Raw genomic sequence first — 72,089 nt, 5'->3', positions numbered from 1 at the left:
CAAAACTTGTTTGATCTCGCAGCAAACATTGCTGGTTCTAAGATGCTTCAAAGGTGCGAGGGAGAAGCCATGGAGGAAACTCGCTTGTCATTTGGACACTGCGCCATTTTACAGGTAGACTTATCTGCCCAAACACCAGCTAGTGGGTACTATTGTATCTTGTCACCACCAGAAATAGTGTCGGAGACAAGATTGACAGACTGGTGAAACCCCCTCTTGGCTGCACGGCTGGCTCCCCTTCCTCGGCCTCACAGGTCCTGGCACTAAGCACTGCGGTCTCCAATGAGAAAGTCCCGCTGCCTTTCACACAAGCTGCAGATGTGAGTGTGCCGCTGCCACCTACTGCTGCTGTGGCGGGGCTGCTCCGGTCCCCCGCCCTGACTGTAGACACCGGTTGTGCTCTCCCAACAGTGCTGCTGTGATTGCATTTTCCCTCACCGCCCCTGCTATCACTCTCATCCCAGCGGCTGTCTCCCACCTCCGCTCCCCTTACCGAACCCCCTCTGTCAGTCTCCCCAGGGGCAGTCTCCCACCTCCGCTCCGCTTAACGGCCACCCCACTGTCGTTATTGTCCCGGCGGCAGTCTCCCATCTCCACTCCGCTTAACGGCCACCCCACTGTCATTATTGTCCCGGCGGCAGTCTCCCACCTCCACTCCCAGTGTGGGCAATGATTTATTGCTGGAATGGAGGGTTAGGGTTAGTTTCTGTGTAAGGCTTACATTATTTGCTGTGAATACTTTGATGTTACTGCGGCCGTACAGCTAATAATGTATGCCTAACACTTAAGCTAACCCTAACCCTCCATCCCAGCCATAACTACACCCCCACACTGCTAGGACCTTCCTGCAGGCAACCAATGAGGACCTTTGGGGGCATACCCTAGCCCTTACCTCTAAGTGTAGGTCTCCACCCATTATTGTGGTGATGACAAGATACAATAGTATCCAGCTAGTGCTGTGCTGTTCTCCATTACAGAGGTGTAGAGGGGTAGCCCCTCTATGAAGCTGCTATAAATCAGTCCTGCTAAGGTGTGTTAGTGGGGAAGCAGCGCCAACTAGTGGCCAAGTAGTTAAACCAGTTTTTCTGTTGTAATATGTCTTGGTAGTGATGGGTTGGCTGATTGGGTAAGGGGATTCATGTGAGCGAACAGCGTGATCATGGGTGGTTACATATATCTCCCTAAGGCTAATTTCACATGTGCGATGTCCCTGCGATGCAAGACATTGGTGTGTCAAAAACGCCTCCTATCACTCAAGTACAGATGGAAAAACCTCGCATTGCATTGCCGTGTAATGTTTTTCAGCCCCACTGAAATCAATGGGCGAAGCGTTCTGAGGGAATGCTCAAAGATAGGACATGTCACGATTTTTTTCAAAAGAGGGGGGTTCATATTCATGTGAGATTTGTGTGTCCCAAATTGCACGCGATTTTCTTGGCTGTGTGAAAGTGGCCCCAGGCTGCAGCCACACGGGTGAGCGCTCGAGGTTTCAGAAAGAAAGGAATAACTAACCAAGGTAACACCAGCCGACTTATATTATCCAGGTTTGGTTTGGGTGCTGATGTGTTCGTGTCTGGAGACCTCGGGGTGAGCGTCTCAATCCTGCCTTTGCTGTGGAGCGGCACACTGCCCCCTGCTGTTGTGATGGTCTGGGGGGGCATTGCATACAACAGTTGGTCACCCCTAGTGGTGGTACGAGGGACAATGACAGCTCAGCGATATGTTCAGGACATCCTGCAGCCACATGTGTTCCTCTCATGACAGCTTCCAGCAGGATAATGCTCGGCCGCACACACAAGGGGGGTCCCAGGAAGCCCCCTCAACATTGTCACACTTCCATGGTTGCCCGGTTGCCAGATTTATCACTAATAGAACACGTATGGGACCATCTGGGACACCAACTTCCACAGCCTCTAAGTTTGCACGATCTAGAGCAGGGGTGTCAAACTCATTTTCACCGAGGGCCACATCAGGCTTATGGGGACCTTCAAAGGGCCGATGGTAAGACAGTACAGTAAGGGTCCGTTCACACCAGCGTATTTGCGTACATAATATGCAGTGAATAGAAACCATTGATCTCAGTAATTTCATTCATATGATGCATATTTTCACACAGCAGGACCTACTACGCACCCCAATAGGCCATTGAAGTGAATACGTGGCGAATGCACAGGAAACCGATGTATTCACTGCATATTTGCGCACCATTTCAGGGGCCCATCTGCGTTCTTTTCTGTATGCCCAAATACGTAAGCCTAAGCAGTTTTTGATTGCGCAAATACATAGCGTATTTGTGCGACCGAAATGCAATTACACCCGTGTGAACGAGCCCTAATAGTGACCCTTATAGTGGTCGCAGTAGTCATAGTGACCCCTATAGTGGTCGCAGTAGTCATAGTGACCCCTATAGTGGTCGCAGTAGTCATAGTGACTCCTATAGTGGTCGCAGTAGTCATAGTGACCCCTATAGTGGTCGCAGTAGTCATAGTGACCCCTATAGTGGTCGCAGTAGTCATAGTGACTCTCATAGTGGCCCCAGTAAAAATATTGCCCCCCACAGTGGTCCAATTAGTAATAGCGATCCCCACAGTGGCCCCAGTAGTAACAGGGTACCCCACAGTAATATTAACCTCCTCCCAGCAGCAATATTAACCCCTTCCCCCCGCACCAATATTAACCCCCTCCCAGCAACAGTATTAACCCGCACCCACCCAGCAGCAATATTAACCCCCACCAGCAATATTACCACCCCACCCCCGCAGCAATATTAACCCTCTCCCAGCAGCAATATTAACCCCCCATCGCCTTCCCAACCCGGCAGCAATATTAACCCCCCATCGCCTTCCCAACCCGGCAGCAATATTAACCCCCTGCCAGCAGCAATATTATTCCCCCCACACCCAGCAACAATATTAACCCTCCCAGCAATATTAGCCCCTCCCCCCCACAGAAATATTAACCCCCTCCTAGCAACAGTATTAACCCCCTCCCAGCAGCAATATTAACCCCCCCCCCCCCCAACACATCAGCTATATTTACCCCCTCACCCCCCCAACACACCAGCAATATTAACCCCCTCACCCCCGGCAGCAATCAGCAATATTAACCTCATCCCAGCAACAACAATATTAACTCCCCACCCCCCAGCAGCAATATTAACTTCCCCCTTCCCCAGCCATATGCTTACCTCCTCCTTGCTGTCAGCGCTGCTCCTCCTCGGATCGTGCTGAGCCCGGGTGGCATATTATCTTTTTCCACAAGACTTCTGCACTATTGAGCAATTCCAGCAACCTGATTGGTTGCTTGGTGAATCAGCGAACCCAAACAACCAATCACTGTGAATCAGCCAACCCAGACAACCAATCAGGTTGCTGGAATTGCTCAATAGTGCAAAAGCCTTGTGGAAAAAGTTCCTATGTGCCCGGGTGCACAGTGTGCAGCACGGCACGCTTCCTCCCTGAGTCCTCTCCTGCGGAACTGAAGAGCAGGGGACTCAGGGGAGAAGGATTCTGATGTCAGAGTGTGCGCCGGGATCAGCGCTGTCAGTGTGATTACAAGTGGGGAGCTGCGGCACCCCAGCTGGTAATCACTACAGTGGTGAGCGGCCGTCGGCATGCCGCGGGCCACTTAACATGAGGCAGCGGGCCGGATTCGGCCCGCGGGCCTTGTGTTTGACACATGTGATCTAGAGGCTCAGTTACAGCACATGTGGAGAGATACAGAATCATAGAATGGTAGAGTTGGAAGGACCTCCAGGGTCATCGGGTCCAACCCCCTGCTCAGTGCAGGATCACTAAATCATCCCAGACAGATATTTGTCCAGCCTTTGTTTGAAGACTTCCATTGAAGGAGAACTCCCCACCTCCCGTGGTAACCTGTTCCACTCATTGATCCCCCTCACTGTCTAATATCTAATCTGTGTCTCCTCCCTTTCAGTTTCATCCCATTGCTTCTAGTCTTTCCTTGTGCGGATGAGAATAGGGCTGATCCCTCTGCACTGTGACAGCCCTTCAGGTATTTGTAGACCGCTATTAAGTCTCCTCTCAGCCTTCTCTTAGCGAAACATTCCCAGATTCTTTAACCGTTCCTCATAGGACATGATTTGAAGACCGCTCACCATCTTGGGAACTCTTCTCTGAATTTGCAGCAGGATACCATACAAACCTGTATACCTCCATGCCCGCATCACATCTTGCATTCAAGCTAGAGTTGGTACAACAGGGTACTAGAGCCTCTATGCTCACCTGTATTTCATCTTGTATCCAAGCTAGAAATAATACAACAGGGTTCTAGAGCTTCCATGCCCCCCTTATTACATTTTGTATTCAAGCTAGAGGTGGTACCACAGGGTACTAGAGCCTACATGGCCACCCATATCAAATCTTGTTACCAAGCTAGAGGCAGTACAACAGGGTACTAGAGCCTCCATGTCTGTATGTATTGCATCTTGTATATAAGCTAGAGGTGGCATACCAGGGTACTAGAGCCTCCATGTCCAGCCATATCGCATCTTGTTCCAGGCTGGAGGCAGTAAAACAAGATACTGGAGCTTCCACGGCTGTCCATAGTACATCTTGTATTCAACATACAGGTGGCCCTACAGGGTACTAGAGCCTCTATGCCTGCCTGTATTGCATCTTGTATTCAAGCTAGAGATGGCACAACAGGGTATTAGTACCTCCATGCCCTCCCGTATCACATCTTGTATCCACGCTCGAGGCGGTACAACAGGGTTCTAGAACCTCCATGCCCGCGTGTATTGCATCTTTTATTCAAGCTAGAGTTGGTATAACAGGGTTCTAGAGCGTCCATGCCCGCCCGTATCACATCTTGTATCCAAGCTAGAGGTGATACAACAGGGTACTAGAGCCTCCATGCCCACCCGTATCACATCTTGTATCCAAGCTAGAGGCGGTACAACAGGGTACTAGAGCCTCCATGCCCGCCCGTATCACATCTTGTATCCAAGCTAGAGGTGATACAACAGGGTACTAGAGCCTCCATGCCCACCCGTATCACATCTTGTATCCAAGCTAGAGGTGATACAACAGGGTACTAGAGCCTCCATGCCCACCCGTATCACATCTTGTATCCAAGCTAGAGACGGTACAACAGGGTACTAGAGCCTCCATGCCCGCCCGTATCACATCTTGTATCCAAGCTAGAGATGGTACAACAGGGTACTAGAGCCTCCATGCCCGCCCGTATCACATCTTGTATCCAAGCTAGAGGTGATACAACAGGGTACTAGAGCCTCCATGCCCACCCGTATCACATCTTGTATCCAAGCTAGAGGTGGTACAACAGGGTACTAGAGCCTCCATGCCCGTCCGTATCACATCTTGTATCCAAGCTAGAGGTGATACAACAGGGTACTAGAGCCTCCATGCCCACCCGTATCACATCTTGTATCCAAGCTAGAGGTGATACAACAGGGTACTAGAGCCTCCATGCCCACCCGTATCACATCTTGTATCCAAGCTAGAGACGGTACAACAGGGTACTAGAGCCTCCATGCCCGCCCGTATCACATCTTGTATCCAAGCTAGAGGTGGTACAACAGGGTACTAGAGCCTCCATGCCCGCCCGTATCACATCTTGTATCCAAGCTAGAGGTGATACAACAGGGTACTAGAGCCTCCATGCCCACCCGTATCACATCTTGTATCCAAGCTAGAGGTGGTACAACAGGGTACTAGAGCCTCCATGCCCGCCCGTATCACATCTTGTATCCAAGCTAGAGGTGATACAACAGGGTACTAGAGCCTCCATGCCCACCCGTATCACATCTTGTATCCAAGCTAGAGACGGTACAACAGGGTACTAGAGCCTCCATGCCCGCCCGTATCACATCTTGTATCCAAGCTAGAGGTGGTACAACAGGGTACTAGAGCCTCCATGCCCGCCCGTATCACATCTTGTATCCAAGCTAGAGGTGATACAACAGGGTACTAGAGCCTCCATGCCCACCCGTATCACATCTTGTATCCAAGCTAGAGGTGGTACAACAGGGTACTAGAGCCTCCATGCCCGCCCGTATCACATCTTGTATCCAAGCTAGAGGTGATACAACAGGGTACTAGAGCCTCCATGCCCACCCGTATCACATCTTGTATCCAAGCTAGAGACGGTACAACAGGGTACTAGAGCCTCCATGCCCGCCCGTATCACATCTTGTATCCAAGCTAGAGGTGGTACAACAGGGTACTAGAGCCTCCATGCCCGCCCGTATCACATCTTGTATCCAAGCTAGAGGTGATACAACAGGGTACTAGAGCCTCCATGCCCACCCGTATCACATCTTGTATCCAAGCTAGAGGTGGTACAACAGGGTACTAGAGCCTCCATGCCCGCCCGTATCACATCTTGTATCCAAGCTAGAGGTGATACAACAGGGTACTAGAGCCTCCATGCCCACCCGTATCACATCTTGTATCCAAGCTAGAGACGGTACAACAGGGTACTAGAGCCTCCCTACAAGGGGTCGGTTCTCCACAATAAATGACCCTTTTGCTCTGATATTTTAATCACTTACTTATCTCAGCATTGTAATCACACAGAGAAAGTTTATTTCTAGTCCTACAACTTTTTTTTATAATGAGTGTATATATAAGGGGGAGGGGGGTGCTGCATAAATAACTGTCCAGAGTGACCTAAAGAATGTGAACAGCAATAGTCCAATTCACTGACAGCGAGCAGATAATTCCCCATTATTGTCAATTGAATTCTATAGCCATAGCTTGTTTACTTTCAAATAAAAGATCTTTATTAGCTGACTGTAACCGATACTGGAGATGGTGCTGGGACTTCCTGCTTGGAGAGGGAACAGACAGACATTTCATTTAGTCACCATCATTGAAAGCCACAACTTCCCTTCTCTTCTTAGAAATCCTTTCATATGTGATATTGTTATTACCTGCATAGCGGATGACTGATGACTCAGAAACATAAGGAAATATTCTTTAGCTGCAGCTCATGGTTGGATGTAGTTGATGATGCTGTGAAGAGAGAACTACCCCAAGAAGTATTATTTCCCAAGCTTGTTCATTGTATGAGCTGCTGGCTGAGGGGTTTCATAAGAGAGGTTTGCTTTCACGCAGTTTATTGACTGGGTATACACTGAATGGCCACTTTATTAGAGCCCCCATCTAGTAGTGCATTGAAGCTCTTTTGGCCTTTAGAACCGCAGCAGTTCATTGTGGCATAGATTAAGGTGATGAAACGGTCCTGCAGGAACATTGGCCCCTGCGGACAGGAAGCTTCTTGTAGTTGCTGCAGATTAGATGGAGGTGCTGACATGTTCTCACCAGCAGACAGGAAGGGGTCATCAATTCATGCTGCTTGTGCCGAATTCTGATGTTCCCTCAGAAATCTGGATCCATCTGACCAGGAGATGTTTTTCCACTCTTTTGCCCCCTGGGGTCTCGCCTTTCTATTTCTAAGGCCTCTTTCACACGACTGTTTAATCATGGCAATTTTGCTGCGATGAACCGCTGGCCGAACATCGCGACCATCTGAAGTATTGGATTCCAAGCATCGGCCCAGATGGACAATTTTCCAGCGTGTAAAATCAACCAGCCAGGAAAGTTAGCGTATAAGGTACAACCGGAAAATATAGGACTTGTCCTGTCTTTTGCAGGAATATGCCAGCCGTTCCCATAGACTCCTATGGGAGCCTATAAGAGCCATCAGAAAAGGTAAGGGGGAGGGAGTTTACAGCGGCTCGCATTTCTAAAGTCCTTCCCCCTCCCCTTGCCACAGCTCCCATAGACTGGGGCAGAGAGGGGGAGGGAGTTTAGTGCACTAGCTCTGCTAAGCTCCCGCCCCCTCCCTTTGCCGACAGCTGGCAAGGGGCAGAGAAGGGGAGGGAAGGGGCAGGAAATTTAGCAGAGCTATACTCTCTTCCTCCCAGCTGACGATATACCGGGCTGCGGCGTATATATGCCGTAGCTCGGTCGTCTTAATGGGCGAGAAAATGGGAGATGCAGCTGCGATTTGGTTGCAGTTGCCTCTCATTCATGTGTTTTTCGGTCGCAATGCGGGTGGCCGAAAATCACAGCGCCCGTGTGAAAGAGCCCTTAGACACAATAGCACTAGAGCTGTAATAGCCCATCTGTGCTAAGGGATGACAAGTTGTGCATTTAGATACGTCAGTTGGAACACCACCTGTCGCATCTTACCGATGCTGGATTGGAGCCGAAGGTGTAGTAGCCGAGCAAGTTGCTGGAGAGTAGTCAGAATAGCTGGGAGTCGTTATCGGGAAGTCACGGTATGCGGTACAAATGGAATGAGGTGGAAACGTAGTCAATGGAAGCCAAAGGTCAGCAGCACGAGCTATTGGTATGCAGTACAAATGGGATGAGACAGAAGCGTAGTCAATGGAAGCCAAAGGTCAGCAGCAGGTATCAGTATGCAGTAGAGTAGCAGGAGGAAGTGGAGCTTGATCAAAGTGGTTGAACACAATAATCAGATATTGAGGGAGTGGCAAAGCCAGGCTTTTATATGAGATGCAATCAAGGTAAGAAGCGGGGTCAGGAATAGAAGGTAGCAGCTAGATAACTGAGATCAGAGAACAAGGCTGAGAGTTATGCAGAGAGATTGTTCACAAGCTGGATAGCTCAACCAGAAGGGTCAGTACTTGTGGTGTAAGAGTTTCCTGGTTCAAGCCCTGACACCCCCATTGTACTCGGTTACAATTTGTTTAACTTGCACCACCTGTTTAGCAGAATGATTCCTGGCATCCTCGTCTGACCCCTTTCATTGATGTGATTACATCCACAGGATTCTCTTTGTGTGGATGTTTTTCCATGACCACACTAATAAAGTGACCATTCAGTGTAATTGATGCTGTAGATGTTGCTGGGAACAAGCAATGGAGAGGTAAATCCTTCCTAGTCAGAACTACAACGTTCCTGCCCTTCAGTGAAGGATCTTCAGCTTAAGAACGATTCCCAAAGATTATTTTCTGTACGAGTTGAGTGCAGCTCATGGTTGGATGAAATTGATGCTGGGAATAGTGCTGAGACTTCTTGCTGGGATAGAGGAAGAGAGAGCAGCTTCATTTGCTATCTGGACACAGAGTTGCTTAAAGGAGATGTCTCGAGGAAGCAGTTAATTTTTTTTTTTGCCCAGTCCCCCCCATTAAACACACATTATTAAGCCCCCCTGTAAATGACATTTCTAGCTGGTTCGTACTTACCGTTCCAGCGTTTCAGCAAGTTATAAAAGTTTCCTCAAGATGGCCGCCGGCTCTTTCCCAGTCGCTCGCTGCAGCCCGACGTGCGCGCTCCCGAGACGCCGCCAGCTGTGTCTCCATGGCAACCGGACGCATCGCAGCCGCCGACCAGACAGCAGGTAACCGGCGCTAGCCCCCGGCTCCCCAGCGCTAGCTCCCCCGGCGCAGCGACAGCCCCCCCCATCGCAGCGACAGCCCCCCCGGCCTAGCGACAGCCCCCCCGGCCTAGCGCTAGCTCCCCCGGCGCAGCGACAGCCCCCCCGGCCTAGCGACAGCCCCCCCGGCCTAGCGCTAGCTCCCCCGGCGCAGCGACAGCCCCCCCGGCCTAGCGCTAGCTCCCCCGGCGCAGCCACAGCCCCCCCGGCCTAGCGACAGCCCCCCCCATCGCAGCGACAGCCCCCCCCCCGGCCTAGCGCTAGCTCCCCCGGCGCAGCGGCAGCCCCCCCCGGCGCAGCGGCAGCCCCCCCCCGACCCATCACTTACCTGGGACGCTTCTCGGGGCTGCTGGGCTGGGCTGGGCTGGTCTTCTCCGTTGGGCAGCTCCAGTTTCTGCACCTTCCTCTAACAGAGGATGGTGCAGAATGGCCGCTTCAGCGCGCTCCCGAGCAGTGACAGCTCGTCTGCGCATGCGCAGAAGAGCTGTAGCGGGGAGCACACTGAAGCGGCTCGTGCTGAATGGAGAAGACCGGACTGCGCAAGCGCGTCTAAAAAAGCAAGCTGCCAGCGAATTTAGACGGAACCATGGAGACGAGGACGCTAGCAACGGAGCAGGTAAGTGGAATAACTTCTGTATGGCTCATATTTAATGCACGATGTACATTACAAAGTGCATTAATATGGCCATACAGAAGTGTATAGACCCACTTGGTTTCGCGAGACAACCCCTTTAAATGGCTGCCTCAAAAACACACTGCTCAGAAGAAGATCTTGACAACCGATTTACATTGAATCCTTCTCCATATGTTACAATACATGACAGGTTTTAGGTGCAGTGCCTGTAGGTGTCATGGGGAGATCTTTTACTTAAAACTTCCACATATTGGGAGAATGCTGATGGGTGCGCAGGAAACGGGACTCAGGATTTCTCTAATCTGTTTAATAAGGGATTAGTGAGGCAAAACACTAAAGTGCTTTTCTAAAAGCTGAAATTTAACAGCTGGAGCCGGCAGCCATCATGGATCATAAAATACGGAGCGCTCGGCCTAATCATATCCCTCTGATATATGCACATCTGTCACAGCTACATCTTGACCTGATAATTTAGAGTCTGATGCTGATGAAAACCTTTTACGTTCTGCAGAACAACTATGTACTGCTCTGTAATAAGCAAGTCAGCTTGGTAATACTGCAGTGTTAGGAGGGTGAGTCAAAAGTCTGGAATCATCCAATTGAATGCCAGATTATTAAGGGTAACTCCGGCAAAAATACATTCTTCCACCCCTCACCATGTTTGTCACATGCTGGAAGTCTTCTCTGTATATTTCAGCCACTTCCATGCAGTGCAGCCCCCTGTCTGATGCTCATTTTGAGTGAGATTATTTTATTTTCTCTGTCAAATCAATCCCATGATGCACCAGCGCAGTATTAGTTAAGGCTATACCATTTCCGTCTGCTGGGAGGCACAGTTTAAATATTGTTACCTTCCATATTTACCTGTACAGTCTGGAGAATGAGCTGTGTTCTCCTCTATTATAACTGTGTGATCATCATCAGTAACGGTGACAGGAGTGTCAGGATGCCCCTTTAGGTAGTTTCAGTGGTAGATCCATGAAACAGCATTACACAAACTGAGAATCTGAGTGGAAGCTGAATACATAACCCCAAGCAGATCTGAGCTGGTGAGAACTGAGATCACATGATCATCTGAGGAGAAAAAGGCTGGGAGATTCAGATAGAAAGAACAAACCAAAGTAACACTAGCCGACTTATATATACCGGGGGGTAGCTATATAATGAGGGAATAAAAAAAGTGGCCCTCTTAACCCCTTGAGTGGCACGCCCGGAAATTTTCCGGGAGGAGCTCCACTGCTCATAGTGACATAGCCCGGAAGATTTCCAGGCTATGTATCACTATGGGAGCTGCAGAGCACAATGCCACAAGCTGTGACAGTGTGCTCTGCCTGCACAGACCCACACAGAGCAGTGCAAGGGCTTTGAAAAACCAGCAGAAGATATTGCCGATGTGCCGGCAATCTCCTGCTTTGTTTACAGGTTGCCATAGATACCATTGGCTTGTCAGAAGCAAGCAGATGGTCTCTGTGGCAGGGAGAGCTGGTTGTTAGCTGTCAGGACAGCTAGGTACTAGCTCTTACAGCAGAGATCAGAGAAAACCTCCGATCTCTGCTGTGTTAACCCTTTACATGCTGCAGTCTATGTGACTGCAGCATGTAAAGGGCTGTCACTGCAGCATGTAAAGGGCTGTCACCATCGGACCCCTGGAATGTGATCAGGGGTCCTGATGGGTCCCTGTGGAAGTCCCCTAAAGGGACAAAAAAAATAAAAAATAAAAAAAAAATAAAAAGTAAAAAAAAATTATAAAAACACTTGTCTCCCTTTACTTTGTAAAAAATCAAAAATACAATCACACATGTGGTATCCATGCATCGTAATGACCCAGAGAAGGAAGTTAATACATTATTTAACCCCTTAATGACATGGCCCCTTTTTTTCTTTTTTCCCCATTTCTTTTTTTCCTCCCCCCTGTTTAAAAAAATCACAACTTGTCCCGCAAAAAACAAGCCCTCATATGGCCATGTCAATGGAAAAATGAAAAAGTTATGGCTCTTGAGACGCAACTGCAAAATTAGTTGAAATTCAATGATTAGACCATTTTAAAAAACCTGCCCTGGTGGGCATGACAGGGTGGTAGGAAACCCGCCACTCAAGGGGTTAAAGGGGATGTCTGCTGTATTAAAGGGTAACTAAACTTTTTGTAAATTTCTGACGCTGTGACCATCAACTGGAGGAACTGAATATGGCTGCTCTTAGCAAACATCAAGAGTTTGTATCCAACTTTTCCAGATTCCAGAATGGTGAGTGTGCCTCTATATACACTCCAACTGCAACACCAAGAAGGAAAAGTTGTGGAATCATGACAATGGCAGGACCGACTAACATGTTAATGATATGCAAATTATCAAAAAAATGGAAACAAAATATTCAAAACATTTTGATGTATTCAGTATTGAGTGTGAGCGCCACACGTAGAGGTACGCGCACCCCCGCGCCGTGGCATGCTATCGGTGAGGTTGTTAATGCTTTTCTGAGGACTAGAGATGAGCGAGCGTACTCGGTTCGGGTGTTTTTGAACTCGAGCACCGCTTTTTCCGAGTAACTCACTACTCGGATTAAAAGATTCGGGGGGGCAGCGTGGTGGAGCGGGGGGTAGCAGTGGGGAACAGGGGGGCGCTCTCTCCCCACTCCCCTCTGCAAACCCCTGCTCACCCCCGTGCAAAAACACCCGAACTGAGTACGTTCGCTCATCTCTACTGAGGACTGTTCTGCCACGCTGAATGCACTTGGGCATGCAAATCAGCAATAAGCATTGCAGTACTGAAGTATTGCAGTATATTGTAGAAGCGATTTTCTTCACATGGTGAATGTTGTAGAAAAAAAGCAAAACAATGACCAAATTGTGGTTTTAGGTTCACCCCTCTCCCAATAAAAAGTGATTGTGTGCATCCAAGAATGGTAGCAATGAAAACTACAAAGGAAAAATAAGAACGTTCCAGAGCTCGGAGTACGACGAAACGCATTATTCTTTTTAATAGAAAATCAGTTTAAAATTTTTTTTTTTAAAGTAGTAAAACATAAATCTCTAAAGCTAGCGTTGCCATGGTACCGTCTCACAGACTGACATAAACATTACATTTTTACCGCACCCTCCGAAAAATACAGCATTCACATTTTTATTCTATTTCACCCCACTTAAAAATTTTATTAAAAAGTTTCCATTACATTCTATGGTGTCGATGGAAAAATACAAAAAGTTAAAGCTCTTGAAACACGGGGATTAAAAAAAATGACCCCCCTCCGACGTCGGTCTGTATTTGGGTTGTCTGATGGGCGCTGAGTGCAGCTCTCGAGAGGAGATCAGGAGATTATAAAACGGCCCGCGCCCTGTGGAGGGTCTGACGCAGTCCGGTACCAACAAGCCGTCTCCATATTGTGAGGTAAGAGAGGACGCACCGAAAACGGGCCACCAAGTAACGACAAGGGGTCCTGGAGCCAGGAGTGACCACAAGAATGGAACCAGGTGGGGCCACCAGTGACTAACCGAACTGGGATCTCCAACTGAGAGGGCGAGAACTGTACTGCGCACCCGCGGCCGGAACGAGACAAGAACTGTTCCTGCTGTCGCTTTCGTAATTAAAGTCATCAGCATTCAATGGCCGTCCAATTTATTTCAGCAGTCAGGAGGTCTGCGATCAAGTGCACTTTTCCAGTATGGGTCAAGCCAGTACTGGTATTATGGACAACCCGTGACGTCAGTGCCAGCTGATCGGACGAAGGTAAGAACCATGCCGCCCCCCTCATGCCTACCCCGAACCTGTCCTTCCGGATAGGTCATCATTCGCTGATCGGTGTGGGTCCAACACTTGAGATCCCCTACGATCACCTAATCAAAGAGACCATGACGCCCCAGTGAGCACGGTAGCCCCTCTTAGGCCAGTGACATCCTGCTCATTCATCATGAGCTCCGTCTCATTCAAGTGAACAGAATTGAGCTACAATACCAGGTGCAGCCATTATACAATGTACGGCGCTGTGCCTGATATGGACTGCAGTGACAGCAGTGCTTACCCAAGTGATCGGCAGGGATCCTGAGCGACGGATCCCTTACTGGTCAACTATTGCTGACCGATCCTGATGACGGGTTATCAGTAGTTTAGTGCAAGGGAAAACCCCTTTAATACAGCGGAGGATTAGATTTGCACATCGTTAATTCCCTCTGCCAACACTTACGTCACGCGCCAACATTCCCACTTACGTCACGCGCTCTCCATACTCGTAATGTGGTAATATTCGAACTCGGTGCATTACTTATGAAGCGTCGTGTGAAACCCCGGTGTCTGGCGAGTCCTCACTCAGCACCACCGTAACTTGGGGCTCACCACACTGCCAGGCTTCTGAGATTGGGCATAAGTCCAGTTTTTCATGTGATTTTTTTTTTTCATGCGTTTTTGTGACTTTCACGCGCAATTTCCATCGGCTTTGCATCCATTTTTCACGCACTTAAAAAAATGCATAAATGTACAAACTGTAAACTTCCTGTTTCTCTTCAGTTGTGTTTTTTTTTAACTCTCCCATTGACTTAAATAGATTGTCCATTTGGAAACTATTGATGGCCCATCCTCAAGATAGATCCCCAATGTTAAATTGAAAAGGGTCTCCAGGTTTATGTGCTCGTGCACTGAGCTGATTTCAGAAGGAAGCATACACCTCTGTTCTCACTGCTGTGGCTAGACTTGGTATTGCAGGCTAAGGTTTCATTCACTTCAGTGGGAACTTAGTCTTCAATACCAAGCCTGGCCCCTGCACACATCAGCTCAATGCACAAACATATGAGCCTGTCCCAGAATTTAAAAAAATGCTCCCGTCAATATCCTTATTCCCCTTATATAAAGTCCACATCGAGGTCACATGCGGATTTTAATGCGTATCTGAACAGAAACCCACAGAGGATTCACGGTGTGTGAATATACTTTCTGGTCCGGTTCGCATTAAGTTTTTTTACACAGATTCCAAAGAAGATTCCGGAATCGGCGTCTTTTTACTACCCAATGGAAATTGTCCAATGGCCACTTCACCGGTCGCCGACTTACTTTGTTCTTGACATGCAATCCACCCGCTAAACTGCAGATTTAAACCCTTTCCAATCCACTGTCTGACGTCTAAAGACATTCTGATTGAAGGCTGTACAGCTCTGATGTCAGAGGACGTCCGGCAGGGTATTCTTACTGTAGATTACTGGCTGCTCTGTTGTGGGGGGCGTCTCTGGCATGTCACAGACTGCAGTACTGGCACGAGCCAGCAGATGGCGCCATTGTATAATGGCAGAAAGAGAAAGACCCCTAGGAAACCTTGAATCCAAAATTGGATTGCAAAGGGTTAATATTAACTGCCGTGAATTTGCGCACGGATTTTGCACCTCATCCAAAAGAGCTAATCCAGGTGCCGGAAACCTGATGTGAACTCTGCATGAGGATTTCAAATCCGCCCCTCGAAGAAACGTATACGGCGCCGAATCCCATTAAAATGAATGGAACTCAAACTGCGTGGATTTCCTTGAAATTGGCATACATTCCACATGAAATCTGTGCAAAAATCCACAGGGTCTTGAAGTTGTGAGGAGTTGAGGCACATGACAAACTCCGCTTTGCTATGTCTATAAACGATCTGCCAGAGTTGTCAATCTCATTTTCTTCTTAAAGGGTTCTCAGAGACTTTGCTATATAATAATAGGTCATCAATAGTTGACTGGTTGGGATCTGCCGATCAGGATCCCTGCCAATTAGCTGATCACTGGACCTGTTGTCAGTACAGACAGCACTGTAAGCAGATAGCGCTGTCTGTATTGCAGTGGTCTAGGTTGGTATTGCAGGCATGGCTTCCATTGAATTTAATGCAATACCAATTTGAGCCATTGCAATGTTGATAGCGCTATGTGCTTCCAGCACTGTCCATAATGACAGCGGGCTTGGTGATCAGCTGATTGGTGGGGATCCTGAGCAGTGGACCCCCACTGATCAACTATTATTGACCTCTCCTGTCATCAAGAGTAAGCCTCAAACGTAGACAACCCATCTTGCCTTGCTGGAGCTTTTCAATTACTGTGATGTAATTATCCTCCAGAGGGCAGCCAAGAGTCTTGGGTCACATCTAGTATTACATAACAGATTCTCCAAGACTCCAAAACTGCCACTATTAATTTTCTATATCCTACTGTGCGCTCTTATAATACATACCAGCTGCTGCAGAACCTCTTTAAAAATACAATCATGTTCTTCATGTCAAGCACTTATTGAATACCATGAAAGACGTCTGCAGCAGCTGAGGTATTAGTTACAGCTCTGATACCCCCATAAATTTGGAACCACAGACCACCAGAACCACAATCAGTACCTCCTGCATTCCAGCACAGCGCCTCACCTCTCTGAGGCATAGTTATGTAGCACTGTATGCCGGATCTCTGGCGGGCAAAAAGGTTGCAACGGACAAAGGAGAGATCAGCGATCCCCATGTGCTGCTGATCTCTAGATCACTATAATGCATTATATACAAACAAGTCAATATAAAAGGAGGAAACTCCAAGACACAGCCCTCTATATGTCATAATTGCAGAGTGGTCCTGAAAAGCGTCTCGGGGGTGTAAGCCAAAGACCTTTATCATGAGTTCTGGGAAATTATGGAGTCTCTAAAATGAGCTTATGGGCATTAGAAGCCCCCATAATATACAGCTCAGTACCCGCAATAGGAGGATTTATTTGGCTTATTGACTTCAGCCTCTCAATTTATCAGTATCTGCTGCCACCTGCAGGCCATGTTTGGGACTGCATGTTCAGAGTATTTCTAGATCAGTGTCTACCAACCTTTTTCAGCTCACAGCTCACCTTGTAAAAAATATTTTATTTCGTGGCAAAAAATAAAAATATATTCTTTCTCTCTGCTGCTCCCTATACTTCATAGAATCCTAGAATAGTAGAGTTGGAAGGGACCTCCAGGGTCATCGGGTCCGACCCCCTGCTCAGTGTAGGATCACTAAATCATCCCAGATAGATGTCTGTGCAGCCTTTGTTTGAACACTTCTATTGAAGGAGAACTCACCACCTCCCGTGGCAACCTGTTCCACTCATTTTCACATGTGCTGCTGCTTAGCCCAATTCCTCCCATTCTGTATGTGCTTTCTTCATTTTTCTTGCCCAGATGTAGGACTTTGCATTTCTCCCTGTTAAATACCATTCTGTTAGTCGACGACCACTGTGCAAGCTTCTCTAGATCTTTTTGAATCCTCTCTCTCTTCCCTAGTGTTAGTTATCCCTCCTAGCTTTATGTCGTCTGCAGATTTCATCAGTTTGCCATCAATTCCCTCCTCCAGATCATTTATAACAACGTTGACCAACACTGGGCCTAGGACAGAGCCTTGTGGTTCCCCACTTGATACATTCTTCCACTTGGATGTGCAGCCATTTATGACCATCTTTTGAATACGATCACTCAGCCAGTTGTGAATCCACCTAACAGTTGCCTTGTCAATCCCAGATTTGGTCATCTTTTCAATAAGTATGGTATGAGATACTTTGTCAGATGCTTCACTAAAGTCAAGATATACTATATCCACCGCATGTCACTGATCAAGCCAGTCGGTGAGTCTGTCATAGAAGGAAATTAGATTTGTCTGGCATGACTTGTTTGTTACAAACCCATGCTGGCTCTGGTTAATTACTCCATACTTATCCAAGTACTTGCACACATGCTGTTTCATAATTTGTTCAAAGATCTTTCCTGATATAGAAGTCAGGCTCACAGGCCTGTAGTTTCCTGTATCCACCTTCTTCCCTTTTTTGAAGATAGGGACATTTGCCCTTTTCCAATCTTCTGGGACTTCTCTGTGTCTCCTACTCTGTCTCTCTCTATTTCTGTCTCCTTATGTCTCTATCTCTTCTTCTCTCTCTACTTCTGTCTCTTTCTCTATCTCTGTCTCCTTCTCTCCGTCCTCTCAGTCTTCTTCTTTCTCTACTTCTCTCCATCTCTTTCCTTCCACGTGGCACCCCTAGGAGCTTTTCTCGGCACACAAGGGTGTTACAGTGCCCTGGTTGGGGATCACTATTCTAGATGATAGACAACTTCTTTCATGCAGCAGAAAGGGGTTGTCCAGTACTTTTCTGACCTTTTCAATTGATGGCTTGTCCTCAGGATAGGTCATCGATATAGGATTGGTGGAGGATAGAGGCAGCGCTGGAAACAGATAGTGCACCCTTTATTGCAGGGGGCCAGTATGGTACAATGAATTCAATGCAATAACAACCTAGGCCACTGCTATACAGACAGCGGTGCCGAAATCAGCTGATCGGCAGGGATCCCGAGCCCCTCAAACCTGATTTAAAAAGTACCATTGCTTTTTTTTTTTGTAGGGGGGTGGGGGAATTGTAGTGGGATATTGGAAGTCAAGGTAATCAGATGTCCCTATTTAGGTGAGACAGTCCCGCTTTCCCCAGGGTCCCAAGTGGGACAGCCATTTGTCCTGCTTTTGGGCTGCAGCTCCCCGGCTGGTAATCACTCAACGGCGCTGCTGCAGGATGCACACACTGACTCCTCCCCTGACTTCTCCACCTTGGGTTCCGCAGGAGGCGTCCGGGCGCACACTTCTGCCCACAGCAGCGCCGAGCAAAGGAGCAGCAGCACACTGAAGACCAGGAGAAGGTAAGTATATCGGTTTCAGGGGGGCACTATTACTACTGAGGCTACTGTGGGGGTCACTATTACTAGTGAGGCCACTCTGCGTGGACAGCATACCTCAGGCCGACTTATGGTATGTTTACACATGGCAGAAATGCTGCACAATGTCCACAGCAGAAATTTCCGTAGCAAATTATGCAACATTTCTGCATCCAAAAAAAAAAGTCAAATCGGCACCATTTGATACTATGTAACGCTCCCCCCACCTCCCCCACAGGGTTCTTGCTGCTAGCTCTCCCCCCACAGGGTTCTTGCTGCTAGCTCTCCCTGGCTAACGGGTCCCAGCGGCCCGGTCATGAGGGCTTGTTTTTTTGAAGGCCAAGTTGTATTTTTTAATGGCATCATTTTGGGTTCATACAATGTATTTTATAACTTTTAGTATTATTTTTATAGGGGGATTGAGGGGAAAAAAAGAAATTCCGCCATCTGCTTTTTAGATTTCACTTTTACGCCGTTCAGCGCGCAGAATCAATACTGTGATAACATTCTTCTCCGGTCCGCACGATTCTGGCGATAACAAGTTTTTACAGTCTTTTGTGTTTTTCTGTTTTTGTACACAAAAACACTTAAAAAAAAAAAAGATTTGCTTTTGTGTCGCGCATTCCAAGAGCCGCACCAGTTGTATTTTTCCATTGACATAGGGGCCTGTTTGTAGGATGAACTCGAGGCTTCGTTCATCCAATTCTTGGGAACATACATCATGTTAAATTGCTTTTTATTTCATTTTTTTTTTTCTAGAGGCAAAATTGACAAAATCTGTAATTCTGGCAGGTTTTTTTAGTTTTATTTTTAACATCAGTCACCCTGCAACATAAATAACACGCCACATGAATTCTGCGAGTCAGTACGATTATGTCAATACCAAATATATAGGTTTTGTTTTTTTAACTTTTTGTTATGGCACCTGGGCCAAACCCAGAGGCCACATCCAAACCCCTGAGTGCCATAACAACCCCTCAGGACCTCACAATCACATCGCAGGGGTCTGAGTGAAAGAGGGAGCTCCCTCCCTTTGTCAGCCCTTTACATTCCACAGTTGCATGGACTACAGCATGTAAAGGGTTAAACAGGGATTGGCGGTTTCTCCGGTCCCCTCTGTTAGGATAGACAGCCCAAACCGCCTCCCCCACAACAGCTGGGATCAGTGCGCTCGCTGATCATGGCTGTTAACACTTTCTGGAAGCAGCATTTAAATGCCTCAGTCAGAGTCCAGGGATCCCAAATGATTGTGGGGAGCATTCTGAAGGTCCTCCAAGGCTGCCATTGCTCACTGCCTGCGGTAAACTGTATTACTATGGTATGATCAAACCATCGCAAGTTCAAGGCCCCTGTGGGCATTAAAAAAAAATACAACTCGTCCCCCAAAACACACAATCCCTCAGACAGCTATGTTGATGCATAAATAAAAGAGTTATGATTTTTGGAAATTAGGGAGGAATAAACAAAAAAGGAAAAAAAAAAAAAAGACTGTGCCCTTCTGTAGTTGAGGTTGTCACCACCAAAGCAGCTGGTAGAACGTTTTAGGCCACAAGTAGATGATCTCTTCAAGATTAAGGCGGCAAAGTCGCACGATTCTCTCGCGTTGCTACAATACCACAAATCGCATGTATGTGACGCCCATGCTTTCCTATTGGTTCCTTCACATTTGCGATGTCTTGTAGTATACGACATTGCAAGTCAGAAACCCTGCGGGTTTCGTGATATGCACGCGATTTGCTGCAGCTTCTCTACAGTCTCTGGCACTGTTCTTCATCATCTCTTCTGGTCGGGGATTGAAAAATCCCTGCCTGCTGGAAGTGCTGCCTCTGATTGGTTGAGCGCTGTGATGCTTAGCCAATCAGAGCCAGCGCTTAATGAATGGCTGTGATTGGTTCATCAAGCACTGGCTCTGGCTGGCTAAGCGTCACAACCATAGGCTAAAAAAATCTCACTTGTCGCATGCCTATTGTGCAACAGGTGAGGTTGTGGACTAGCAATGGCGCCTGCTACAAAACATTGCAGATATGAAGGAACCCACAGGAAAGCATGGGCTTCACATACATGCGAGTTGTAGCAACGTGAGACGATCACGAGACTTTGTTGTCCGTGTGAAGACCTAAGGGTACTTTCACACGAGCGAGAAAATAGCGCAATTTTCACCCGCTGCGATAGTTACAAAAAAAAACTGATTATGAAACCAATGATCGATAGCGGTTTCCTTCCCATCTGCAATGTTTTCACGGATACAATGTTGAGGGGATCCAAAATCATGGCTTGCTCTGTCTTTCTGCGATGCGCTATTTTTTTTTATCTCCCATGCATTCCTTTGGAAGCTTTTTATCGCAACGCTACAAACCCACAATGTGATTTTAACTTTACAAAGTCCCATTGATTTATGTGATAAAAGAATCGCACGATTTTATCGCGGGCCGCAGCGATGCACTGCGAGATTATGCTAAAAAAAAAAAAAAAAAAAAAAAAAGAATCGCTGACGCTCACAAATCAGTGAATAATGATGCAATTTTGCCGCGATTTTCTCGTTGCAAAATCGCGATCGCCCGTAAGGAATTAGCCTAAAGGTCTTATGCAGTTGTAAACGATTGATGTCCTCAGGATAAGTCAATAATTGTAGCTCAGCTGTTTGCCGGATCGGCGTGCACTGTAGTGGCCAGGTTTGGTATTGCAAGCATTGAAATGAATGGGAACTTTGCATCAATACCATGCTTGGCCACTAAAGTAAGAACAGAGCTGTCTGCTTCTTGCAAAAAATCAGCTCAGCGCACCAGACCAGAAATGGATGCTCATCTGGCACTCCTCGTGGTGGACCCCTGCTGATCTACCATTGATGACCTGTCCTGAGGATAGGTCATCACAAGTCTACAACTGGACAGACCGATAGAAGCTTGAGAAACGTCCATTCTTTGCCCGTCTTGTGTCGATTCTGAATCACATGCAGGTTTTCTTCTCCATTAATGAAAGTTAAATTCACAATTCACCCGGTTTCCAAATACCAGAGCGCAGTGCATTGTGGGAGCGCAGCTGTTGGGTCACACTATTTGGTAGTAGAAGCAGAGAACAGGTGCCCGGTGCTGCTGTCATCTCTTGTAGTCTGTTACCATAGGGACACACAGGTTTGCACAGGAGCTGTATACACAAAAACGTTTAAGACCATTTGCAAAGTTACTTCCCCGAAACCTCCTCACTGTTGTAAAGCTTTCCAGACCCGTCAGAGTATAGGAGGAGGCGATGATTTACGCCGCGCACGTTACCGACACCACGGGTACATGGCGGGGCATGAAGGCTTCTCCGCCTCTGCCAGGAATTTATGATCTACAGAACCGGACAATCCACATTTCAGCGCGGCCGGTAACGCCGAGTGATGGAGGACGAGCGTGGACTACATGTGCAGGACGGACGGGAACCCGCGCAGTCATGATTCACAGTCTACGTGACCTTCGTGCAAACTGGTAATTTCTGCTGCCGTCAACTGGAAAGACCTGATCATCGGGAGCGCCGCCAGCCTGCCGAGAAGTGACAGAACACCCACAAGGTCTGCGCAGCCAATGAATAAAAGGCGTGGGATCAGGGGACGCACGGCTGCGGCAATACGGTACGAGCAGAAACACGTGGCGGCACTCGTACACTTATAACCTCATCCAGTTGTGTGAATGAGGCCCATGGTCGCCCCTAAGCGTCGCATAATCGCTTGAATGAATTGGCCGCGATCGAGTCTCGATCTTAATTAGCGTATTTCCGGCCATGCACACGGGCCGCTATTGCGTATAGGAAAAAAATATATACGCTAAAGCGATGAAAGCCAGCGATCGGCGTAAATCCTCAGAGTGACCGATAGTGGTCTTCTTTTCCCATCTCCGTCTCTTCTGATGCAGGGTATAAAAATTGGCGCCCCGAAATGTGCGCCATTTTTCCTGTTGCAATTTTTACACGGCCAAGAATCGTTCATCTGAATGAATACATTGGAATCCATGGTAGCGTTTTTTTTTTTTTTACGCGGCTATAACACGGGCAAGTGCGATATCGGACCGCGAAACTCAGCCCAATATGGCGCTAGGCAACATGTGATATCTCCACCAATGTAACACTTTGTGTTAAAACCACCTTGCGTCACTAAGGGGAAGTAGCGATTCTCCGACGCGGCTGACACCCAGCAGGGGAGATTCGCAGTGTTTCCCAGTAGGAAACATCACATCGCACTCGCAGGCATCTAGCACGCAGCGCCGTCACATTGCCAGCCCCATTGAAAATAATGGGCAATATTGCAGGAAGATGGAACCTGCTGCGCTGAGATGTGTTTTCGGCGCAGCATGCGTATGACCCCACTCAATGATTAGGGTTCATATTTGTGCACTATTTCCTCACATGTGATCGCACGGGGTGGACCCCCACTGCTCTACCATTGATGACCCCGCCTGAAGATGGGCCATCAGTACTTTACAACCCCTTTAAAATCCACCTGAACGCTTGAAAGGTCTATTCTTTATCTTGTGCAGATTCAGAATCACATGAAGGCTTTCTTCTCTAGCCACACTGGTCAACTAGGTGGCCCAGTAGGCAGGCTAGTAAGAGCACACACACTGGTCGAGTGGCAAGTAAACTGGCAAGCACTGGGGAGAGTCAAGTGGCAGACAGCATAGTTGCTTGCCCACTCTACTGGGCACCCACCTTGCACCCTTCCTCTGTAAGCACATCTGAGGGCATTGGCAAGTAGGATAAGAGGGGAGATTGGCAAACTGGGACCAGAAAACCCAGTCAATTGACTAATATAAACACAAGCTCAAAAATCTGAGGACAAGACACTGGGCAGTAACTAGAGATGAGCGAGCGTACTCGGATAAGCACTACTCGCTCGAGTAATTTGCTTTATCCGAGTATCGCTGTGCTCGGGTCTGAGGATTCGGGGGCCGCTGCGGCTGACAGGTGAGTCGCAGCGGGGAGCAGGGGAGAGCGGGCGGGAGAGAAGGAGAGAAAGATCTTACCTCCGTTCCTCCCCGCTGTCCCCTGCAGCTCCCCGCTCCGTGCCGGCACCCGAATCTTCAGGGACGAGCACGGCGATACTCGGATAAAGCCAATTACTCGAGCGAGTAGTGCTTTTCCGAGTACGCTCACCCATCTCTAGCAGTAACTGTTTACACCCCAGTCCATAAGCATGGTCACTCGGACGTGGAGGATGGGCCCACATGGTTTGATCAGAATACCCAAAGAACCTTGTTTTTTTTTAGGTGGTTAGTAGATACAAGGGTTTTGCAATTTTATTCAGCTATTAACCCTTTGCAATCCAATTTTGGATTCAGCGTTTCCTATGGGGCCTTCTCTTTCTGCCATTATACAATGGCGCCATCTGCTGGCTAAAGCCAGTACTGTGGTATGTGACATGCTGGAGAGGCTCCCGACAACAGAGCGGCCAGTAATCTACAGTAAGAATACCCTGCTGGACGTCTTCCGACATCAGAGCTGTACAGCCTTCGATCAGAATGTCTTTAGACGTCAGACAGTGGATTGGAGAGGGTTAAACACGTATGAGTGCTGGCGCTACGCTTCTGCTCGTACCGTATGGTCGCAGCCATGGCTTACATGCACCTATGCATTCAATGTGGTTGTTGATTGTGCAGACCTTGCATTTTCGCTGCATTTGTGGAGCAATGGCTGCCTCCACTTGTGTCATGCACTCCTTTAACCCATCGGCCCCAGCCTTTGTAATTAGACTACATTGCTTGGTATCCTACTTCTCCTGGTTTCATTCGAAGGATCAGACCTAAAGAGGTCCTGCTACAAAAGCTAGGACAGCCATCTTTCCCAAGTCATTGTAATTAGACCATACAGCCTGGTATCCTAACACCCTGAATCACTTGGAGGCTCAGACCCAAAAGACAAGTAACTGTTGTGTTGGACCTGCAGTAAGCATGGCCACCTGGATGCATGACTGGCCCATATGCTTTGATCGAACTATGTGCCAAGAACCTTGTAATGCATGTAGTTCGTATCTTCAAGAGTTATGTAACTTCATTCAGATATTAACTGTGTAGGAGCGCCGCCGCCACGTGGTTCTGCAGGTATTGAATTCAATAGAAGCCGAGCTTGCACTACCAAACCAGGTCACTGCAACATGGACAGCGCTAACCACACCAACGGCAGCTCAGGAATCAACTGATTGGTGAAGTTGGCGAGTGGCAGAGTGCCATTGCTCAACTACTCACGGCCTAGCCCAAGACAAGTCGATAGTAAGCGCCCCAGACAACCCCTTTAGGGTCAACCTTCAAGACCTACTTTCCCCTTTCCATGATGTTATGGGAAAATAATCCAAGGCATCCCCTCCCTGGCTGAAATGGCATTTACAGAACTACAGAGCCGTCTCCAACCAGTAGCTTGTGAAGCAGAGCTTGATGGGAGTTGTAGTTCTCAACCTTGGTTGGAAACCACTGATCATCGAAGACCGAAACTTACAAAATCAAGAATCCTCCATGGATAAATGGTTTGGTCCAGTACATGGCTGGATTTTATTCATATCTGGAAGACTAAAATCAGTGCCATATAGTCTCTGAAAACTGTTTTTACCCCAGAAACTGCAGACGAGTCCCTCGTAAAACAACAGAATCAGTACAAGTAAAAATACACAATCTTGCCACCGGCACGTCTCCAAACGTTGCATAGTATTAAAAAGGAAAGAGCGCGGCTGAAGCCCCTTGTCCATCACCGAGAACATTTCATTAGAGTCAAGCTTTGCATCTCCAAACGTTGGACTATAAGGTCGCCCCGTCGCTGTTGCGTGGGTGGAATCCCTCTCGCCGCGGGCTGTTAAGCTCTCCTTGGGTGGTGACGACACAACGCACGAGCAACGTATCGTTTTTAATGAACATCCTCTGTCTTAAGGCCTGGATGGGCATAAAGGTGACGTAACCAAAGCCCTTTGGGTTGCGGGGCAAGGTGGGCCTCTGGAAGGCCAACAAGTCTGGTTTAGTGTCCATAATTTCCTCCTGGTCCTGAATGTTGGAGCATTCCGATTGGTCCAAGATGGAGAGACGGATCGTTCCCTGAAAAGGCCAATGGAGGAGGTTGTCATATTCGCCCTGCATGGTGTGCACGAAGAGAGAGATGTAGTTGGCGCAGCGCGGTGCGCTGGGCGACTGCAGGTGCATCCGAAGGCAGAGCTTATAACCTGGTTTTCCGGTGTAAAATCCAGGGCTATGGATGACCACCGGCCTCTCCTCCTCCTGGCTCCTCAGGTGAGCGCTGAAGTTGCTGATCTTCCAGACGAAGACACCATTGTACTGCTGCGCTTCCACCTCCACCAGCTTATCCTCCAAGGCACGGACTGTGTGCTTCAAGTCTGTCACAACGGCCGTTTGGGTTTCCATTTTAGCAATGAGCTCACGGATCTGATGGTCCTGAATCACCAGACGAGCCTCCAGTTGTTCAATGGTCTCCTTCATGCTCTGAACTTGCTGGCTAGAGTCATGCGGGGAGGACATGGAGGGTGGCACAGGATAAGAAGGGGCAGGTTCAAACTGGTTAGGATCAAGTGACCCGCTGGCCATGTTGGAGGTCGGTGGGAAGGAACTGCTAAAGCTTCTCAGGGTTTGTGCCATCATTCGCATGTGAGCCTGGGTGAACTCCTGCAAGTGCCGAGCAAGTTCGTTCCTCTGCATCTGTCAGAAGGAGGACAAAGTCAGCTGGATTATAATACTGCCCCCTATGTGCAAGGCTAAAACCGCTATAATACTGCCCCCTATGTGCAAGGCTACAACCGCTATAATACTGCCCCCTATGTGCAAGGCTACAACCGCTATAATACTGCCCCCTATGTGCAAGGCTACAACCGCTATAATACTGCCCCCTATGTGCAAGGCTACAACCGCTATAATACTGACCCCTATGTGCAAGGCTACAACCGCTATAATACTGACCCCTATGTGCAAGGCTACAACCGCTATAATACTGCCCCCTATGTGCAAGGCTACAACCGCTATAATACTGCCCCCTATGTGCAAGGCTACAACCGCTATAATACTGCCCCCTATGTGCAAGGCTACAACCGCTATAATACTGCCCCCTATGTGCAAGGCTACAACCGCTATAATACTGCCCCCTATGTGCAAGGCTACAACGCTATAATACTGCCCCCTATGTGCAAGGCTACAACCGCTATAATACTGCCCCCTATGTGCAAGGCTACAACCGCTATAATACTGCCCCCTATGTGCAAGGCTACAACCGCTATAATACTGCCCCCTATGTGCAAGGCTATAACTGCTATAATACTGCCCCCTATGTACAAGAATATAACTACTATAATACTGCCCCCTATGTGCAAGGCTGTAACCCCTATAATACTGCCCCCTATGTGCAAAGCTGTAACCCCTATAATACTGCCCCCTATGTGCAAGGCTGTAACCCCTATAATACTGCCCCCTATGTGCAAGGCTGTAACCCCTATAATACTGCCCCCTATGTGCAAGGCTGTAACCCCTATAATACTGCCCCCTATGTGCAAGGCTGTAACCCCTATAATACTGCCCCCTATTTGCAAGGCTGTAACCCCTATAATACTGCCCCCTATGTGCAAGGCTATAACCCCTATAATACTGCCCCCTATGTGCAAGGCTATAACCCCTATAATACTGCCCCCTATGTGCAAGGCTATAACCCCTATAATACTGCCTCCTATGTACAAGAATATAACTACTATAATACTGCTCCTTATGTACAAGAATATAACTACTATAATACTGCTCCTTATGTACAAGAATATAACTACTATAATACTGCTCCTTATGTACAAGAATATAACTACTATAATACTGCTCCTATGTACAAGAATATAACTACTATAATACTGCCCCCTATGTACAAGAATATAACTACTATAATACTGCCCCCTATGTACAAGAATATAACTACTATAATACTGCCCCCTATGTACAAGAATATAACTATTATAATACTGCCCCCTATGTACAAGAATATAACTACTATAATACTGCTCCTTATGTACAAGAATATAACTACTATAATACTGCTCCTTATGTACAAGAATATAACTACTATAATACTGCTCCTATGTACAAGAATATAACTACTATAATACTGCCCCCTATGTACAAGAATATAACTACTATAATACTGCCCCCTATGTACAAGAATATAACTACTATAATACTGCCCCCTATGTACAAGAATATAACTACTATAATACTGCTCCTTATGTACAAGAATATAACTACTATAATACTGCTCCTATGTACAAGAATATAACTACTATAATACTGCCCCCTATGTACAAGAATATAACTACTATAATACTGCTCCTATGTACAAGAATATAACTACTATAATACTGCCCCTATGTACAAGAATATAACTACTATAATACTGCCCCCTATGTACAAGAATATAACTACTATAATACTGCCCCCTATGTACAAGAATATAACTACTATAATACTGCCCCCTATGTACAAGAATATAACTACTATAATACTGCCCCCTATGTACAAGAATATAACTACTATAATACTGCCCCCTATGTACAAGAATATAACTACTATAATACTGCCCCCTATGTACAAGAATATAACTACTATAATACTGCCCCCTATGTACAAGAATATAACTACTATAATACTGCCCCCTATGTACAAGAATATAACTACTATAATACTGCCCCCTATGTACAAGAATATAACTACTATAATACTGCTCCGTATGTACAAGAATATAACTACTATAATACTGCCCCCTATGTACAAGAATATAACTACTATAATACTGCCCCCTATGTACAAGAATATAACTACTATAATACGGCCCCCCCTATGTACAAGAATATAACTACTATAATACTGCCCCCTATGTACAAGAATGTAACTACTATAATACTGCCCCCCCTATGTACAAGAATATAACTACTATAATACTGCCCCCTATGTACAAGAATGTAACTACTATAATACGGCCCCCCCTATGTACAAGAATATAACTACTATAATACTGCCCCTTATGTACAAGAATATAACTACTATAATACGGCCCCCCCTATGTACAAGAATATAACTACTATAATACTGCTCCGTATGTACAAGAATATAACTACTATAATACTGCTCCGTATGTACAAGAATATAACTACTATAATACTGCTCCGTATGTACAAGAATATAACTACTATAATACTGCCCCCTATGTACAAGAATATAACTACTATAATACTGCCCCCTATGTACAAGAATATAACTACTATAATACTGCCTCCTATGTACAAGAATATAACTACTATAATACTGCCCCCTATGTACAAGAATGTAACTACTATAATACTGCCTCCTATGTACAAGAATATAGCTACTATAATACTGCTCTTATGTACAAGAATATAACTACTATAATACTGCTCCTATGTACAAGAATATAACTACTATAATACTGCTCCCTATGTACAAGAATATAACTACTATAATACTGCCTCCTATGTACAAGAATATACCTACTATAATACTGCTCCTATGTACAAGAATATAACTACTATAATACTGCCCCCTATGTGCAAGAATATAACTCCTATAATACTGCCCCCTATGAACAAGAATATAACTACTATAATACTGCCCCCTATGTACAAGAATATAACTACTATAATACCGCCCTCTATGTACAAGAATATAACTACTATAATACTGCTCCTATGTACAAGAATATAACTACTATAATACTGCCTCCTATGTACAAGAATATAACTACTATAATACTGCCTCCTATGTACAAGAATATAACTACTATAATACTGCCCCCTATGTACAAGAATGTAACTACTATAATACTGCCCCCTATGTACAAGAATATAACTACTATAATACTGCCCCCTATGTACAAGAATATAACTACTATAATACTGCCCCCTATGTACAAGAATATAACTACTATAATACTGCCCCCTATGTACAAGAATATAACTACTATAATACTGCCCCCTATGTACAAGAATATAACTACTATAATACTGCCCCCTATGTACAAGAATATAACTACTATAATACTGCCCCCTATGTACAAGAATATAACTACTATAATACTGCTCCTTATGTACAAGAATATAACTACTATAATACTGCTCCTTATGTACAAGAATATAACTACTATAATACTGCCCCCTATGTACAAGAATATAACTACTATAATACTGCTCCTATGTACAAGAATATAACTACTATAATACTGCCCCTATGTACAAGAATATAACTACTATAATACTGCCCCCTATGTACAAGAATATAACTACTATAATACTGCCCCCTATGTACAAGAATATAACTACTATAATACTGCCCCCTATGTACAAGAATATAACTACTATAATACTGCCCCCTATGTACAAGAATATAACTACTATAATACTGTCCCCTATGTACAAGAATATAACTACTATAATACTGCCCCCTATGTACAAGAATATAACTACTATAATACTGCTCCCTATGTACAAGAATATAACTACTATAATACTGCCCCCTATGTACAAGAATATAACTACTATAATACTGCCCCTATGTAGAAGAATATAACTACAATAATACTGCGCCCTATGTACAAGAATATAACTACTATAATACTGCTCCTATGTACAAGAATATAACTACTATAATACTGCTCCCTATGTACAAGAATATAACTACTATAATACTGCCCACCAATCTACAAGAATATAACTACTATAATACTGCCCCCTATGTACAAGAATATAACTACTATAATACTGCTCCCTATGTACAAGAATATAACTACTATAATACTGCCCCCTATGTACAAGAATATAACTACTATAATACTGCCCCTATGTAGAAGAATATAACTACAATAATACTGCGCCCTATGTACAAGAATATAACTACTATAATACTGCTCCTATGTACAAGAATATAACTACTATAATACTGCTCCCTATGTACAAGAATATAACTACTATAATACTGCCTCCTATGTACAAGAATATAACTACTATAATACTGCCCCCTATGTACAAGAATATAACTACTATAATACTGCCCTCTATGTACAAGAATATAACTACTATAATACTGCCTCCTATGTACAGTAATATAACTACTATAATACTGCCCCCTATGTACAAGAATATAACTACTATAATACTGCTCCTATGTACAAGAATATAACTACTATAATACTGCCCCCTATGTACAAGAATATAACTACTATAATACTGCCCCTATGTACAAGAATATAACTACTATAATACTGCCCCCCTATGTACAAGAATATAACTACTATAATACTGCCCCCTATGTACAAGAATATAACTTAAAGTGCTTTAAATATAAATAAAGTGCTTTGATGGTTATAATCTGGTAAAGTAAGTTTTACCTTTTCTTTGCACCCGAAGAAGCAGTAGGTACAGGGTATCGGGGCCTTATAACAGTCCATGTCATAGTGATCGGCCATCTAATAAAAAACACAGCAAAACAAGTTATGTAGATTTTCTCACTAGAAAAACCGTATAATCCGCAGCCTGCGCGATCTTCACTTTCCAGCATAGTATGCTCCATTAGTCTTCTGACTTTTGTTCCTATGTCCTTTAGGGTCACGCGGGCGTACTTTGTGCACGTAATACCGTACGCAGTGCTGAAAGCTCATTGATTTACAGTTATTCAGACCTGCACTTTTTAGGCACGTGATGAACAGACGCAGCGCATCGCATTTTGTGGTCCTCTTTACTGCATAATGTAAACCGCCATAGCCTGTAATGGGCATAGTACGCAGGTCACATGTCTGCTGCATACCGCGCACCATGCGAGTAGACAGTACACGCAGACATCATGCGCCTGTGTGAGCCGTAGGGTTTTGTTCACAACGTGGAATCTTTGTTGCATGTTCCACCTCTAGAGCCGTGGCATACGTCTGCGGCCACGGCGTGCGGCGGTCCCAGTCTGCCTCAGATCTGCATGTGAAGCTCGCCCCTGACGATTGGTAAATCTGCGGGCACAATTCCTGGTGCCAATTCAAGAAAAGTAACTTAAGAGGGACCCTCAACCTAGAGAAACAAAGATGGCCGCTCCACTTCTCTGACTACCTGATGCACACTGAACATTAGTCTAAGGCAGGGGTCCCCAACTCCAGTCCTCGGGATCCCAACAGGGGATTGGCGAGGTGGTGCTACATCTACAAACATCCTTCAGGGTGCATTCACACACGGCGCACTTTGTTGTGGATCTACGCCAAAAGCCGCACCATTTAACCCCGCCAGGAAAATCTCCGGGGCTTGCTGCACTGATCATGCAGTTAAACACTGGAAGATTTCCGTGGACAGCTCTAGTGCTGAAATAGGCAGAGCACTGAGCTGCCATCTGAAATCTTCCAGGGTTTTTACTGCATCCTCAGCGCAACAAGCCACGGAGACTTCCCTGCCGTAATACCACCTGTCAAAGTGTGAGGCATGACATGGTAATAAACCTGCCACTGAAGGGGTTAATGCAGATTTTGATGCTTTTTTGCGACAGACCTGCAGCAGCTTACAAGCTTTCAATTAAAGGGGTGAAGCTGCTGCAGGGCTGCGGGAAATTCTACAGTGAGTCCGCGATGTGTGAACGTACCCTTAGACATCGTGTTTGACTAGCAGGGGTCTGAACCCCACCAATCAATGAAACAAGAAGGGAGAAGAGTTGCAGAGAGGAAACCCTGAGAAGCCTGGACGATCACTGAAGGGTCCTTTTGCACTTGAGCCTTTGTAATGACGATCGGCAGGGGTCCCAGAGCGCAGACCCTCAACGATCAGATCAGGCTCATCATACCCCAACCAGCAATGATCGCTAGCATAGGGGTGCTATTACACAGGATGACCTGTAGGCTGCAGAGACCCAACAGTTGGTCCCAGAGAGGATCGTTCCACCAATAGTGAATGGAGATGGAGCGGCCGGGGATCATCCCTCTCCGCCCGCCTCCACTCACAGTATACAGGCAGTCGTTTATAGATATACAATGGCCGATTCACATGCCGATCGTCGTTCAGTTTTTATGCATGACAAACGAATTTATCGTTAATTGCTCGGGTTCTCACTCAATCTGATTACTTCCTCTGTGTGAGTTAAAGGGAAGAGTCTATTGTAAGCAACGCTGATAAGGGAAGTGCACCAAGATCCACCGCCTGCAGTAATGATCCTCATGGGCCTTCTGTTATCCGACCGCTCCAGCTCGCACTGACAGATCTGCTCTGGATTGCTGCTCCTGCACTTTGCTTGCACATTAGCATAAAATCACCAAAACAGAATTTGCACTTAAAATTGACCGATTTGTGCGTTTGAGGCTTCATAAATGGTTAGATGCGTCTTTCCTACCTGTTTCCGGGCGAGAGCGGTCTGGCAGTATTCACAGGTCACGTAGGCCAAGGGGCAAGTCTGTTCATGTTCCTGCAGTATTAATGGTAGAAGGTTACAGTAACGATACGTTTAAAGGGGCAGTCCAGTGGCAAACTATTGAGGGACCTACCGGCAGGATAGGCCATCAACAGTAGATCAGTGGGGGTCTGCTGCCTGGAATCTCCACTGATTAGTCACTTTCTGGGCACACAAACACCATATTTCAGCAGGAAGCAGACTGCTCTATTCCTACTGCAGTGGCCAAGTTTGGTATTACAGGCTAAGTTGTCATTGAAGTGAATAGGAACTTGCTCTGTAATAGCAAGTCTGGCGACCGCACTGGGCTCCCCGCTTCCTGCAGAAATCAGCTTAGTGCAAGTATAGGCCAAGAGAACAGCTGATTGGCAGGGATCCTGGATGGGACAGCCCCACCTATCTGCTATTGAAGGCCCAACATGCAAATAAGCCCATTAGTAGTTTGCAACTGGACAAGAAAGACGGTGCGGAAACACTGATACATTGTGTTAGTGCAGACGTTGAGGGGGTGGGGCAAGACATAAGGACTCAAAGACCACCAAGGAGAATCCCCATGTTGTGTCCCGCCGTGATTAGTTTGTTCCACTTTTGGGATCTGCCCCCAGACCTTTATAATAACAGGCAGACGTACCAGCCGCTCCTCGTACGCCATCTCCTTCAGGCAGTTGTCGCAGGACACCAGGCGGCGGGGGCACTCCTCCTCTATGTGGCGCTGCAGCTGGCTCCTCTGCAGGCTGCGCTGGCACAGCTTACACTCCACGCCGGCAAACTGGCAGGCCGTCAGATGATGCTGCAGAGAAGGAAACGGCGCAAAGTCTGTGAGGCCGAACCGGCACATTAATGGGGGTTTACCATTCACTGAGAATCTCCAAATAGACTGAAGGGGGACGACTGAAGTCACGTCAAAGAACGTCCACTCACGGGGTCCTTCAGCCTTTTCTTATCCAAATCCCCCCAAAAATAAAACAAATCACGTTTTTTTGGTGGTTTATTTCGTGCGTTTTGCGTTTTCTCATGGGATTCTTCATAGAGGGAGGGGGAGAGATTAAAAACAAACCAAAAAACAAAAACACTCCACAATGGGGCACAAGAGCATTACGGGGACCCAATATAACCCATGGGACTACAGACTGACATCCAATCACGCAGACTGCCTGCATGTAAAGTCCCATTCCTGCAGAGCGGCGCTCACTGACCTCCAGGTTCCTCAGCTCCATCTTGCTCACGCAGTCCTCGCTGGGACATTTCACAGTTAGGGAAAGAATCTCCCTTTTGGCAAAGTTATCCGGGAAGAGCTGGTTCTCCAGGAGGAGGTCGTTGTCCACGGGGCACTTCGGTCCGGCGTCCCTGGAAGACACAATGATGCCACACTACATTATTAACTCACTGACGACGCCAGTGAACCGGTGGCAGATAACGAGCTGAAGGTTTAACGAGCATCTACACAGCGTGAAGTCAAGGATGGTACCTGGAAACAGTCAGCAAGCAGGCTGGCCTGAGAGGAGAGCTGCTGCTGCCCTGCAGACGGCCCATTGATGTACACTTACAGGGGTATTCCCACCATAGAGGTTCATGTACCAGGATAGGCTGTGGGGTCCGGTTCGAGACCCTGGCAGGTGGTAAAGGACGGACCTGTGGCGATCAGACATTTATGGTCCATCTTGTCTGCATCCCATAAGCCTCTGCGGCCCGGTAACGCCGCGCTCTTGTTCTCCGAACCGCCTGAGGAGCCGCCAAATGGAAAGAAGTGGTTCAGTTTCAGTTCCCACTGCTGCGGCGAAATTCCGCGCAGAATTTCCGCGGTAAATCCGCCCTGTGTGAACCCAGCCTAAAGGAAATTACGCAAACGATTTCCTAATCATTCCATAAAAACAAACAAACAAAAAAGAAAAACGGATGTGCTTAATTCGCTCATGTGAACCGGCCGTACCCCTTTAGTCCCCCCTGCAGTGAGACAAACACAGCCCATTCGCACTCCGGCTCCAGGGTCACTTCCATTATTCGGCTCTAGCCTTTGAGCCACACAACAGTACAAGAACCGCTGCGCCCGACGTGCGCCGAACCCAGACTGTGCAGACACACCCCTTGGACGATAAGATCCATTCGGCTTCCGGATGACGTTTTGCCGATGCAACAGTACAGCGTGCTGCGCCATTTCATCTAGGATTGCACGCTAGATCAGCGCCTTCGACAGACGTAAATGGGCACTAATAATGTAAACACTTTATGCTCCGCCCCCACGGTCGTATCCTGACCGTGTGTCACTAAGACAAACCCCAACAAGGAAGGAGGACCCCATAGGGTATAAAGACATAGGATGGGGGTCCGCAGATCAGGCCCCCCCCCCCCGTCTATGAATCAGACAGTAAAGCAGCTCAGTGCGGCTCTTGCTCTGCAGACCTGGGCTCATATTATATGGTCAACCATTCATTGCACTGGCGACATGCAGTACTGCATTTCTCCTTAAGGGGTCACTGCAGGGTAAATGTATGGCCAGATGGAGAAATGAGCCAAAACGGGAGCCAAGAGGCAGGCGAACGCGCCAATGTCAGCAGCTGAGCTTTCCTGGTCGATCCGTATTGCGCGTATTTTTATGAGGCCAACACGACCAGCATGAACCCTATTGGTTCGCAGTGGGTTCTACAGACGTGCCCCTTGGGGCTCATTTACACAAGCGTATCTTCAATTAATAATGTGCGCAATACGGACAGCATAAACCAGTGTGTAATATAATAAATACGCCTGCGTGAATGAGGCGCACAGACAATGGGATCTCGCAAACGCGCAAGATATGTATGTATTTACACAAAGTCTATGGAAACGTCCGGCGTTTTGTGCGAGATGCAGTAAATACGTGCTGCGTATTTCACGGGCTGAGACCGCGTACGTCTGTGCGAACGAGCCCTTCAAGTGCTTCCCGTTTCCATGAACGCCGCAGCCTTTCCCCGATAACCGTAAAGCCCATCATCGGTGGCCTGAAAGCCGGCCGCGTTCATATGGCGTGAGGTGTGCAGCTCGCTCATTAATGCAGGAACGAGGCAAAAACAAAATTGTGAACTTTTGGAAACTTGCAGAGGAGTTAAATCCATAGAAAGCCACTAAAAAGGACCCGAGAGGCGAAGCCGCCCCCCCCCCGATTTCCTCCTGGGTGCGTCGGACGGGATATCATCTCCCCTGCAACAACAAAGACTAACGGAGGGACGGCCGACATGTGATGCAAACAGGACGAGGGAGGCTGCGCCGGGCAGAGGAAGGACGCGCTCATGGAAATAGGTGAGGGCACGGCCGCGGGGGGCTTGTTCACCTGCTTCCTCTGCCGAGGGGGCAGCTTCAGCGGCGTAGTGTTACAAGACCCGTTTCCTACTCACTTCCTGTGAATCCCTGCCAATTCTACTAAAAACCGCACCCAGAGAAGGCGGCGAGAGCGGACGGGGGCGAGCGGCATCGCCAACGCTTCCACTCTGCGGTTTTGTGCTCCCATCAGCCTAATCGGCCGCAGAAGTTCTACGAAGTGGAATCTATTGAGCAAGAAGAGCGGCAGACGTTGAGACCGTCCGTTATGTGCCGGATTACTGCAGCGCTCACATCCTGGGCGCCATGATGCCAGGCCAGCCAAGCGGTGATTGCAGCGGGCACCTGACTTCCGGTGACATCAGCTGTCACAACAGACCCGGGGGACCACGGCAGGGCTGCAACCGGACAATCCCTTTAAGTGCGTGCAATTTGGGCTGAAAATCACTTTTGCAGTAGGGTTTAATTAAAGCTATTGCCCCGTTTGTCTTCTGCAGCTTCTACATATCACTGTACACAGAAACCGCAGTCTAAGGGCTCTTTCACACAAACGTATATTGGCTGCCGTTTTCATGGCCGGCCGATATATGCTATGATCGGAGGAGTAAACAAGTCTAACGATTGTGCGCCTGTCAGACTGCATGGGCCCGGGCACATATACACAGAGGCCGCCATGCCATTGTCCCGTCTTTCCTTAACCTCGCTTTCTCAACTCCTCTCTCCCCCCCCCTCTGGCTGTTTGCAATGGGAGGAGGGAGGGCGGAGCTAAGCTCCCGCCCGCTCCCCACAGAAAGCAATGGGAGGAGACGGGACGGGGTGGCGCTTGGCTCCACCCCCACCCCTCCCATTGCAATCAGCCGAAGGGGAGAAGGTTTACCAGTCACACTACTAAACTCCCTCCTACCTCCCTTCTCTGGCGGCTGTCATTGGTTTCCATAGCAGCCCATGCAGCGGCCGAAGTATTCTGGCTCGAAAGATAGTTCCAGGACTATCTTTTGGGCCCGATGTAAAGACGCCCGGCGCTATATTGGCCGGCCGGGCGCTTTTACTTGACGAGAATACGGCCATGTGATCGGATGCATTGGAATCCAGTGCATCAGATCATAGCGTATATCAGCCGGCCGTGAAAAAGGGCGAATTCACGCAGGCGCAAAATGTGTGCGCTCAATATGCAGGGAATAGAATCCACTCACATCCGTGTAATTAGCCCGCACACCGCTTATGTGCAGAAAACTAATCACCTATTGTCCTAAAGTCCCCATAGAAGTCAATTGGGATGTGCAAACTGCGCACGCCGTACGGTGAAACGCAAGGAACTCTGCGTAATTTCACAATAACACACATCTTGCACTCCGGCCAATGATCCATTTTAGTGGCTGGGAGAATATATATATATTCTATGTACATATAGATGTATACAGCGCAAAAACACAAGGTTCATACATAATAAATGCAGGCCTCGTGCGCACAAATACACGCACCCGGGTGTAAAGCAGGACATCCGTTAGTGAGGCTGGACTCGCGGCTCCGCTCCCCTCTGGTCTCTCCTCTCCCGCACGCTCTTGTCAACTAATTTACGACTATAACAAAGTTTAGCTTAAGCCCCATTTACACCGAAAGAGGATCGCCCAGACGACAGTTTGAGTAACAGTGTTGAGCGATCATCTTTGCATAACTTAGAGTTATGCAGGCGGAGTGGGACACCGCTGATAACTGAGAACAGCAGCTGCTATGTATATGCAAACAGCTGCTTTGTTCTTGGAGCCTTCAGCTGGTATCCTGCAGAGAAGTCCCAGCAGGATACCAGCTGAAAGAATGCTATCAGCGCCGCCCACTGAGAAAATCAGAGTGCGGCGCTGATAATAGTCATCAGTGATTTCTAGCTTGCTAGAAATGAGCAATGAACGAATGCACAATGGTGCACGACGGCCGCGCGCTTAGACACAACGATTATCGCTCAAAAGATGGCTTTGGAACCAATGTTGAGCGATAATCGTGTCTAAATGGGCCTTTAGTTTAGGTCATAAATTCACCGATAACATTCAGATCAGAGGGAAATAAATCAGTCAGTCCAGCCACACTGACAGATCCTACGGAGATGCAGACTGCAGTTTCTGTATACAGAGATACATACAAGCTGCAGAAGACAAACGGTGCAACGTTTGTATTTAAACTGTATTGCAAAAATGATCGTTAGCCCAAAGTATAAGTGTTTACATGGGAAAAAACCTTAATGCTGCAGCGGCTGAGCAGACAAGGTGCGCTTACACTGGTGTCATGGGGCTCAGCTCTTCCATGGCCCCATCCATGTACTCAGTGCCCCGTAACAGCACATATATCAAGAAAACAACTTCTCTAATAAGGCTTTGTTGGGGACAGACATTTTTCTGTGGCGGTTGCTGCAGCGGAGAGGTGAGGTTACATCCTTGATGTCTCATGGCGAGTGGGTGTGCGGGTGTCCCGTGTGCAGTACATTCACCTTACCACCCCCCCCCCCCTCCCCAACAACCCTAAGTGAGTGTCAAACCTTTGGGGGGGCTGGATAACCCCAACACAAATGCAAAGTGCGCCAAAGCACAAGAACATAGCGCAAGAAGCCAAGAAAGACAAAGAGCCCAAAATGCCCCTTGTATTTTGTGAGCTCCCCTCCGAGCGTCGGGCTGTGGTGATGTGATGTCATCGGTGTCACCTACCACCAGCTTGGAAAATTATCTTAATCTCGCCACTAGTGGAAACCGTCAGCATGGAGTTGGCGCAGAGCGGCTGGAGACGAGCGCACGACTCACCTTATAGACTTCAAGATGCAGGCTTTACAGAAGCGGTGCCCGCAGGGGGTCTGCAGCGGCTCCCGTAGTGCCATCAGGCAGATGGGACACTCGTACTTGCTCTCCAGCGGGGGGTCAAACTCCACATCGTATCCCTGCGTCTCCTCCATGCTCAGGCTGGAGGGGTTTCCCCCGGGGGTCTCCACAGAGGGGCTGGTGACATCCTCCTTAGTGTTTAATGCGCAAGCACTGGCCATGGCTCCGCAGCAAGCGTCATCCGAGTCCCACGCCTCCATGCTGGCTCCGGAGTTCACGAGACTCATAGCAACGAGGCTCCTGGGGGCCGCAGCACCATCTAGTGGGGAAGAAAGACAGTGAATGAGTAAAGACCCTTCTACGCAGACCCGTTGGCTTCAGTAGATGGGCACCAACTGGCGAGATCAGCGGCCAAATACTGGGCCTTCACACAATTGTGTTCATCCTCAGAGCCGGCAGACCGGCTGCACGACGCCATCTACAGGGGAAGACGTGCAGCCGACCAGCGAGCCCACCCCCATCCCTGAGGGTTGCTTTAAGGCCCAATAATCATGCAAGAACGCTCAAATGCATTTTCTTTTTTCACCCTGGAAATAGCGCCCCCGTGTGTCCAGTGTTGCAGCTCAGGAATAGAGCCAGTTTTTGTAGCCGGTACAATCAGACCTCCATAGATATCAATGGAAAAAGAGCCAAAAAAGTAACGCACCTTCCTGCGATATTTTGTATCAGTTCATCAAGATGTCTGCTTACTGTCAGTGAATAGAAACATTCTGGATCACATCCGGGGGGCCGAAAACCTGTCCAGACCTGTTCTATCTGGTGCCACGGCCTCCATTACCACTGGACCTGTGATGGCTCGTATTGGCTTAGGTTGGTAACATCCGAGCGGACGGGCGTCCCAGCCTGACCGCCGTCTCCGGACCCCCAACTCTGCGCATCATCAGAATACATCATATTGAGAATACCACAGTCCAGCTTCACAGATGCATAACCGCGGCCGAAGTACGCTCGTCTGTCGCCGGCACAATGATGGCATCGCAGACGGTTCTGCCCTGTGAGTGGCGCAGGTGAGACTTTAGCCCCCGTTCACATCTGCACGCGGGCACCGTTTGGAGCCTCTGGCACAAAATGCCTGAAAGAATGGCGCAGCATTCTGTGCTTTCTAGTAAAATAGTGGAGGGCGCTGCGGAAGCCGGAGGGCATCCTTCTAGCGTATGGGGTCTGTCTGGCGCCATTTGGATCTGGCACTTCTAGTTTTACAGTTGTTTGGTCCATCGGATGGAGAGTACAGCGCAACTGTGACCCCAGCGTCAGGTGGGCTGCACACAAGTGTAATTCGCTGCGTGCCGCCCGCATGTGACAGTCACACTGACATCGCGCCCATGCTGCGGGCCTCTGATCGCTATGCACCATCTTGGCATATATGGACGTGTGATACACGCCAAGATAGAACACGCTGCGATCTTTATTGCGTGTGTGCGTCTCGCAATGTGCGTGATCAGCAGAATGGGAGGCTATGGCCGCCTGCAGACGGCCGGGTCGGATCCCGCTGTGAGGATTCTCTCAGCGGGACCCGAGCCCCTGCAGAGAGCAGCGCGGCACTCACCTGCTCCCGCGGCCCCGGATCTTTCATGTGCCGGCTGCCGGCGCACGTGCAGACTGGAGCAGGCAGCCGGGGAGTGACATCCCTGTGCGGGGCTCTGCGAGACCTGCACAGAAGTAGAGCATGCCGCGATTGGTTTTCTGCGCGGCCGTCTGCGTGTTGTAATGCAATCCTATGCAGGCGTGTAGGGGCAGAAATTCTGCGGGGAATCCCGCAGCGAAATTTCCGCCTGTGTGCAGGAGGCCTATGGCAGAGTGCAAAACTCGCATGCCGAATACAGCCCTGTGAAGGAGCCCCTTAGACTTCTCACAGCTGGGTTTGCTACAGTTGCATCCAGCTGAGCTCTATAATGATACATTGTAGCAAGCCATCCAGTCAGGAGGGCAGATTTGCTCCCATGGTTGCCGTCCTCCTTTCTGCCTGGGTTCTGGTACCTTATTTTACCCTGACAGACCTCGCTCGTGTCAGTGCAATCAGTCAGGAGTCATTGGGGCCATCATCATCATGAAAAGTTTTCAGCGCTGGAGGTCTGGAAGCAGAGACCCCAAAGCTGAAGCGCTGGTCTGGGGGCGCTCACTGCTTACTAGAGGAAGATGGGCCCCATAGAGCTTTTATTGAGCAGATCTAAAGCTAGCGGGCAGTGGCGGACCACCGAGCGGTTCAGCCGGCTCCTTCTAGCCATTAGTGGGGGTCTCGGAGCGGTTCAGCTGGCTCCATCTAGCCATTAGTGGGGGTCTCGGAGCGGTTCAGCTGGCTCCTTCTAGCCATTAGTGGGGGTCTCGGAGCGGTTCAGCTGGCTCCTTCTAGCCATTAGTGGGGGTCTCGGAGCGGTTCAGCTGGCTCCTTCTAGCCATTAATGGGGGTCTCGGAGCGGTTCAGCTGGCTCCTTCTAGCCATTAGTGGGGGTCTCGGAGCGGTTCAGCTGGCTCCATCTAGCCATTAGTGGGGGTCTCGGAGCGGTTCAGCTGGCTCCATCTAGCCATTAGTGGGGGTCTCGGAGCGGTTCAGCTGGCTCCTTCTAGCCATTAGTGGGGGTCTCGGAGCGGTTCAGCTGGCTCCTTCTAGCCATTAGTGGGGGTCTCGGAGCGGTTCAGCTGGCTCCTTCTAGCCATTAGTGGGGGTCTCGGAGCGGTTCAGCTGGCTCCTTCTAGCCATTAGTGGGGGTCTCGGAGCGGTTCAGCTGGCTCCTTCTAGCCATTAATGGGGGTCTCGGAGCGGTTCAGCTGGCTCCTTCTAGCCATTAGTGGGGGTCTCGGAGCGGTTCAGCTGGCTCCATCTAGCCATTAGTGGGGGTCTCGGAGCGGTTCAGCTGGCTCCATCTAGCCATTAGTGGGGGTCTCGGAGCGGTTCAGCTGGCTCCTTCTAGCCATTAGTGGGGGTCTCGGAGCGGTTCAGCTGGCTCCTTCTAGCCATTAGTGGGGGTCTCGGAGCGGTTCAGCTGGCTCCTTCTAGCCATTAGTGGGGGTCTCGGAGCGGTTCAGCTGGCTCCTTCTAGCCATTAGTGGGGGTCTCGGCGCGGTTCAGCTGGCTCCATCTAGCCATTAGTGGGGGTCTCGGAGCGGTTCAGCTGGCTCCATCTAGCCATTAGTGGGGGTCTCGGAGCGGTTCAGCTGGCTCCTTCTAGCCATTAGTGGGGGTCTCGGAGCGGTTCAGCTGGCTCCTTCTAGCCATTAGTGGGGGTCTCGGAGCGGTTCAGCTGGCTCCTTCTAGCCATTAGTGGGGGTCTCGGAGCGGTTCAGCTGGCTCCTTCTAGCCATTAGTGGGGGTCTCGGAGCGGTTCAGCTGGCTCCTTCTAGCCATTAATGGGGGTCTCGGAGCGGTTCAGCTGGCTCCTTCTAGCCATTAGTGGGGGTCTCGGAGCGGTTCAGCTGGCTCCATCTAGCCATTAGTGGGGGTCTCGGAGCGGTTCAGCTGGCTCCATCTAGCCATTAGTGGGGGTCTCGGAGCGGTTCAGCTGGCTCCTTCTAGCCATTAGTGGGGGTCTCGGAGCGGTTCAGCTGGCTCCTTCTAGCCATTAGTGGGGGTCTCGGAGCGGTTCAGCTGGCTCCTTCTAGCCATTAGTGGGGGTCTCGGAGCGGTTCAGCTGGCTCCTTCTAGCCATTAGTGGGGGTCTCGGAGCGGTTCAGCTGGCTCCTTCTAGCCATTAGTGGGGGTCTCGGAGCGGTTCAGCTGGCTCCTTCTAGCCATTAGTGGGGGTCTCGGAGCGGTTCAGCTGGCTCCTTCTAGCCATTAGTGGGGGTCTCGGCGGCCCCAGAGATCAAAACTCTTGAAAAGTCCCAATGACATATTTAAAGTTTTTAGAAAGCGCAGTCACACGTTAAGGCTGGGGGGTCACACGGGGTGGGTTTGCTGCGGTTTTGCCGCAGTTTGCCGTTGCATATCCGCACTGCGGCAAAACCGCTGCGTTTGCAGTACAAATGTGTTTGGGCAAAGAGCTGTTCTCACAGGATGGATTTTCCCCGCACAGCCGCAGTACGGAAATACAACTGCGACGCGGTTTTTCAAGACGCAGCATGTCCATTCTTCTGTCTTCTCCGCAGCGCTTTTGTCCCTAGACCTCTGCGGACGCAGCCAAATCCGCACCAAAAAGTAAAAAAGCGCTGCGGATTTTTCCGCAAGAAAATCTGCAAGACAAAAATAACCTTTGAGGCGGTTTTGCCGCAGAAGCTGCAACGGAAAAAACGCAGCAAAACCACAACAGATCCGCCCTGCGTGAACCCAGCCTAAAGTCTGCAACTTGTGGCTCCTCAGCTGCTGCAGAACTACAAGTCCCAGCATGCCACAACAGTCATAGTGGCGTTTCTTCATAAAGTGGAATTCACTAGTGACATTTATGTACGAATTCCGCCTCTAAAAATAGTGTTAAAAAGCGCACGTTTCTGCAACGGATCCGCCCGCGGCCGTACCCCGTGAGCGGAAAAATCTGCGTGCAGAATCCGCCGCAGAGACGGAGATTTCCGACTGAAGAAAGGACATGACTTCTGGACAGGAAACGCAGCAGAATTTCTGCGCACAAGTTCTGCCCGGCTAAATCCTCATGCGGATCTACGCTAAAAGCCGATCTGATGGCAGAATTGCGCTGTGTGAACACACCTGCCGTGGCATGCTGCTACTTCTAGTTCCCCAGCAGCTGGGGAGACGCAGGTTGCGGATCAGTCGAGGATCGGAGGATGACATCAGCCGGACGGACTGCAGGAAATTCCACGATTGTTCTCCTTTTCCACTAGGACATCAGGAAGAACATTCCCAGCATTCCAGGCTGCGACTACCAGCCCGCAGGGCGTCCTACGGAGATCTCCAAGCCGTCAGTCACCGCCATCCCCACGGACGTGCGGGAGCAGGACAGACGGCGCTTTAGGGCTCCTTCACATAAGAGTACGGTTACAGCGTAATCCGTCTACGGGTTTTGCGCTCGGAATACGCTGCGCCAGTCTGCCACAGACTCCCGTGCTGCTGCTACACATGTAATAAAGATCGCGGCGCGCTCTATATGGGCGCGTATTACGCATGGCGAGATCGCCAGTTTCTGTGGAACTAAACGCTGAACTCGCATGCCGAGCGCCGGCCTCGTAGGACGAATTTCTGGGGCGTTTCCATGCAGATCCGTGTAAAGTAGCGACACGCCGGTTCTTCCCACGGATCCGTGTACGATCGCGTCTATTTCTGCACGCAGATTTTGCCCGTTGACAGGTAAATTCACACACGGTGCCCGCCGTGCCAACATACCGCATGAGTCCGTTCACACGAGGCGAAACCTGCACTGAAGCCCACGTGTCATATGTGGGGGCAGCAGCCAAAGCCCCCGCTACCCTCAAAGCGGCAACCGGGGGGACGGAAATAGCTAAGCTCCCTGCGCCGCGCCAATTCCGTAACTCCCATAGAAGTCAATGTGAGTTAACGAAAACACTAGAACACAGGGAGCTGCACTGTTCTGTAATTCGGGAGCCGCAATGACCGTAAGGCGCCATGTGATTTGTGTAATGGGAACAACGCGGCTCAGCGGCGGTCTCGTATCGCCGTGGTCGCTGAGATGTGAGCACAACTTTGCGGGGGTTTCTGCGGCTGAGGCGGCGCTCACACATGCGACATCCACAGCAGAAGACTGCGATCCTTTGCAAAAAGCAATAAGTCAATGATCGTGTACGAATTTCCGCGAGGATCTACGCCACACAAAGCGTATTGGCCACGGGAAAGACCGCCCCCCACCCCTCCCCCGCCGGCATTCTCTATTACCATGTGAGCGTTCCAGCTGCTCACACACAATATTAAACGCCATCCTCGCAGCTATTGTCTCCAGTGGAGGCCGGCAGTGCGGAATTTGCGCAAAAAATGAACACGCTCCGAATATAAGGCCCCCTGTCCACGCTAGCAATATTCCGCCGCCGGGGAGAGAACTGAGAGTTCTCTGCGGTGACCTATCCGCTGAGTTCAGGCGAGCGCCACGACCTCTCCTCAGGCCAGTGATGTCACCATACCTGCGTATCGGGGGAGGGGGACACATTTAGGTGACAGATGGCCTTCAAACATGTCAAAAGACACTATGCTCTCCTCCCCTCCCAGATCGCACTGACCACGGCGCAGCGGCCCGGGTTGCTACTGCATCGAAGTGAGTGGTAGCTGCATCTGCAATACCAACCTGCTGCGGTACCGTCAGCGCCACGTGCTGCCAGCACTTCCATAGTGACAGCGGGGAATCAGTGTGGCAGACCGCCACCAATCACCTACTGATGACCCTACAGATCACCAATAAGATGGGGGGGGTGAGAGTCCACAACCGAAGAATCGCAGCACGCCCTATTTTTGGGCGATTCTGTTCAAGAATCGCTCGTGTAATCCTACAGAGAGGAATCGCGTCGCACTGACTCACCGCGCACGGAAGCACCATACGGTTTTACTCACCGCGCACGGAAGCGCCATACGGTTTTACTCACCGCGCACGGAAGCGCCATACGGTTTTACTCACCGCGCACGGGAGCGCCATACGGTTTTACTCACCGCGCACGGGAGCGCCATACGCTTTTACTCACCGCGCACGGGAGCGCCATACGCTTTTACTCACCGCGCACGGAAGCGCCATACGCTTTTACTCACCGCGCACGGAAGCGCCATACGCTTTTACTCACCGCGCACGGAAGCGCCATACGCTTTTACTCACCGCGCACGGAAGCGCCATACGGTTTTTACGGTGTTAACTATCAGAGCAACACTGGATTTTTTTTTCATCACTTGTTCTTGATTCGCTTTTCTCAGAAGACGCGCCACAACCGCAGGTCTACAAGCGCAATAGTCGGATTTCCTCGACCTGGTATCGCCCGTGTGAGCGCACCCTTAAGGATGCAGCACGTCCGGAGCGAAAGCGGCTGCACTGCCCCCCCACGGAGTGGCTGACGCTTGTAACTGCAGCCTGGGGTCACAGCGATTTTACTGGGAACCGTAGCTACAATGACAAGCGCCGGCCGCTACCTGGGGGTCCGAGCTGCGGCTTCTTCTCCAACCGCGGCGCTGCCTGGAGGACCCCTTTAATATTCCCCCCGCACTCACCTCTTCATATTAAGCGCCTACATGCAGCGCCCGCCGGGGCCGCCACCGCGCACATTTTTGGTATAAGTTTACGTCACTTCCCGGCGCAAATTATACATTTATTCGGCGGTCCAGCTGACCACGCCCCCCAACAAGCCACACCCCAGTGTCATTTAAGTCGCAGATAAACTGCCAAAAGTCACAAAACTTACTTCTAGAGAAGCCGAGAGAAAAACTTGGGGTTAAAAAAAGTTTTGCAACTTTTTTCCCCCCCCAAACACAACAAACTGTGGCAGAGACGTCCCCCTCATGTCCCCCGGCCGTTACAGGGGGCGTACCGGCTGCTGGACCTGGAGCAGTCAGTATCAGGGGGTCCCCACTCTGCGGGGTCACGGAGCCTCCTACAACCCGGGGGCCTACTGGTAGCGGGCGATACCATTCTCAGGATCAGCGGGGGGTGAACCAGCAATATATGCGTCGGGGAAACCCCTCTGACGACTCGTCCTTCATTTACGGCCGCTGCTGTCGATAATGTCAGAGCAGCTTCTTCACAGCAAGAGTCGCCATGACCGAGTGCCCGCCGCCCGCACAGCCTCCCCCGTCACCTACCGGCTGTGTCCTCGTCCCGCTCCCGGTTTCACTCTCAGCAGCGACTTCCTTTTCTCTGTGGTAACACCTCCAGTCTGACGAGCTGTACCACGTGACCCGACGAGTATCATGTGACAGGGATAATTTTAAAAAACGAGGTCATGTGACCTGTGAAATCACGTGGGCTGGAGCGTGCTGGGCTGGAAAGAAGAGGGGCGGCGGGTGTGAGCGGGGGAGAAGACTGATGGCCTCATGAGAGAAGTGGGATTAGATTTCGGAGGTTTACGATTGGGCGGTTGCCCATAGCAACCAATCAGCTTCCAGCTCTCATTTCTCATTGCCGCTTTCTGTTTGGAGCAGTTGCCCTTAGGAACCAATCAGATTCCAGCTCTCGCTTTTTAGAGGTCCTATGGGAAATGAAAGCCATAATGTGATTGGTTGCTATGATAGCTCCTCCAATCAGATGGCTGCTTTTATTTTCCATGGTGAAATAAGAGCTGGTTGGTTGCTATGGGGCAACTGATGGTTGCTATGGGCAAGTGTTCTAGTTTTCCATTGCACAAGTGTTGCCAAATCTGATGGAAAACCACATTTAAAAAAAAATATGAACCCTTTACATGCTGAACATCGCTCGCGGCGTGTAAGGGGCCAGCAGAGGGGATGGGCGCTATTGCAGCCAGAGGCTTTCAGTCACAGCTGGCTGAGACCGCGACATTCATAGGACACAACTGTCCTCCCAATGGCGGGAACCCCCTTCTCACCCACGGCAGGGGTTACTATGGCGCCTACAGCCCTTCTTGTGTTCATTCCGTATGGCGACTTTCATGTGGAAGGTGTTCTCTATTACAGACATTGGGGGGATTTATTAACGGTCGCACGTCAGAATTTCAGCGTAAAAAAGTCGCCTTTTTTTTGCACCAGCCGCACTTTTCTATAGTGGGCGGGGCTTAGCTGAAGGGCGTGACCCCCGACCCCATGCAGGCCATTCTGTTTCTTATGGCCGTTAAAAAAAAGTGCCTCAGAGTGGCGTGGAAATGCGATTTTTCCTGCAAGTGTGATACGATTTTTCCATCCTTCCTATTGAAACAACCTGCGATTTTCATGAAAATCGCATGTTGCCAAGATGCGATGCGTTTTCCTTGCAACACACGTCGCAGTAGAAGTCGCAGGTTTCAGAGTGCGATATCGGACCTGTAACGCCTGTATGAACGCACCGTAAGGCAGGATTCACACAGGCGTATTTTCACAGGAAACTTTTGCGTACGCAATTTACGGAACATAGAACCCACTGATCTCAATCCGTTCGCTCACAAGCACGTATTTTACGTGTGAAATTGCATCATGCCAAAAAAACCCCAGCATGCTCTATGTTATTGCGCGCCTGCGCGGGAAACGAGCACATCTGGCACTCATTAAAGAATTGGCCATTGTCATGGCTGTGAGCATTGGCGCACACACAAAAAGTACCGTAACTAACGCAGTTGTGTGCGCAAATACACAACTTTCCTTCTGCAAAAAACAGCGCAAAAATGTGCGCAATACGCTTGTGTGAAGCCGGCGGCAGATTTACACGCATGCCGCAGATTTGTTATGTAGGCTGCAGCGTGGAAAATTTAACAGAATCCGCGGCGACTGTGGTAGATTTAGTAGCGCAAATGTTTGTGCGTTTCCTGTAGTGTCTCCGCATTAAAGTCCGCAGTGATTCCTGTTCGGCGGATTTTAGTGCGGCTTTAGAATCGCCATTCAGGTCGATGGGTAAAAAAACGGAACATCTCTGCAGAAAATCTTATAGTAGCCAGATTTAAAATCCACGTAGCGGGTCACTTTAATTTAGCGCGCATTTCTTCCACAGCATTTTGACAATCTCATTCACTTTGCTGTTACTGTAATTGCTGTGGATTTTGCGTGCGCCTCATCCGCCGCGTGTCAACGTAGCCTTAGGATACCTGCATGTACGAGGGGCTGCTGATAAGTCTTTGGCTTTGTGTTCTTTTTTTGTTTCTATGGTAACGCATGTTACATCACATGAAAGCCTTATGTGTCTAATATATGTTTGTAGCTAATGGCAACAGCGATCTCGGCATGCGGGAAAACAAAATGGCGGAGTCTAAGGCGATATTCACCGCAAATGAGAACAGAGGAGTGATAAAATTCTTGTTTCCGCGAAGGATATTGATGGTGATCTGTCGCAGACATTGGGGGGATCAATGCCCTTCATATTCTACAGTTAAGAACTGACGGACCACTTCAGCACCAATGATGGGGAACGTCCTGGACGACAGAGAGAGGTTGTTGTTCTGGAGATCGTCGATGCTGCGCACAACCTCATACAGGAGAATCGGCCGGCTGCAGGAATAGCCGACATCATGGGGGTTTCTGGGGAACGTCTTTGTGTCATTATCCATGAAGAAGCCATCTGCAAAGTGGGTCCCCACATATCTGACCACAGATCAGAAAAGCATCGAGTGAAAACTTCCCGGTCCATTTGTCAGCGTTTCCGGACTGATAAGAACTTCCTGGACCGACCGGTCACTATGGATGAGACCTGGATTTATGTGTATGACCCTGAAACCAAGGAGCAGTCAGAGAGTGGAGGCCCAGCGGTCCTCAGCCACTAAGGTCATGGCGTCTGTGTACAGATATATACAGCCACCACTAGGGGGAGCAGTCAGAGAGTGGAGGCACAGCGGTCCTCAGCCACTAAGGTGATGGCGTCTGTGTACAGATATATACGGCCACCACTAGGGGGAGCAGTCAGAGAGTGGAGGCCCAGTGGTTCTCAGCCACTAAGGTGATGACGTCTGTGTTCTGGGGTAAGGAGGGCGTGCTGCTAGTGGACAACCTTCACAATGGTTCCACCATCAATGCAAGGGATTACATTGAACTTTTGGACCAATTGAAGGCATCTCTGAAGGCCAAAAGGCGCGGCAAGCTGTCCAAAGGAATCTTGTTCCTGCAAGACAACGCCTCCGCTCACATGGCACAAGCGACCACGGCAAAACTGGTGGAGCCAGGCTTCCAGCTGGTTGACCACCCACCTTATTCACCACATCTAGCTCCTTCAGACTATCATCTGTTTCCAAACCTGAAGAAACACCTCAAGGGGACCAAATGTCACCCCATTTCTGATGCCATGGCTGCTACAGATGACTGGTTTGAGGCACAACCGAAATCCTTCTTTTTGCAAGGCTTACAGAACTCGGAATACCGATGTAAGAAGTGTGTTGGCATCAGTGGAGAGGATGTGGAATAAATGTCAAGTTTCATCTTCCCATCTCGTTTCTTTCTGGGTAAAGCCAAAGACTTATCAGCACCCCCTCGTACAGCCGTAAACGCCGGCAACAGTTGTGCGTAAGGCCGGCTTCACGTGAACGTATTCGCCTGTGCAATACACGGATCGATGTAATGGCTTCCTTCATAGGCACATATTTTTGCGCATGTATTTTGGTTGTGCAAAAAAGATAGAACACCTTTTTCAGTGAATTTGCGCACCAAATGTCCCAATAGAAGTTAACGGGGATGCGCAAATGTGCGAGCAATACGTGGGGAGAATCGTGAAACGTAATGCCGCTGTAAAAAAAAAATAAACACCTGGAATTCATTAGACGAATTAGCCATTTTAATTGGTGTGTTTTTGTCCCCCGGGTGCGAATTAACAGAAAAAGTGCCACAACAAACACGGGAAAAAGCCTAATTCATAACTCAAAAAAGTTTCACTCAGGCGTGCACAATTGCGCTTACGCTTATTGGAAGGGAGTCCCATAGAGAGACGGACGAAGCTTGTGCTGGTTAATAACACGTGTTCAGTGCGGTTATTCACATGAGCGTGTTTTCTCTCGCAGCGATGGCGCGAGACTCAATAATCGCTGTCTGATTTTTAAAAAAGTTTCCCTAGGGAAAAATGGGCGGTTCCTTATGAGCTTGCGCCTAATTTGCAGAGAATAGAACCCATTGATTTCAATGACTCGGACATATGTGTGTATTCCTCCTGCGCACTTTGGTTGCGCAAAAAAACCCCAAACTGCAGCATTCTCTATTTTCCTGCACATAGAAGTGAAGGGAGATGCGCAGATGTGCGCAAAATACTCTAGGAGATGCGTAAAACATTGCGTAATTGCACAGGAAAAAGAACACATCTGGAATTCATTAGACTAATTAGCTATTTTAATCAGTGCATATTTTTTTCCCGCATGCAAATAAACATACCTTGTGCTCTGAAAACGTACAGTAAAATACGCCGATGCGTGCGCAAAAAAGCTTTGTTCGTTGCACAAAAATGATACTCATGTGCACACAAATATATATATATATATATATATAATCGGTCATAGAAGCTCATGGCGCTCGCCCGTGTGAACGTACCCTTACCTTATAGTGGGATTCTACGAGCTACCGCCCACACACGGTTGTTTTGAGAGCACGCTGCTTAACGCCAGTGTCACACGAGCGGATCGCAGTTGCATTTACGTGCACATAATACGGATGAGCGTCCCGGCCGGACCGCAGGTCTACTATCCTGAACCTGGAGCATCATAGATCCTTGGATGCTCCTCGTTGGCGTCAGTACATCCACGGTCGGGCCGGGACACTTGTTTGTATTAGGAGCGCAATAGTGGTTAGCATTTGAAAGTTACTAGCGCCCTCTTGTGTTTTAAGTGATGAATGCAATTAGTTTCTCCGCGTTCTCAGATTTTCTAGTTATTCTTTGTTTTCATTGGCACTCGTGTAAAAAAAAAAAAAAGAACCTGTCATTCTTTTTGTACGCTTAGAGGGGCTGTCCAGTTATCAGGCTGCATCCCTGCAATTGGGCTGATTGTAGAAAATCAGAGGCTACAGTGTCACCTCTCGTTCTCCTGAGCGCCACAATGCTAGGCGTTTAGGAATGTAACGCAGCCTCTGATTGGCTGCAGCAATCACCTGACTTCCTGTGATGTCAGCTGTCACAACAAGTGCGGGGACCACAGCGGGGCTGCAGTGCTGGATCCCGGTGGTGGTGGCAGATGGGTAAGTAATGCTCAGTTTGGTATTTTACTACTTATTTACAGTCAGTCCTATTGAATTGTTTGGTAACTGGACAACCCCTTTAAGAGTCTTTCCAGGGTGGGATCCGTACTCCAACAGCTTTCACCAAGGTTTCCAAGGAAAACATTTGTGGCCAGTATCACCATGGTTAGTCAAGATGCTATACTGGCTGGCAGAATACCTTCCATACCTGACACCCACGTCCTCCGGTCATCGCTGACCTCTAACGCCTTCCCCTCCAGTGCTGTTACCTGTCCCGGCAGTTCTTCTAGTTCCTACCTGCACCCTGATTGGCTGAATTCACATTTGTACGGCAGTCTGGTATCTCATCCCTTCAGCATGACAAATGCCATATGGTAAGTGACGCAAGGGTTAATCTCATATTAGTCTACGAGATCTTTCCATGTATACATTGTTGTGCCAGATCTGTCAAAAAGCTGCAACATGCGACATCCCGACACAATAACCTCGCGGGTCCAGCGATATGCACGCGACTCGTGAGCTTTTGTAGCCCATGTTTCCCTATGGATCCTTCCTCTCTGTTGCATCGCATCGCACAAAAACACGATTTTCCTGCGATGCAATGGGACTTTGACAGTAGCAAATCCTACTGTCAAAACCCTAAACTAAACCGAGGCTGCAGGGGAAAAAAAAAAAAAGTACGCATCACTTTAGAAGCCCAGCCGCATCTTCTCCCCGGGACACTATTCTTCTTTATCTCTTCTGGCCAGGTATTGAAAAACTCCCGCCTCCTGGAAGCGCTGCCTCTGATTGGCTAACGCTTAGCCAATCACAGCCAGCGCTCGATGAACCAGTCACAGCCATTCAACGAGCACTGGCTCTGGTTAGCTAAGCGTCAGCCAATCATAGCCAGCACTTCAGGAGGCGTTGATTTTTCAATCTCCAGCCAGAAGAAATGAAAAACAGTGCTGGGGATCAGGGAGAAGCTGCAGCGGAGGCCCGGATAGCGCTCCTACAGTAATGTGTACTTTTAAAAAATGTTTTAGTGCAGATAGGGCTTATTTTCAGGGAAGGGCTTATATTTTTCAACCCTAACCCACCCCCAAAAGTCCTCACATGTGGTGCTACAAAGTCGCGTGACTTTGTAGTACCACATGTGTCATTGCACCACTACAAAATTGTGCTATCACCGCGGGAAACTACAGCGATATCGCATGGCCCAGCGATGCAATGTCACTGCGATTTTCTCGTGGTGATGCCGTTTTGCCCGTGTGAACAAGGTCTAAATAGTTGTTCAAAAAAAGCCTTGAGTGAACAGCCGAGGCCGGAGCTACCAGAAGAAAATGAAAAGGCCTCCAGACTGGTCCCGTGTCGAGATGACATGTTCCTTGCTGTTCACAAATGTTCCAAAATATTCTCTCTAAACAACTTCTTGTTTACCATTGCTGTACTTTTGTGTTCTAAGAAGCTAATCACGTATTATTCTACTATGCCTGCGCTGCGTTTGTTTGGCATTTTACATGTTAAATTCCTTATCTTGCATATTCATATTTTGTTTATGTTTTATCGACCAATGATAATAAATGAATTATAATAAATTTGAATTATTGTAATCGAAGCATGTGCCCCTATAAAAACTGCTGCCTGTCAATCAATAAACAGATAACTTTGATCACATCCAGTCTTGTGTGGTTTGACAAGTTATTTCCCAGGTTTGGCTATCTTCTAACTAAATTTGGACCCCAGAAGCATATCATATAGCAAATAGATTTATTTGCACTAACATAATATAATAATAATAATAATCTTTATTTGTATAGCGCCAACTTATTCCGCAGCGCTTTCAGGCATGGATAAATGCAAAAGGCATGGGGAACACAGGCAATAGGGAATTTCATGTGCCGATCAATTATTAGAAGGCAAACGGGGTGGGGCGCCATAGGGAGGGGCAGGGGACTAGATCAGGAGATTTGGTATGCCTCCCTGAAGAGGTGCGTTTTTAAGGCATGTCTGAAATTTCGTGCATCAGGAATTGTCCGGATGCCTTGGGGTAGAGCGTTCCAGAGGATAGGTGCTGCTCTGGTGAAGTCCTGTAGGCAAGCATGTGAGGTTCGTATTAGAGGGGTGTTTAGTCTGAGTGTGTTAGCGTATCGGAGTGAGCGGGCTGGGTGGTGTACTGACAGGAGGGAGGCGATGTATGCTGGCGCGGCACCATGCAGAGCTTTGTGAGTGAGGTAGAGGAGTTTAAATTTAGTTCTGCAGTGGATGGGCAGCAAATGCAGCGACTGGCATAGTGCAGAGGCGTCTGAGTAACGATAGAAAAATGAGCCTAGCTGCTGCATTTAGTATGGATTGGAGTGGGTGTGTTGGGCGCACGGATATGGTGTTCTAGTTTGTCCCAAAGATACTCAATGGGATTGAGATCCAGACTTTGGGCAAATGAAGGCTGCAGATGCTCTGCTCCTCCACACTGCGTGCCGTATGACATGGTATTCAGTCATGTTGGTGGAGATACGGACCTGTACTAGAGTATTACCACAGGGTAGGTGATGCCACGTTGTCTGGGATGTCTCTGTATCCATTGGTGTTGATGGTGGACTTCACTATAACCAATGGCTCTAGTCCTTCCCAGCAAAAACACCTCCCTCACCATAACAGAACCTCCTCCAAACTTTACTGTTGGGATGATGCAGTCATGTAGAAACTGCTCTTCAGGCAACCGCCACACCCAAGTGCCGCCAACCGATCGGAAGATGGTGTACATTGATTCATATGTCCGCAACACTTGCTTTTACTCACAGTCCAACACTCCAAGGTGCCGCTGTACATTCACTGCTGTGATGTTGTGTGCAGCCGCTCATTCATGGTAACCCCTCACATGCCGTTCCCTATGGAGATTTCTGGTGGTAATGGATGTTCCAGCAGTCTGTGAGACCTTCTGAGCGAGTGCAGACGATGTGTGTGATGTCTTCACAGCTCGTACAAGGCTTCGTTGTCCATGTTCTGTCAGTTTACGAGGTCTCCCTGAACGTGGCGGCACCGCACACACCGGATGGTTTCCATCTTCAAATAACATGGCCAACAGTTGACTTTGGAAGGTCCAGAAGCTGCGATGTCCCATACTGATTGGTTGCTGACATCCCACCACCAGAACCCCATTGTCAGCTCTACACCTGGGGGCTTCTGTACTGGGATATGATGTGTGATCCTCTCCTTTATATCTAATGCTCACACATCACCTGACAGCACAGGATTGGTGGGGGCTGAATATTTTTGTCAATGTAGTGTACTCTATATGAATCCAGTCTTAGCAGAGATTGGTATCCAGAACATCTCCACTCCAAATAAATCTTGCATAGCGCCAACTTATCCACAGCACTTTCAGGTAAAATTATTTATTACCCCCTCCAAGCTGGGTACTCATTTTACAGACCTTGGAAGGATGAGTCAACCTTGAGCCGGCTACCTGAACCAAGCGGGGATTGAACTCACAACCTTCAGGTCATGAGCAAGAGCTCCGGGTTGCATTCTGCTGCCTTAACACTCTGCACCAACCTATACCTAAATGTAATTTAAATCAGCAACACAAAGAACATGGTTTCTGAGACATGATGTCTTCCACAATAGCCATTTCTGCACCATATATATATAAAGGAAAAATATACATGAAGGACAAAGAGTAACAAATGACCTTACCAACCCCCAAATGCCAGCCTTCCTAGACAGAGCACTCGCCCCGCAAAGGGTGACCGCAATTTTCCACCTGACCCAAGTGATCTTTACCAATACATAATAAATGTTTTAATCATTGCTTGAACTTGGAAAAGTTATCAGAAATCTGATCAGAAGGGTCCGCCACCAGAGATCCCTAGAGATCAGCTGTTTGAAGTGGCGGCAGCGCAGCGGTGAATGCTGCTGTCACTTTAAAGCATGGCAGGAACATTGCCACACATTTCATAATGGCTGTGCCTGGAACTGCAGTTCAGTCCCATTCAACTGAATGAAACTGAGCTGCTATCAAGCCATATAACCAATGAAAGTGATGTTACATGCCTGAGGAGAAACCGTGGTGCCCACCCGAGTGCTGCGGCCTCTTCAATCAGTTGATCAGCGGCAGACTGCACCCATCTGATATTGATGACTTATCCTAAAGCTAGGTCAGCAATATTAAAGCTCTGGAAAAACCCCTTAAGCGGATTGTCCCACAAAAGAACTTATCAATTATCTGAACGGTGGGGGTCCCATTGCTGCAACTTCCACCAATCATAAGAATGGGGGTCCTAAGTGCCCCCAAATGAATGGAGAGGTGGTCACGCCTGCGCACTACCACTCCATTCATTTCAATAGGACCTCCGTCACCAGAGATACCGGAGCACCAACACTAGGCTATCTCCAACAGTTCCACAGATATGAATGGAACGAGCGTTCGTGCACATGTGTGACCACCTCTCTACTCATTCTGGGACACTCGAGACCCTCATTGTCATGATCAATGGGGGTCCAAGCAACCAGACCCCTAAGGATCAGATATTTAGCTTCTATCTACTGGGTAGGAGATATCTTCTTTTGGTAGGACAACCCCTTTGAGTGTTGTATCCAGAAGTAGCCTTAAAGGGGTTTTCTGACAATTTTTCAACTGCTGACGTATCCTTGGGATAGATCATCAGTAATTGATGGATGGGGGTCCGCCACTCGAGATCCCCGGCCATCAGCTGATCATCCGGCCCGCTGTCCAGTGCAGTGAGCCGGACGTTGTCATCAGCAGACAGGAAGTGGGATGGCAGCTTCACGCCTATTGAAATCAATGGGAGCGCTGTGCTGCTATTCCATTTCCTGCTCCTATTACTGACATCCTGTCCTGGACAGGAAGTGGACTAGTAGAGCGGCGATCCCATTGATTTCAATGGGAGTGAAGCTAGCACTCCCACTTCCTCCGCAGTCTACTGATGACAACGTCAAGCCCGCTGCACTCTACTGAGGACCGCATGATCAGCTGATGGATGGGGTTCCCTAGCGGCGGACCTCCGTCCCTCAATTACAGATAACCTATTCCGAGTATAAGTCATCATTTAAAAAACGGACAGAAAACCCCTTTAACTGCGCAGTCCGACCCGAATCGCCTGATAAACACGACAGACATTCAACTGACGTTCCTGTCGGCCTAAAACTTTCTGATCTCTCATTAACTCATTATTTACTGGATTCTTTTCATCGTCTTTGTGAACTCATAGAGATCAGCACGCAGTTGGGAGACTGCAGCATTTTAAAACCTGAATTCCTCATCAAGTGCTATTTGTCCAGTCACCTCTTGGGGGCAGTATCAGCATGGGAACGAGTGACAGGGACTGATGAAGACGTTAACACTTACGGTGAAATGCTTCATATTCTGGGATAATGCAGTTGTCACAGTTCACACACTAGTTAGCGTGTGACAACATAGATTCCTACATCCCGTGCCGGTGACTCGCGTCCTAGAAGGCTTCCTTGAGGCATAGATTTTTGCAAAGTTTTCTAGGCTTGGAAAAACCGCCATGCATTTTTTTTTTAGGTGGCGTCATTTTTAGGCGCAGTCTATTTTAACATGTACCAAAAAATGCCTGAAAAAAACGCCAAACTAGAGAATCAACCAGAAAAAACATACCGTTTTTAGTGAATTTCATAAGTTCCTGTTGACCTACATGTAGATGTAGCGCTGAGGGTGCATTTACAAGGGCGATTTTGCGCTGGCCCGATATTGCGCTTGCCAGTGTGTATTTAGCACGGGGATGCAAGGCGTTTCCCTGCCTAAGCACCTCCCATCGCTTCAGTAAAGTTGCGATCCTCCAGGTAAGTTTCTCCCATTGTTTTCAATGGTAAACCTCGCATCGCACCCACGCCGTGCGATGTGTTTTACTGTCCCATTGAAAGCAATGGGCGATGCGTTCCGAGGAACGTGAAAAGATAAGTCATGCAGCGTTTTTTTGCCCCCGCACCGAGATGCGATTTGGGAAAACATGGCTCATGTAAATGACTGTTCAAAAGAATGGGGTTCATATTCGTGCGAGATTTCTACATCTCGCAACGCATAAATATCGCATCACGTGAAAGCGGCCAGAGGGGGAGTTTATACAGGCGATTTTCCCCGCATGACTTCTGGGCATTACCAGATACACAGGAATCGTACAGGAAAAGAACCCAGTATTTGCAATGGGGGCACTCACATGTGCGATTTTCCTCTTGCAGCGCTGCGAGAGAAAAATTGCGGCACGTCCAATTTTTGAGCAATTCAATGATTCTGTTGAAGAATCGCCTGTTCGCCTTTCGGAGCAAGGGGGGGGGGGGGGGGGAATTGCATCGCACTGGCATCTACATGTGACCTGATGCAATGTGTTTTTTGTCGCATAAGGAATAATGGAGCGATTTTTACGCATGTGAAAATAAGAAGTGCGGTGATGCGAGTGCAATGCAATTTTCTTGCAAAACACGCACAAAAAAAGGCAGGTTTTCAAGTGTTTTTGGTACGGTGTGCATCGCACAAAAGTGGAGATTTGAGGGTCTCCACAGCAGTGCGAAGGAAGCAACAGGTACGGTAAGAAGGGAGACCAGGTTGAAGTATATTTTGTAATGAGCTCTGTTATGGTTCCCATAATTATGAAATCTGGATGATATAAAGGCGATCTCTACTGGCCGTCCTACATTACTGCAGTTTGTGCATTTATCCATGGAGTGTTGTGTATGACTTCTAATTAGCCACAGAGATCAGGTAGAAGATCTGAAGGACCTGAGATCATAGAGAGCTGCAAGCAGGAGAGCAATCGCAGTGGTACTGAGCCTTAAGAGAGGCTAAGAAGTGAGGAGTTGAGTTGAGGAGTAGTGTAAGACGTCTACCAGAGAATCTGTGCTTGTTAGGGGCAGTTGCAGAAGATAGGAGGCATCCTGTGTTTCTAGGCGCAGTTCTATAATGCGCCAGCAATGACGTTTCTGAGAAAACAGCGCTGCAAGACAGAGGCGTAACTTGAAGCTCCAAGGGCCCCAATGCAAAACCTGGAGCGGGGCCCCCAACTATAATGCTTTATTCATAGTACTGGGCTCCCTAAATGGAGAAGAGAGGCCTTATGGGCCCCCTAAGGCTCCTGTGCCCGGGTGCAACCGCATCCCCTGCATCCTCTATAGTTACGCCCCTGCTGCAAGAACTACAGCTAGAGAGGCTGATACAAACGATTCACAATATCCAGCAGCTTTGTGAATTGCGGTCCCCCAACAAATGCTCCAAAACGCGTCACCTACATTACAGTACCAAACATACTGGAGGTATGTAAGTGAGGTAGATCCTCAGGAAAAGTCCTGAAGTGTGCACACGGGTGGTGACTAATTAGCAGGCCTGCCAGTTTAAATACATGAGCTCAAGCCGTCACCAGAGGAGCAAGTATTAATCCGACCATTGCTGACAAGCTATTGGACAACACTTGCATAACTTACGGACTGTAGGCGGCGGACCGCCATTGCTGGGGCGAAACATTGGGTGGTATGGTCACGTCTTCTACAGCGAAGTGCGTTGCTGATCTCTGTGATATATAGCAGATTGCTACCATCCCCCACTCACATTAGAGTTCAGCATAATCCTAGTCACAGCCCAGTCTAAGCCCGTACTCCGCATCGTACTTCGACACCTTAGTGGCCTGACCCTACCGCGAGTTCTCATCCCTCACCTGTGCTTACAGTTGGATTTACGGGGGAGAAAGTTATTGACAGATTTCCTTTAAGACTGCAAGCTCTTGTGGAGGACAACGTCTTGTCAGCTTTTGATGTGTTCCTCGTATTATGTAACACGGGTAGCGGCACACATACCCCGTGCAGATGGAGGATTCCTCTCCGCCGCTCTCAGGGATCTTTAATATTTAATGTGGAGGAGAGTTCAGCTGAGCCTTCCTGATAAAGATCTCCGTACTTCAATTAAAACACCAGCGTGAACCGTTACAATGTGTAGACAAAGCCGGTGACGTAGAATGGCAGTTTTATTAGAAATTAGCATCGTGTGATCCGTGACTCAGGAGAAACAGATGTGATTCCTACTCTCAGCTGTTACAAGCAGCATCAGTGGAAAGACATAACACAGACCGCGCTAAAGAGGAGGCTGATGGTGACGACGCAGGCAACCACCCCAACATCCACAGACCTTACTGCAAACGACAAAAGCTGCATCGCTTCAATCTAAAAATGATCTTACCCTGTGCAATAAAATATTACAGTATTTGTATTATTGTATATAGTAGTTATATTCTTGTACATAGGGGGCAGTATTATAGTAGTTATATTCTTGTACATAGGGGCAGTATTATAGTAGTTATATTCTTGTACATAGGGAGCAGTATTATAGTAGTTATATTCTTGTACATAGGGGGCAGTATTATAGTAGGTATATTCTTGTACATAGGGGGCAGTATTATAGTAGTTATATTCTTGTACATAGGGGGCAGTATTATAGTAGTTATATTCTTGTACATAGGGGGCAGTATTATAGTAGTTCTATTCTTGTACATAGGGGGCACTATTATAGTAGTTAATTTCTTGTACATAGGGGGCAGTATTATAGCAGTTATATTCTTGTACATAGGAGGCAGTATTATAGTAGTTATATTCTTGTACATAGGGACAGTATTATAGTAGTTATATTCTTGAACATAGGGGGCAGTATTATAGTAGTTATATTCTTGTACATAGGAGCAGTATTATAGTAGTTATATTCTTGTACATAGAGGGCAGTATTATAGTAGTTATATTCTTGTACATAGGGAGCAGTATTATAGTAGTTATATTCTTGTACATAGGGGGCAGTATTATAGTAGTTATATTCTTGTACATAGGGGGCAGCATTATAGTAGGTATATTCTTGTACATAGGGGGCAGTATTATAGTAGTTATATTCTTGTACATAGGGGGCAGCATTATAGTAGGTATATTCTTGTACATAGGGGGCAGTATTATAGTAGTTATATTCTTGTACATAGGAGGCAGTATTATAACAGTTATATTCTTGTACATAGGGCGCAGCATTATAGTAGGTATATTCTTGTACATAGGGGGCAGTATTAAAGTAGTTATATTCTTGTACATAGGGGGTAGTAATATAGTAGTTATATTCTTGTACATAGGAGGCAGTATTATAGCAGTTATATTCTTGTACATAGGGGACAGTATTACAGTAGTTATATTCTTGTACATAGGGGGCAGTATTATAGTAGTTATATTCTTGTACATAGGGGGCAGTATTATAGTAGTTATATTCTTGTACATAGGGGGCAGTATTATAGTAGTTATATTCTTGTACATAGGGAGCAGTATTATAGTAGTTATATTCTTGTACATAGGGGGCAGTATTATAGTAGTTATATTCTTGTACATAGGGGGCAGTACTATAGTAGTTATATTCTTTTACATAGGGGCAGTATTATAGTAGTTATATTCTTGTACATAGGGGGCAGTATTATAGTAGTCATATTCTTGTACATAGAGAGCAGTATTATAGTAGTTATATTCTTTTACATAGGGAGCAGTATTATAGTTGTTATATTCTTGTACATAGGGGGCAGTATTATAGTAGTTATATTCTTGTACATAGGAGGCGGTATTATAGTAGTTATAATCTTGTACATAGGAGGCAGTATTATAGTAGTTATATTCTTGTACATAGGGGGTAGTATTATAGTAGTTATATACTTGTACATAGGGGCAGTATTATAGAAGTTATATGTTTGTACATAGGGGGCAGTATTATAGTAGTTATATTAATGTACATAGGGGGCAGTATAATAGTAGTTATATTCTTGTACATAGGGGCAGTATTATAGTAGTTATATTCTTGTACATAGGGGGCAGTATTATAGTAGTTATATTCTTGTACATAGGGAGCAGTATTATAGTAGTTATATTCTTTTATATAGGAGGCAGTATTATAGTAGTTATATTCTTGTACATAGGTGCAGTATTATAGTAGTTATAATCTTCTACATAGGACACAGTATTATAGTAGTTATATTCTTGTACGTAGGGAGCAGTATTATAATAGTTATATTCTTGTACATAGGGGGCAGTATTATAGTAGTTATATTCTTGTACATAGGGGCAGTATTATAGTAGTTATATTATTGTACATAGGAGGCAGTATTATAGTAGTTATATTGTTGTACATAGCAGGCAGTATTATAGTAGTTATATTCTTGTACATAGGAGGCAGTATTATAGTAGTTATATTCTTGTACATAGGGGGCAGTATTATAGTACTTATATTCTTGTACATAGGAGCAGTATTATAGTAGTTATATTCTTGTACATAGGAGGCAGTATTATAGTAGTTATATTCTTGTATATAGGGGGCAGTATTATAGTAGTTATATTCTTGTACATAGGGGGCAGTATTATAGTAGTTATATTCTTGTACATAGGAGCAGTATTATAGTAGTTATATTCTTGTACATAGGGGGCAGTATTATAGTAGTTGCATTCATTCTCAAAAAATAATCAGTCACCAAAAAGGAATTATTAGATTCAAATGCTACTTTCTCTGTGCGATTGCAATGATGATATACGTAAGTGATTATAATATCAGAGCAAAAGGTTAATTTATTTCGGAAAACTGATCTCTTGTAGGGATGCTCTAGTAATCTGTTGTACCATTTCTAGCTTGGATACAAGATGTGATGTGGCTGGGCATGGAGGCTTCAGTACCCTGTTGTACCACCACTAGTTTGGATGCAAGATGTGATACAGGCAGACCGTGCTAAAGAGGAGGCTGATGGTGACGACGCAGGCAACCACCTCAACATTCACAGACCTTACTGCAAACTACAAAAGTTGCATTGCTCCAAAGTAAAAATGATCTTACCCTGTGCAATAAAATATTGAAGTATTTGTATTATTGTATATGGTAGTTACATTCTTGTACATAGGGGGCGATATTATAGTAGTTATATTCTTGTACATAGGGGGCAGTATTATAGTAGTTATATTCTTGTACATAGGGGGCAGTATTATAGTAGTTATATTCTTGTACAAAGAGGGCAGTATTATAGTAGTTATATTCTTGTACATAGGAGGCAGTATTATAGTAGTTATATTCTTGTACATAGGGGGCAGTATTATAGTAGTTATATTCTTGTACATAGGGGGCAGTATTATAGTAGTTATATTCTTGTACATAGGGGGCAGTATTATAGTAGTTATATTCTTGTACATAGGGGGCAGTATTATAGTAGTTATATTCTTGTACATAGGGGGCAGTATTATAGTAGTTATATTCTTGTACTTAGGGGGCAGTATTATAGTAGTTATATTCTTGTACATAGGGGACAGTATTATATTAGTTATATTCTTGTACATAGGGGGCAGTATTATAGTAGTTATATTCTTGTACATAGGGGGGCAGTATTATAGTAGTTATATTCTTGTACATAGGAGCAGTATTACAGTAGTTATATTCTTGTACATAGGGGGGCAGTATTATACTAGTTATATTTTTGTACATAGGAGCAGTATTATAGTAGTTATATTCTTGCACATAGGATGCAGTATTACAGTAGTTATATTCTTGTACATAGGGGGCAGTATTATAATAGTTATATTCTTGTACATAGGAGGCAGTATTATAGTAGTTATATTCTTGTACATAGGGGGCAGTATTATAGTAGTTATATTCTTGCACATAGGAGCAGTATTATAGTAGTTATATTCTTGTACATAGGGGACAGTATTATAGTAGTTATATTCTTGTACATAGGGGGCAGTATTATAGTAGTTATATTCTTGTACATAGAGGGCAGTATTATAGTAGTTATATTCTTGTACATAGGGGGCAGTATTATAGTAGTTATATTCTTGTACATAGGGGGCAGTATTATAGTAGTTTTATTCTTGTACATAGGGGGGCAGTATTATAGCAGTTATATTCTTGTACATAGGAGCAGTATTATAGTAGTTATATTCTTGCACATAGGACGCAGTATTACAGTAGTTATATTCTTGTACATAGGGGGCAGTATTATAATAGTTATATTCTTGTACATAGGGGGCAGTATTATAGTAGTTATATTCTTGTACATAGGGGGCAGTATTATAGTAGTTATATTCTTGTACTTAGGGGGCAGTATTATAGTAGTTATATTCTTGTACATAGGGGACAGTATTATATTAGTTATATTCTTGTACATAGGGGGCAGTATTATAGTAGTTATATTCTTGTACATAGGAGGGCAGTATAACAGTAGTTATATTCTTGTACATAGGAGCAGTATTACAGTAGTTATATTCTTGTACATAGGAGCAGTATTATAGTAGTTTTATTCTTGTACATAGGGAGCAGTATTATAGTAGTTATATTCTTGTAGATTGGTGGGCAGTATTATAGTAGTTATATTCTTGTACATAGGGGACAGTATTATATTAGTTATATTCTTGTACATAGGGGGCAGTATTATAGTAGTTATATTCTTGTACATAGGGGGCAGTATAATAGTAGTTATATTCTTGTACATAGGAGCAGTATTATAGTAGTTATATTCTTGTACATAGGAGCAGTATTATAGTAGTTATATTCTTGTAGATTGGTGGGCAGTATTATAGTAGTTATATTCTTGTACATAGGGGCAGTATTATAGTAGTTATATTCTCGTACGTAGGGAGCAGTATTATAGTAGTTATATTCTTGTATATAGGGGGCAGTATTATAGTAGTTATAGTCTTGTACATAGGAGCAGTATTATAGTAGTTATATTCTTGCACATAGGGGGCAGTATTATAGTCGTTATATTCTTGTACATAGGAGAGCAGTATTATAGTAGTTATATTCTTGTACATAGGGGCAGTATTATAGTAGTTATATTCTTGTACATAGGGGGCAGTATTATAGTAGTTATATTCTTGTACATAGGGGCAGTATTATAGTAGTTATATTCTTGTACATAGGGGGCAGTATTATAATAGTTATATTCTTGTACATAGGGGTAGTATTATAGTAGTTATATTCTTGTACAGAGGAGGCAGTATTACAGTAGTTATATTCTTGTACATAGGAGCAGTATTATAGTAGTTATATTCTTGTACATAGGGAGCAGTATTATAGTAGTTATATTCTTGTAGATTGGTGGGCAGTATTATAGTAGTTATATTCTTGTACATAGGGGGCAGTATTATAGTAGTTATATTCTTGTACATATAGGACAGTATTATAGTAGTTATATTCTTGTACATAGGAGGCAGTATTATAGTAGTTATATTCTTGTAGATTGGTGGGCAGTATTATAGTCGTTATATTCTTGTACATAGGGGGCAGTATTATAGTAGTTATATTCTTGTACATATAGGACAGTATTATAGTAGTTGTATTCATGTACATGGGAGGCAGTATTATAGTAGTTATATTCTTGTACATAGGGGGCAGTATTATAGTAGTTATATTCTTGTACTTAGGGGGCAGTATTATAGTAGTTATATTCTTGTACATAGGGGACAGTATTATAATAGTTATATTCTTGTACATAGGGGGCAGTATTATAGTAGTTATATTCTTGTACATAGGGGGGCAGTATTATAGTAGTTATATTCTTGTACATAGGAGCAGTATTACAGTAGTTATATTCTTGTACATAGGGGGGCAGTATTATACTAGTTATATTCTTGTACATAGGAGCAGTATTATAGTAGTTATATTCTTGCACATAGGAGGCAGTATTAGAGTAGTTATATGCTTGTACATAGGGGGCAGTATTATAATAGTTATATTCTTGTACATAGGAGGCAGTATTATAGTAGTTATATTCTTGTACATAGGGGGCAGTATTATAGTAGTTATATTCTTGTACATAGAGGGCAGTATTATAGTAGTTATATTCTTGTACATAGGGGGCAGTATTATAGTAGTTATATTCTTGTACATAGGGGGCAGTATTATAGTAGTTTTATTCTTGTACATAGGGGGGCAGTATTATAGCAGTTATATTCTTGTACATAGGAGCAGTATTATAGTAGTTATATTCTTGCACATAGGACGCAGTATTACAGTAGTTATATTCTTGTACATAGGGGGCAGTATTATAATAGTTATATTCTTGTACATAGGGGGCAGTATTATAGTAGTTATATTCTTGTACATAGGGGGCAGTATTATAGTAGTTATATTCTTGTACTTAGGGGGCAGTATTATAGTAGTTATATTCTTGTACATAGGGGACAGTATTATATTAGTTATATTCTTGTACATAGGGGCAGTATTATAGTAGTTATATTCTTGTACATAGGAGGGCAGTATTACAGTAGTTATATTCTTGTACATAGGAGCAGTATTACAGTAGTTATATTCTTGTACATAGGAGCAGTATTATAGTAGTTTTATTCTTGTACATAGGGAGCAGTATTATAGTAGTTATATTCTTGTAGATTGGTGGGCAGTATTATAGTAGTTATATTCTTGTACATAGGGGCAGTATTATAGTAGTTATATTCTCGTACGTAGGGAGCAGTATTATAGTAGTTATATTCTTGCATATAGGGGGCAGTTTTATAGTAGTTATAGTCTTGTACATAGGAGCAGTATTATAGTAGTTATATTCTTGCGCATAGGGGGCAGTATTATAGTCGTTATATTCTTGTACATAGGAGAGCAGTATTATAGTAGTTATATTTTTGTACATAGGGGCAGTATTATAGTAGTTATATTCTTGTACATAGGGGGCAGTATTATAGTAGTTATATTCTTGTACATAGGAGGCAGTATTATAGTAGTTATATTCTTGTACATAAGGGCAGTATTATAGTAGTTATATTCTTGTACATAGGGGGCAGTATTATAATAGTTATATTCTTGTACATAGGGGTAGTATTATAGTAGTTATATTCTTGTACAGAGGAGGCAGTATTACAGTAGTTATATTCTTGTACATAGGAGCAGTATTATAGTAGTTATATTCTTGTACATAGGGAGCAGTATTATAGTAGTTATATTCTTGTAGATTGGTGGGCAGTATTATAGTCGTTATATTCTTGTACATAGGGGGCAGTATTATAGTAGTTATATTCTTGTACATATAGGACAGTATTATAGTAGTTGTATTCATGTACATGGGAGGCAGTATTATAGTAGTTATATTCTTGTACATAGGAGGCAGTATTATAGTAGTTATATTCTTGTACATAGGTGGCAGTATTATAGTAGTTATATTCTTGTACATAGGGAGCAGTATTATAGTAGTTAATTCTTGTAGATTGGTGGGCAGTATTATAGTAGTTATATTCTTGTACATAGGGGGCAGTATTATCGTAGTTATATTCTTGTACATATAGGACAGTATTATAGTAGTTATATTCTTGTATATAGGAGGCAGTATTATAGTAGTTATATTCTTGTACATAGGGGGCAGTACTATAGTAGTTATATTCTTTTACATAGGGGCAGTATTATAGTAGTTATATTCTTGTACATAGAGAGCAGTATTATAGTAGTTATATTCTTTTACATAGGGAGCAGTATTATAGTAGTGATATTCTTGTACATTGGAACAGTATTATAGTAGTTATATTCTTGTACATAGGAGGCAGTATTATAGTAGTTATATTCTTGTAGATTGGTGGGCAGTATTATAGTCGTTATATTCTTGTACATAGGGGGCAATATTATAGTAGTTATATTCTTGCACATATAGGACAGTATTATAGTAGTTGTATTCATGTACATGGGAGGCAGTATTATAGTAGTTATATTCTTGTACATAGGAGGCAGTATTATAGTAGTTATATTCTTGTACATAGGGGGCAGTATTATAGTAGTTATATTCTTGTACATAGGGGGCAGTATTATAGTAGTTATATTCTTGTACATAGGGGGCAGTATTATAGTAGTTATATTCTTGTACTTAGGGGGCAGTATTATAGTAGTTATATTCTTGTACATAGGGGACAGTATTATAATAGTTATATTCTTGTACATAGGGGGCAGTATTATAGTAGTTATATTCTTGTACATAGGGGGGCAGTATTATAGTAGTTATATTCTTGTACATAGGAGCAGTATTACAGTAGTTATATTCTTGTACATAGGGGGCAGTATTATAGTAGTTTTATTCTTGTACATAGGGGGCAGTATTATAGCAGTTATATTCTTGTACATAGGAGCAGTATTATAGTAGTTATATTCTTGCACATAGGACGCAGTATTACAGTAGTTATATTCTTGTACATAGGGGGCAGTATTATAATAGTTATATTCTTGTACATAGGGGGCAGTATTATAGTAGTTATATTCTTGTACATAGGGGGCAGTATTATAGTAGTTAGATTCTTGTACTTAGGGGGCAGTATTATAGTAGTTATATTCTTGTACATACGGGACAGTATTATATTAGTTATATTCTTGTACATAGGGGCAGTATTATAGTAGTTATATTCTTGTACATAGGAGGGCAGTATTACAGTAATTATATTCTTGTACATAGGAGCAGTATTACAGTAGTTATATTCTTGTACATAGGAGCAGTATTATAGTAGTTTTATTCTTGTACATAGGGAGCAGTATTATAGTAGTTATATTCTTGTAGATTGGTGGGCAGTATTATAGTAGTTATATTCTTGTAGATTGGTGGGCAGTATTATAGTAGTTATATTCTTGTACATAGGAGCAGTATTATAGTAGTTATATTCTTGTAGATTGGTGGGCAGTATTATAGTAGTTATATTCTTGTACATAGGGGCAGTATTATAGTAGTTATATTCTCGTACGTAGGGAGCAGTATTATAGTAGTTATATTCTTGTATATAGGGGGCACTATTATAGTAGTTATAGTCTTGTACATAGGAGCAGTATTATAGTAGTTATATTCTTGCACATAGGGGGCAGTATTATAGTCGTTATATTCTTGTACATAGGAGAGCAGTATTATAGTAGTTATATTCTTGTACATAGGGGCAGCATTATAGTAGTTATATTCTTGTACATAGGGGGCAGTATTATAGTAGTTATATTCTTGTACATAGGAGGCAGTATTATAGTAGTTATATTCTTGTACATAGGGGCAGTATTATAGTAGTTATATTCTTGTACATAGGGGGCAGTATTATAATAGTTATATTCTTGTACATAGGGGTAGTATTATAGTAGTTATATTCTTGTACAGAGGAGGCAGCATTACAGTAGTTATATTCTTGTACATAGGAGCCGTATTATAGTAGTTATATTCTTGTACATAGGGAGCAGTATTATAGTAGTTATATTCTTGTAGATTGGTGGGCAGTATTATAGTAGTTATATTCTTGTACATAGGGGGCAGTATTATAGTAGTTATATTCTTGTACATATAGGACAGTATTATAGTAGTTGTATTCATGTACATGGGAGGCAGTATTATAGTAGTTATATTCTTGTACATAGGAGGCAGTATTATAGTAGTTATATTCTTGTACATAGGGGGCAGTATTATAGTAGTTATATTCTTGTACATAGGGAGCAGTATTATAGTAGTTAATTCTTGTAGATTGGTGGGCAGTATTATAGTAGTTATATTCTTGTACATAGGGGGCACTATTATCGTAGTTATATTCTTGTACATATAGGATAGTATTATAGTAGTTATATTCTTGTATATAGGAGGCAGTATTATAGTAGTTATATTCTTGTACATAGGGGGCAGTACTATAGTAGTTATATTCTTTTACATAGGGGCAGTATTATAGTAGTTATATTCTTGTACATAGAGAGCAGTATTATAGTAGTTATATTCTTTTACATAGGGAGCAGTATTATAGTAGTGATATTCTTGTACATTGGAACAGTATTATACTAGTTCTATTCTTGTACATAGGAGGCAGTATTATAGTAGTTATAATCTTGTACATAGGAGGCAGTATTATAGTAGTTATATTCTTGTACATAGGGGGCAGTATAATAGTAGTTATATTCTTGTACATAGGGGCAGTATTATAGTAGTTATATTCTTGTACATAGGGGGCAGTATAATAGTAATTATATTCTTGTACATAGCAGGCAGTATTATAGTAGTTTTATTCTTGTAGATAGGAGGCAGTATTATAATAGTTATATTCTTGTACATAGGGGGCAGTATTATAGTAGTTATATTCTTGTACATAGGGGGCAGTATTATAGTAGTTATATTCTCGTACATAGCGGGCATTATGATAGTAGTTATATTCTTGTACATATAGGACAGTATTATAGTAGTTATAATCTTGTACATAGGAGGCAGTATTATAGTAGTTATATTCTTGTACATAGGGGGCAGTATTATAGTAGTTATATTCTTGTACATACGGGACAGTATTATAGTAGTTATATTCTTGTACATAGGGGGCAGTATTATAATAGTTATATTCTTGTACATGGGGAGCAGTATTATAGTAGTTATATTCTTGTACATGGGGAGCAGTATTATAGTAGTTATATTCTTGAACATGGGGAGCAGTATTATAGTAGTTATATTCTTGTACATAGGGGGCAGTATTATAGTAGTTATATTCTTGTACATAGGGGGCAGTATTATAGTAGTTATATTCTTGTACATAGGGGGCAGTATTATAGTAGTTATATTCTTGTACATAGGTGCAGTATTATAGTAGTTATATTCTTGTACATAGGAGGCAGTATTATAGTAGTTATATTCTTGTACATAGGAGCAGTATTATAGTAGTTATATTCTTGTACATATGGGGCAGTATTATAGTAGTTATATTCTTGTACATAGGAGCAGTATTATAGTAGTTATATTCTTGTACATATGGGGCAGTATTATAGTAGTTATATTCTTGTACATAGGGGGCAGTGTTATAGTAGTTATATTCTTGTACATAGGGGGCAGTATAATAGTAGTTATATTCTTGTGCATAGGGGGCAGTATAATAGTAGTTATATTCTTGTGCATAGGGGGCAGTATTATAGTAGTTATATTCTTGTACATAGGGGGCAGTATAATAGTAGTTATATTCTTGTGCATAGGGGGCAGTATTATAGTAGTTATATTCTTGTACATAGGGGGCAGTATTATAGTAGTTATATTCTTGTACATAGGGGGCAGTATTATAGTAGTTATATTCTTGTACATAGGGGGCAGTATTATAATAGTTATATTCTTGTACGTAGGAGCAGTATTATTGTAGTTATATTCTTGTACATAGAGGCAGTATTATAGTAGTTATATTCTTGTACATAGGGGGCAGTATTATAGTAGTTATATTCTTGTACATAGGGGGGCAGTATTATAGTAGTTATATTCTTGTACATAGGGGGCAGCATTATAGTAGTTATATTCTTGTACATAGGAGCAGTATTACAGTAGTTATATTCTTGTACATAGGGGGCAGTATTATACTAGTTATATTCTTGTACATAGGAGCAGTATTATAGTAGTTATATTCTTGCACATAGGACGCAGTATTACAGTAGTTATATTCTTGTACATAGAGGCAGTATTATAGTAGTTATATTCTTGTACATAGAGGGCATTATTATAGTAGTTATATTCTTGTACATAGGGGGCAGTATTATAGTAGTTATATTCCTGTACATAGAGGGCAGTATTATAGTAGTTCTATTCTTGTATATAGGAAGCAGTATTATAGTAGTTATATACTTGTAGATTGGTGGGCAGTATTATAGTAGTTAAATTCTTGTACATAGGGGGCAGTATTATAGTAGTTATATTCTTGTACATTGGGGCAGTATTATAGTAGTCATATCATTGTACATAGGGGGCAGTATTATAGTAGTAATATTCTTGTACATAGGAGCAGTATTATAGTAGTTATATTCTTGTAGATTGGTGGGCTGTATTATAGTAGTTATATTCTTGTACATAGGGGCAGTATTATAGTAGTTATATTCTCGTACGTAGGGAGCAGTATTATAGTAGTTATATTTTTGTATATAGGGGGCAGTATTATAGTAGTTATAGTCTTGTACATAGGAGCAGTATTATAGTAGTTATATTCTTGCACATAGGGGGCAGTATTATAGTCGTTATATTCTTGTACATAGGAGAGCAGTATTATAGTAGTTATATTCTTGTACATAGGGGCAGTATTATAGTAGTTATATTCTTGTACATTGGGGGCAGTATTATAGTAGTTATATTCTTGTACATAGGAGGCAGTATTATAGTAGTTATATTCTTGTACATAGGGGCAGTATTATAGTAGTTATATTCTTGTACATAGGGGGCAGTATTATAATAGTTATATTCTTGTAC

General features: G+C 45.7%; 1 protein-coding gene across 1 annotated transcript; it reads right to left on the bottom strand.

Annotated features, from left to right (window-relative positions):
• Positions 1 to 25,159: 25,159 nt before the first annotated feature.
• TRAF6 (TNF receptor associated factor 6) lies at positions 25,160 to 47,010 on the bottom strand. The gene is made up of 7 exons (XM_066583484.1): positions 46,912 to 47,010; positions 39,165 to 39,498; positions 34,284 to 34,434; positions 33,719 to 33,877; positions 33,031 to 33,102; positions 31,064 to 31,141; positions 25,160 to 26,337 (listed from the first exon to the last, which is right to left on the bottom strand). The coding sequence occupies exons 2-7, from the start codon at positions 39,464 to 39,466 to the stop codon at positions 25,432 to 25,434; spliced, it is 1,668 nt and encodes a 555-aa protein (XP_066439581.1). The 5' UTR covers positions 39,467 to 39,498; positions 46,912 to 47,010; the 3' UTR covers positions 25,160 to 25,431.
• Between the last annotated feature and the right edge of the window lie 25,079 nt (positions 47,011 to 72,089).

The sequence above is a fragment of the Eleutherodactylus coqui genome, chromosome 11 (assembly GCF_035609145.1).
Source record: "Eleutherodactylus coqui strain aEleCoq1 chromosome 11, aEleCoq1.hap1, whole genome shotgun sequence".
In the NCBI taxonomy this organism is placed as follows: Eukaryota; Metazoa; Chordata; class Amphibia; order Anura; family Eleutherodactylidae; genus Eleutherodactylus; species Eleutherodactylus coqui.
Note: the sequence above shows the minus strand (reverse complement) of the source record. Positions and strands in the feature narration are given on the sequence as shown.

Excerpts from the sequence above, each read along its gene's own strand:
- TRAF6 (XM_066583484.1), bottom strand. The coding sequence starts at position 39,466 with ATGAGTCTCGTGAACTCCGGAGCCAGCATGGAGGCGTGGGACTCGGAT. Across the intron at positions 34,435-39,164 it reads TGCATCTTGAAGTCTATAAG|GGACGCCGGACCGAAGTGCC; the intron begins GTGAGTCGTGCG and ends TGTGTCTTCCAG. Across the intron at positions 31,142-33,030 it reads CCGCTCTCGCCCGGAAACAG|ATGGCCGATCACTATGACAT; the intron begins GTAGGAAAGACG and ends GTTTTTTATTAG.